At 31.8% G+C, this 72089-nt stretch overlaps 3 protein-coding genes across 4 annotated transcripts; 2 read left to right on the forward strand and 1 right to left on the reverse strand.

Annotated features, from left to right (window-relative positions):
* The first annotated feature begins 8926 nt into the window (after positions 1-8926).
* Positions 8927-12336, forward strand: LOC107644082 (protein indeterminate-domain 14). The gene is made up of 3 exons (XM_016347874.3): positions 8927-9545; positions 9631-10030; positions 10877-12336. The coding sequence occupies exons 1-3, from the start codon at positions 9434-9436 to the stop codon at positions 11973-11975; spliced, it is 1611 nt and encodes a 536-aa protein (XP_016203360.1). The 5' UTR covers positions 8927-9433; the 3' UTR covers positions 11976-12336.
* Positions 12337-23130: 10794 nt separating this feature from the next.
* Positions 23131-24586, reverse strand: LOC107644083 (uncharacterized). Its single transcript, XM_088486258.1, has 4 exons — positions 24506-24586; positions 24317-24409; positions 24118-24225; positions 23131-23520 (listed from the first exon to the last, which is right to left on the reverse strand). Exons 1-4 carry the CDS (start codon positions 24584-24586, stop codon positions 23131-23133), a joined length of 672 nt encoding a protein of 223 aa, XP_088342384.1.
* Positions 24587-48549: 23963 nt separating this feature from the next.
* Positions 48550-50318, forward strand: LOC107644084 (protein BASIC PENTACYSTEINE1). Of its 2 annotated transcripts, XM_016347877.3 has the most exons (3): positions 48571-48663; positions 48880-49011; positions 49112-50318. In XM_016347877.3, exon 3 carries the CDS (start codon positions 49211-49213, stop codon positions 50060-50062), a length of 852 nt encoding a protein of 283 aa, XP_016203363.1. In that variant the 5' UTR covers positions 48571-48663; positions 48880-49011; positions 49112-49210; the 3' UTR covers positions 50063-50318. The 2 variants fall into 2 exon arrangements, with proteins under 2 accessions (XP_016203362.1, XP_016203363.1); XM_016347876.3 differs by lacking the exon at positions 48880-49011 and having other exon boundaries at positions 48550-48663.
* The last annotated feature ends 21771 nt before the right edge of the window (positions 50319-72089 follow it).

Consider the following 72089-nt stretch of genomic DNA (forward strand, 5'->3'; position numbering starts at 1 on the left):
AAATGTTAAACAGGCACTTCAATGTCCTGAATGGAAGACAACCATGGATCTGGAGTATGAAGCCCTACTCAGAAATAACACTTGGAAGCTGGTTAAGCTCCCACCTGATAGAGAGGCAATTGGAAGCAAATGGGTGTTCAGAATCAAATATAATGCAGATGGTTCACTTCAGAAGCACAAAGCCAGGTTGGTTGCTCAAAGCTTTGCTTAGAAACCAGACTTTGACTTTACAGAAACCTACAGTCCAGTTGTTAAGCCCACCTCCATCAGACTGCTGCTTTCAGTAGCACTATCAAGGTCTTGGACAATTAAGCAATTAGATGTAAACAATGCCTTCCTGCATGGTGATTTAGGTGAGGAAGTGTACATGAGGCAGCCCCAAGAATATGAGCAAGGAGATCCTTCATTTGTGTGCAAGCTTAACAAGGCCTTGTACAGTTTGAAACAGGCGCCCAGGGAATGGTACCACAAGCTTGCAAATGGGTTAAAAGAACTAGGATTTGCAGCCACAAAGTTTGACATAGTAGTGTTCACTCGTGTTGCTCATCACTTAAAAACCTATGTCTTGGTATATGTAGATGATATCATCGTTACAGGTGAATGTGACAACTCTATCAAGGAAGTAATCAATCAGCTGAACAGCAAATTTACTTTAAAAGATCTAGGTGATTTGCACTATTTCTTGGCATACAAGCCTCAAAGACTAAGAGTGGAGGATTAGTATTTACTCAACAGAAATACATTGAAGAGGTAATGAAGAAGGCTGGCATGGTGGGATGCACAGCTTGCCACACTCCTCTCCCTTCTACAACAAAAATTTCTGCCCTTGGAGGTTCAAATTTCCATGATCCAAGTTTGTATCGTTCTGTCATTGGAAGCTTGCAATATCTAACCATTACCAGGCCTGAAATCAGCTTCTGTGTCAACAAACTTGCTCAGTTTTTTCAATCTCCCCTGGATTCACATTGGAAAATGGTCAAACGTGTGCTGAGGTATCTGAATGGCACAGCATCTTATGGCTTGCATCTTAAGAAGGACTCTGAAATGAACATTGCTATGAAGATCACTGCTTATAGTGATTCTGACTGGGCTGGTGACCCTGATGACAGAGAGTCAACCACTGGATACTGTGTGTTCCTTGGCTCCAATCTGGTATCCTGGGCTTCGAAGAAACAAACGGCTGTAGCCAGGTCTAGTACTGAGGCAGAGTACAGGAGCATGGCAGAGACAGTAGCGGAGCTAGTGTGGATAAGGAATCTTATGGCTGAGTTAAAATTAGCTATCTCTGAGGCACCTGTAGTGTATTGTGACAATCTGAGTGCTGTATTGTTGGCAGCAAACCCAATCTTACATTCCAAATCCAAGCATTTCAAAATTGATCTTCACTTCGTCAGAGATCATGTCACCAATAAAGAAATTCAAGTGAGTCACATTCCAGGGGCAACACAGGTGGCAGATATTTTCACCAAAGCAATACCTTCTGAGACTTTTCTACACTTTCGAACCAGGCTAAACATCTGTGATCAACAAGCAGTTGCAAGCACTCCAGAAAGGAAAAACTAGAGATGATGATAGGAGTTATACATATGTGCAGCAGTACCTTGGCTCAGTCTCTCAGCTCAATACCCTTCCTTCTAAAATAGTTAGTTCTGTTAATACTATTTTCTGTTATAAGTTGGTTAGTGTAGGGCCCAAGTGACTCAGCAGCAGCTTCTAGACTCTTCTAGTGTTTGTTATAGTCTGTTAGCTTAGTTCATGACTCAAGGCATGTGTTAGTTAGCCAGCTATACATATAAATTATAAAATCCTCTTGTTGCAAGTTCAGTGGCTTGCTTGAATGCAATAACACAATCTCTCTTCTTCTCTCTCCCTCTACTCTTCTCTCTGAACTTCTCCTCTGAAGCCCTGGTACCTTTCATATAGAAATCGCTACTGGCAGTAACGGTACACATAATCCGCTATAAGCTGTGGCAATTTATGTGTGTGGAGAAGTGTGCATAAACCGCTAGAGGTAGTAGCAGTTTACGTTGAACAAGACATTTGCTGTTTTTGTATCATTTCAGTGTTAACTTATATGTTATGATTTTTTCATATCTTGTCTTCATATACATGGGCATGCGGAGTAGTCTTAACAAGATTGAATTTTGATAATAATCTTATATGGTATTTTATTTGTATTTTTTACTTGTGAACCAGAGTTTTGGCTTTATTTTATTTGGTCAAGGAGAATGCATGACTTTCATTTAGTTTAATGTGTACCGAGATGTGATTTTAGAAAATCTCTTATATGTTTAGATGTTATTTTGTTAGCTCAACTTTTTTTGTTTTATTGAGTTTTTCTAATTTTATTCTGTGTTTGTGATTGAATAACTTAACTAAAGATTTAAAAAAAAATTATAAACATTTTTGCCAAAAATACTACCCACAGTTTCTTTTTACAAAATGTCCAATGAATTTGCTTCTAACAAAATAGCTTACGTTAGTGAAAATCAAGAAATTTTTACTTTACTTACAATTTTATATATATATATATCCCAAAAAAATATGTATTCCTTGTACTCTTGTATTGTGAAATTTGAGAATTTTTTATTTTTATTTTTTATATTTTGAATTCTAAGTTCTATATTTTTTTTAATGAAAGAAATTATTTTTTGTATCTTTAAAAAAAATATCACAATAAATATGGAACACAAAATTTAAGAATTTTCTTTAAAGATAACAAAAATATTTTTTTATTATAAAAAATATAGAACTTAGAATTTAAAATATAAAAAATAAAAATAAAAAATTCTCAAATTTCACAATACAAGAGTACAGGGAGTACGTACTTTTTTGGGATGCAAATATATATATATATATATATATGTATATAAGAATAAAATAGAAACTGACGTTAGGAAGTAAAAATTGTAAGGAAAGTAAAAATTTCTTAATTTTCACTAACGTGAGCTATTTTTAATTTAAGAGACCAATTTAGGTATTTATTTTAAAAAATCACATAACTACATGTATACTTCTATTTATTAAGCTCTAAAAACTTTTATTAACAAAAAAATAAAAAAGTATATTCCAAAATAATAATGGATTAAAATATACCATTTCATATCTCTTCTCGCTTTTGTATTTTGAAAATATTAAATAATATTTACATTATCAACATAGCCACATATGTGCTTCTTTATATATATATATATATATATATATTTTTTACAGGTTCATCCTCGCTTGTATATATATTTACAGGTTCATCCTCGCTTATATGTATCTTATAATCACAACCCCCTTTTAAATGAGCAATGTTAGGGCAAGTAACTTTTGTGATTGGTAGCTATCAAATAGTTATCAATGATGATTTAATAGTATAAAATTGGTATGAGATTTCATCTAATGACTCACCTTTCTCTACTGGTTACATACTGGCCAAAATTCAACAAAACTGCTGCCTCCTAGACTTTTCCTTTTTTAAATATTTATTTTCTAACAAATGTACTTTTTTAGCTCCTCCAACAACCATTATAGTTTACACCCATTTTGCTGAATTAGATTAAAACACGCCTTACTTTTTAACTCAAGAAAAATAAGATTACCTTAGATGAACCTAATCCAAAGCATTAGTAAAAGTATCCTGTGTTTCAATCTAACCTTATCCTATATATTTCAATCTCATTATGGACATTAAAAAAAGTAATTCCATAAAATCAGAAAATTATTATCACTGTCTTCATAAATGACAAGATAGTGATTGGATGAATAAAATAATAGAACTAATATATATTCATTCAAGAACTAGTGAAAACATCACATGATTCTAACATTCAATAAAATTTCACAAATTTTCTAACTCCCTAACATTTTTATTATTGAGGGGAAAAAAAACTTTAGCTTTATTTTGAAATGTACCAGAATCTCATGTACTTTATTTAATGATTTAGCTCTTGACTTGTTTTTTCTTTCTTCATTTTGAAGATGATTGGGAAGTGGGGCTATTTGGATAAAGGAGCTAGAGACTAGAGATAGAGAACCTATCGGCCAAAGCACATGCAGGTAGGTATATACATATGAATAATGTTTGTCGATCAATAAAATCCCTAGGCTACTTAAACCTCATGTTTCGGCTTTGATTTTTAAAGACAGCGTGTATATGTAGATTTATTGGCGAAAATTCACGTAAGGGTGTTTTCATGCGAAGTTGATAGTCGAAAACTGTTAAATAATTTGACTGATTTAACTAAATTATTATTAACTTTATATAAAAATAACTACACGTAAATTTTTACTAAATTTAAATAGAATTAGAAATTAGTCGTTGACTCGTGATTACCGGATATTCAAAACATGTATATGTAAATTTAACCGGAATTAGAGATTAATCATTAACTCTTAACTGACGGATATTCAAGAATTTAGGTCTAGTGGCATAAAAAGTAACGCGAACTTCATTTTGATGTTACTTCAATTCTCAGCTAAATTTAATATTGGCAGTTATAAATCTGTTATTATTATTGATTAAGAAACTTTAGTTTACCTTGGGCTTGTTATTAAATATTTTCTCCAAACAACAATTGAAGAACTTTCTCCAATAATGGTACAAAGAATGTAACAATAGTATTAATTAGTTGGTCTATTAGTTAAATTAATAATCCTCTCCAATGAGACAAAGAAGGCAACTCCTTCATTTTTTAACCTTTTTCTCAAAACATAAATATGATCATTTGTAATATATGTTGTGGTACAAACAAGACCAGAATAACTTTCTACTTACAACATTGGAATTAAATTAACAAAAATACCATTTGTACATTAAAATCAGTCATTAAATTCAGTCATTATATATTTGACATAAATATATATTATTTAATTTATTTTTTAATGTATATTTTGTATTCTAATATATATTTTATATTAGTGACTAATTTTAATATATACCTAACATAATTACTAAATTAATTAGAATTAACACAATTAGCACTTCATATATATACGGTTTCTATAAAACTAACTAACAAGCTCAAATAATTTTATATACATAAAGTCAAATGTGCAATATCAAATAGAACCAAAAGGAGTTTGTTACAACATACAACAATATAATTGGCGTGAAATTGAAGCTTAATATATATCTTCAGTATACCTTGGATTTTCTGAACATGGATGTGTCGGTCTCATTTGCATCAAATTCAACATATGCTAGAGAAAATTTAGATGTATATATGTGATAAAGGCCTAGTTGAAAGACAAGTGTATTTATAATAACTTATAAAAATGAAGAATGTGATCGTACAATTCGTGTGTTAGCATCATCAATGTAAGAAACACCAACATTTTCGGCCAATCTTTATACACGGCACAAAATTGTTTGAAGAAAATTGGACTGAAAAGGGTTTGGTAATTTTAACATTTTCAAGATTATATTATTTTGATTGTAAAAAGAATGACATCAACTTAGTTCTAATATTTCTTTTTTTTTTCTTTTTTAGAAATAAGGTACCCACTACAATTCCCTTGCTCAATTCACATGTCCGGGAGTTCCTTGAATAAGTAAAAAGCCAATCATAAAATAATTATATTAAATGTATATTAAAATTAGTCACAAATATATAAAAATATTTAATATTTTATAATTTTTCTATTGTATTATATATTATAAATAAGTTTAATTATTATTTTATTATAGATTTGATTATTTTATTATGATATTTTGATTATTTTACTAGCTAAGTATTTAGTTAAAAAATATATATAAATATATAAAAATATATAATAATTAATTTGATAACTAAATTATATATATATATATATATATATATATAATTCTCATTATTATTAGGGATTGAATTATCAACTAAGATTTTTTTATTCACTTTATACTAAAAATTTTTATTTTGAGATGAACAAGGATCAAATTTTATATGTTTATATTATGTCATGAAGTCACTTTTTTTTAAAATTTAAATTGATATGAGAAAATACATAAATGATAATATATCTAAATTAGAAAAATAGAAGAAAGATGAAAAAAAAAAAAGTTATCGCCTTCATTAATTAAGAAGATAAATAAGTAACATATATCATACATTAATGTACTAATTAGGATATGAATTGTAACACAAGTTACTGAGTTTTTTTTATGAACGGATTAAATTGATATCAATACATAAAATATAAATATTAGGAATAAATTGATACTCAAAAAACTTTTTGGGGATCAAACTAACGTCAATATGAAAGTAACACGAGTAAAAAGGTCATATGAAAAAAAATAATCAAAATTTATTATTTTTGGTCTTCATTTTTAGTTATCACTCCAATTCATTTAGTCTAATAATTCAACGACATATTTTTGTCTATAAATTTTTATGACCTTCTAACATTCTTCTATTAAGAAAATAAAATAATAATTATGACTAAAGAGCGAAACTATTTGCAGCTAAAAGAATGCCATAATATGTTGAATTAAAGAGGTTGTTAAAGAAAGTTGTTTAACATTCTTACCCATCGAAAATTAAGGGTTTGTTTGGGTGAGCTTTTAAGAAAAGATCTTTTTTTGAGTTATATTTTTTTAAAAGATCTTATAGAAGTAAAAATAATTTTATGTTTGGATATCTCATGTAAAAAGGTCTTTTTATCAATCAATTATGTTTGGGTATAACAATATAAAAGTACTTTTTTGTTTATCTATTACATAAAAAATATCTTTTTTTAAAAAAAAAAAGATCTTTTAAAAAAAGATGTAAATTACAGCTTCTTAAAAAAGATCTTTTTTTTTTTATTTTACTAGTGCTTTTACTTTTACTACTAGAAATTTGTCAAACACGTTAAAAAATAAAAAAAGATATTTTTTCATTAAAAAAAAATCTTTTTTTAACAAAATAATGGCGTCCAAACATGCACTAAGTACATGATGATACTATATGTATTTATTTCAGTTAGTAAATTTAGAAAAAAAAAATATTTCCTCATTCTTTAAAACTGAAACGTACTCTTAACTGATCGAATTATGCTAATTTGTACACTTGGTTATTTAAAAATTAATTTTCGATCACACGAAGTTAGTTACATTTGAGCCCTTTTTATATTTTGGCTTAAATATATCTCTAATCTTTAATTTGTGAATGCTTTGGACATTGTTTTGCTTTCTTTACTTTTTTTTTTTTGTGACTCCTTTTTTTTTTTTAAATCCAAATCTTTTAAGCATAATTGATTTTCGTTCTTATATAATAACGCTATATATTTTTATATATATAAATCCAAATATTTTTAAAAGTATTTTATTTTAGTCCTTAAAATTTATGATACTTTTAATTTTTAGAAGCTTAGATTATTATTTAGGAAACTTCAATTTTTTATAACTGATCAATGCTTGAATTTTAGAAAATAGAAAAAGTTACAAGCACTCTTCAAACTACATACTTAGAATTTTATCATAACTATTTAGATTTAAGGCACCCATTATTTTTGTATAAGAACAAAAAATAAAACAAAATACTATCAGAGACAAAAATCAATTATTAGAAATCAATTTTTTTTAAAAGAAAATTATAATATTCAAAAGGAATTAAAAAATTAATTTAATTGCCGTACCAGTACATATGGCATTTATATTTGCCAATCTTAATTAAGAACCTCACCTATAAAGGAATTGTATTTCCAATTTTAACCCACAACTGTTAAGTTGATGCCCTCATTTTACCATAAAGCAAAGCAACTCCGGGAGAGAAAAATTGTGAACTTAAATTACAACATTGCCCTTGAAGGTGACTTCACATCCTCATAATCACCTTTACAAAAAGCTGCTTCAAGTGAAATTAATAAGACTTCCTGCAGAGTCACAAGTATGGGTACTATGGTCAATAAAGATACATCTGCCCCCAACTTAATTATAACTTGCACAAGAGAGAGAAATATAAATTGGAATTAATGATGAAAAATATGAAGCAGTCTAAATTTTTAGTTTTTCACAACAATGAGTTGGCACTATTGTATGAATTAGTAATCTTAAAGATTATAAAATTTCTTTTCTTTTTTGCATGTCAAAATTTCAGACTAAATATATAATTAATTAGTATATAATAATGTATCTTATGTGATCAATATACGTAGGTGAACATGTATTTCAATTTTTACCTATACTGGTATTAATACTCAATTCCTTACATGGGATAATACCTATGCACATATCAAGTAAAAAGCACATTTCCTTATTGTTTGAATGGATAAATCCACAACCACCATTTAATCTAAACAAACCCCCAAAAATGAAATAATTTAGCCTAATTTTCTTACCAACATGTCACATAGGAGGGATGGTATTTGATCGTATGTAGCGTGTGATGTTGGAGAGAGAAATAAAAATAATGGCATACATAAATTAAATAGATGAAAATTATTATTATTATTATTATTATTATTATTATTATATGGAATATCACACATCATCGGTATTTAATTTTTATAGAGTTGAGAAACTGTCATATATTTTATTAATTTAAAAATAAATTTTAAATTTTTTAAGAAATAAATGTTAAATCATTGATTAGATTGAAAGTACGGGTATCTTTATATATAAAAAAAAATACCATAAAAATCTCTAAAATTATTCATTTTATATAAAATATCTTGTATATCTTTTATAGAGAAACAAATATGATCGGCTTATTATATAAAATAAAACAGAGTATAAATAACGGTTGCGTGTATATATACATACATACAGAGATATATAGAATGTGACAAAAATAGTTAACTTACGTGTGTATTGTAGGGGAAATTGGGGTTGTATTTATGCATGCAAAGCAAAAAAGAAAAAAAAAAAGAAAAAGGAAATTACAGTGTAACGAAATAATGAAAGGGTTTTGTTTCTTTGTGAGGGGATTTTTTCTCTAATTAAATGGAAAATTATTTATATATGTGAATGAATGGAGCCCATAGAGGTGCTTGTGGGATCAAGTTTCGAGCATTGTGATTGGGTCTCACTCTCTCTGTCCCTCTTTTTGAAAGTGCTTATTAAGGGAGAGAGAGAGGAGAGAAGTGAAGGGGGGCTATTACAGACAATCCCTGCTGAAGATGAGGGTTGGAAGCAACAACAAGAGAGAGAGACTTTGATAGATAGAGAATTAGAGAGAGAGAGAGAGAGAGAACCAAAGAAAAACAAAGCTGCTATTGCTTATGTGTGTGTGTGTGTGATAGAGAGAGAGAGAGGAAGTAAAAAAAAAAAGGAAATAAATAAAGCTGAAAGCTCAAAAGCAAGCTAAAAAGAAAGAAAGCTGAGGAAACCGAAAGGGTAGAAAGAAAAGGAGAATTAGCTTTTGTTTTTTCATTATTTTCTTTCTTTCTCCCTCTTCTTCTCTTCTTTTTCTTCTTCTTCTTCTCTCTATCATCATCATCGTCATCATCAATTGCCATACAGTGAAGAACAAGAACAAGTAGAGTCACCATGTTAGCGAATAACTCTTCAGTAGCTCCAAGTTCAGAACCATTTTCTTGTGCTGATAATAATAATGGCACTCCGAGCAATAAAAGGAAGAGAAGACCCGCAGGAACACCAGGTAGGTCAAGAAAATATTCCAGCAAGTTATTGATTTGATGGTTAATTAATAATAATTAATAAGTGATTGGAATTGAAATATGTAGATCCAGATGCAGAGGTGGTGTCGCTGTCGCCAAAGACGTTATTGGAATCGGATCGATATGTGTGTGAGATCTGCAACCAGGGCTTCCAAAGGGACCAGAACCTGCAGATGCATCGGAGGAGGCACAAGGTGCCGTGGAAGCTTCTAAAGAGGGAGACGCCGGTGGTCAGGAAGAGGGTCTTCGTGTGTCCGGAGCCTACTTGCCTGCACCACGACCCTTGTCACGCGCTCGGAGACCTTGTTGGGATCAAGAAGCACTTCCGCCGCAAGCACAGCAACCACAAACAGTGGGTCTGCGAGCGCTGCTCCAAGGGCTACGCGGTGCAGTCCGATTACAAGGCTCACCTCAAGACCTGCGGCACTCGCGGCCACTCTTGTGACTGCGGCCGCGTCTTCTCCAGGTATTCATAATCTCGTAAAACCTGTTGTCACTCTAGCACTCCTCTTATAATAATTTCAATTATTCTTTTCATTTACCAAAAACAGTATCTTTATAAAACTGGATAGATCTATTATATGATTTCAGAATTTGAGTTTCATCACCTTTCTCTTTTTCTCTCTATTTCATGTGCTACTCTTCTTCTTCTTCTACTTGTTAACATTTTTAAATGAAATGATGATGAGCAATTTAGCTGATGACCTTGCCCAGCTCTATTGTTTCTACATAGGTTTTGACTTGGGAAGAAAAAGTTAAATTAAATGTATTTTTTTCTTTTCCTTTCTGGATAACTAAAAAATAAGATAATTAATAAGAAAAATAATTTGACTGATGGAACCTTAATATAAAAGTGTTTTTTTTTTCTTCCAAATATTACTTTTTATTTTTGTCTAGAGCAATACTTAGAACTGTTCATTGACAGTTGGAGAACACGGTTCCCAAAACACAGTTTTTCCGTTGGTTTCGCTTAACTGTTTTTAATTTTTAATGTGATGAAAATAATAATAATGTTTCTTCATGATTCTCTCTCCTTTGTAATAATCTGTTCCATTGACATTGTTGGTTGTTCTTATAGAATGTGCACTAGAGCACACACAGAATGCAAATCTCTCTAATTTGGCTTCCCTTGACTCCTTTTGTCCTTTATCATATTTAGTGGAAAACGGAACCTCCCTTCTTCCCCTTTGAAAAACCCACTCGATACCTTTTCCCAACCACCTTTTATATCCCACTTTTTCATCCCTTTTTCCTTTTTCTCTTTTTCATATATATAACACTAAGATTATTCTTTGTTTGTATTTGTGATTAGGGTGGAGAGCTTTATTGAGCATCAAGATGCTTGCAACATGGGGAGGCTTAGGACAGAATCTCATCATAATCATAATCATAATCATCAACAACCACCAACTCCAACTGCATGTTTATCAAGAACAGCTTCAAGTCCAAGCCCTTCAAGAAGTGAAACCAATTTCAGCACTGCTCCATGGCAACCAACATCATCAACAACAACAACAACACCAACAAGCCTTGTTGTGATCGCAAAACCAATAACAACAACAACAGAACCACCTTTCTTCAACAACACTAACCCTACCCCAATTCTAGCCACTGCTGAAACATTCCTATTCAAGAAGAGTAACACCAGCAACAAACTCCTTCACCCAAACTTGGATCTTCAACTCTCCACCACCACCACCACCACCATGATGATGAACAACAACAATTCGATCCCCAATGTTGATTTAACACTATCACCAAAGAGTGATAATAATCATCATCAGCAGCTTCAAAACCAGCAGCATTCAACACAGCTGCAACTCTCCATTGGTGGAACAACCTCGTCAGACATTAGCGAGAACAATAACAAGAACGACTCATCAAACAGGAACTCGTCACCGAAAGAGAGCATCAACAGCAGCAACGAGAACAAGCATGCGACAGCAACAAGCATGGCTTTACGGGTTCAAGAACAAGCGAGGGAGCAACTAAGGTTAGCCATGGCGGAGAAAGCGTACGCAGAAGAAGCAAGGAAACAAGCAAAGAGGCAGATAGAAATGGCGGAACAAGAGTTCAACAATGCAAAGAGGATAAGGCAACAAGCGCAAGCTGAACTCGACAAAGCTTGCGCTCTCAAGGAACATGCAATGAAGAAGATAAACTCAACCATCATGCAAATCACGTGCCATTCTTGCAAGCAACACTTTCATCTTCAACCACCACCAGTATCTGCTACAGCACCACCAGATGAAAATTCCTTGGTTCTCAGTTACATGTCTTCTGGAATCACCACCGAAGGTGCTGGAGAAGTTATAGAGAACAATAATAACGATCATGATACTACTACTACTACTATTACTGATAATAATAATAATAATGGGAAGAAAGCATCTACAGCTACTAACTCTTAGAACAAGAAAGAAGAAGAAGAAGAAGAAGATCGTCATCATATCCATCTTCATCTTCATCCACATCATTATCATCTTTCCATGTACTACCACCCTTTTTTATTTTCTATTTTTTGAGCTAATTAATTATATCTTTGTGAATTGGTATACCAAGTGAAGAAGAAGAAGTGAAGTGAGTGGGATTAATATAATGTAAGTGGGGTTAATTAATTATGAATAGGCTGGGGAGGGAGAGAGAAAATTAAAAGTAATAGAGATGAGTGTTAATGGTGTTGGTTCTTCATGTATAACTCGTTGCAAGTTTGTGATGATGCCATGTTATATTTGTTAATTAAATTTGGTATAAGTGAAGATAATTATGTTACGTAGTGTATGTAATGATAACAAGTACATGTTAAAATTGTTACTCGGGGAATAGCACTAATTAGGAAAAAATGATACAAGGTTATTGTACATAATAAGTTTTGTGTGTGTATATAAATGGAGTGATGGAATTGAATGTATGGGGGTTTATTTGGGTGGCAGAGAGTGCAATGAATAAGGGGCGTCAGGGAGGGAGGAAGTAGAGACTGCTAAAGTTTTTGTTGTTTTGGATTATCTGTTTGGACTATGTTGTGTGGTAGGGCAGATTTCGGAGAACACTATTTCATCAGCATTAAACAACTCTACTGACAAAAATATTTAAAAGAGGTAGAGACTATTATTCACATCATCAGAAAAAATCAATACAAAGCCTAGCTACTACTCCTGCCACTCTTCTTCATTAGTCATCACTGCTCTCACACTCACTCACACATGTATCCACGGATTAGTGAAACCACCAAGCTTATATATATTCAAAAAACAACAATTTTCTGTTATTTTATTTATTTTTAATACGTACTTTACATGTTAATATTAATATTTTATTATTAATCACTATATAAATATATGTGCTAATTAATTTTGTATGGATATATAATATTTTTCTAAAGATAATATAGGAATTATAATTTTAAAAAAAATGAAAACAGAAAAAAAGAGAAATTGAATAGAGAAATAGATATTGTCCTTGGTTTTAGGGTGCTATATTGTTCTGGCAACATATAAATGTGAATGGAAAAGGTGGAGAGAGAGAGAGGAGCATGTTTTTCAGTGCCACTGTTGAAAGGGGTTAATGACAGTCACAGAACTCAGTAGTCCCTCTCAAGGGGTCTCTAAGGCACACAGACTCAGACACAAACAAACTCTATTCATCTCATCATCATCATCATTCATTCACTCTCTTTCTTTCTCTCTCTTGTTGCATCAGAATCAGGGCCATTGTTGCTGGCAGCAGAAGTGGGCGCACAGAGAGCAGAACCAAGAACCAGCATCTTTCCAAATATGCAGAGACCATTCAAAGCTTTTCGACTTTATTTGAATCCTATTTCTATTGCATGTCTTGTGATAAATAACACCCACTATTCCAAACACCCATTACATACTTACTTGTGCACCAATCACACTGCCTCATGCAACCACTTACAACTGAATTTCCATTCCAATATCAACACAAACCTCTGATCCTCACAAATTATTATACTCAATCCACATTAACTAATAACATTAATTAACATTACATATAACACGTATAACATTGACCACCCTTTGGAAATATTAGGTTACCGGTATTTATGTATTTTTTGACATTTATAAAATATACATTAGTTTTTTAAAATTTAGATTTTTTAAAATAAGAATTAATCACAATTCTATAAAATGTGTGTCTTACTATTTTAATTTAAAAATAATTAATTTCTTATGTTATTATTTTATTAATTTTTTTATTTTAAATGATCTTGATTCAATTTTTTGTATAAATATAATATATCTCTTTTTATTATTTTAATATATATATATATATGACAAATTAAATTAAGTCTATGCATCTTGTGTAATATATATTACTTAATTTAGTCTTAGAAGAGGCTAATATTTATATTTTAAATGGCTTAATAAAAGAAAGTTTTAAAATAATAATTGAATTATCTGTTTAATTCAAGATCAAAAGCTTAAATCCTAGAATTAGTCAATGATGTAATTATCTTATTAAACCACTTACATTACAATGTTCTTTTTCAAATTCTGCGTTAACATGAAAAAAAACCTTAACACCCACCAATAATAAACATATCTTGCACGAATTAACCAAATTTCATTAGAACTTGCTAGAGAAAAACCTAGTTTTTATCCTTTTTAACATAATGGAGTTAACTTATTACTTTTTCAACTACGTTTACCATCAATCTTCGTTTATGTTAATGCTGAAGCGCAAGTACAAATTCCTTAAAAAAAGAAAACACATACACACAACAACATAAAAAAACAAAGTACTGTGTGTTGTTGGATTCTCCATCATATGCTGCAAATATATGTGAATATATATATCATTGATAGAACCAATACAAAAAAGAGGGTCTTAGAAAAGCCAAAGTCATGAGCAGCAGCTTAAAGGTTTCTGTGTATATTTTCTTTTATCTAGTTTCCTTTCTCATCATCATGTACTATATGGCTATATAGCTTTTTCCCTTGGACCATGTGCTTCTTCTCTATATGGTCTATGTTGTAATTTGGTTGTTCCTACTTTTCTTACCTGATGCACAAAAAACTTTGATGTACTAATATATTTTTTATTATTATTTTTATTATCATCAACGTGAAAGGAGTCACAACATTTAACTTCCTTAGGGGTCCTATATATTGCAACTTGGTATGCTTCTTCATATTTGGCTTAGTGGGTGGGTTTATTTAGTGTTCAGTCCCAATTCATAAATTCTTTTTGGCTTTTATTATTGTCATATCGCGAAAATAAGTCTATAGAATGAGAGGTTTGGTTATTGTCATATGTTATGAAATGGTATTTTTTGAGTTTAAAGCCTGATTTTTAATGAAAGTTTTTTAGTTCTTTTATGTTAATTTTTTTTAGGTAACAAAAATAAACTCTAAGTTTTATAAAAATGTTGATATCATATTAGAAGTGTACGAATGGATATATCTCTAACAGTATAATTTTTGTCAATTTCAATTAATATGAAAGTCATATTACTTTCTTAATTTGTTTATTTTTTTCAACAATATTTTTTATTTTTCGTTAAACTTTGAGAATTTTGTTTAATGTTTATATTACACTACTACTCTTATCATATATAAGTCCTATCTGAATAATTTTGTATTGGATCGGATAAACTAATTCAAAAAAAAAAATTGATAAATTGGTTTTTGATGTTTTAAAATAGATGAATGCTATCCTACCATCTCTAAAGTAACATGTAAGTTATCTTTTCTGATGTGTCATATTTTAATTGGAAGTTTATTTTAACCTGAGTTACCTTCTTCACTCTTTCGTGGTCGTTGTGCCTCCCAAGCATCAGGTCTCATTGGTGTTTCGTTTTCTCTTCCGAAATCATTCTTCTAGAAAGGGTACTCCAATTCTCTCTAATTGCGTTTACTCCTCCTCACTCCTTCGTCGTCGTCGTTACGCCTCCCAAGCATCACCATCTCATTGGGTGTCTTATTTTCTCTTCCCAAATCATTCTTCCAGAAAAGGTACTCCAACTCTCTCTAATTACGTTTACTCCTCCCCATTGTACTCCTTTATCGTCGTCGTTATGCCTCCCAAGCATCACCGTCTCATTGGGTGTTTTGTTTTCTCTTCCCAAATCATTCTTTTAGAAAAAGTACTCCAACTCTCTCTAATTGCGTTTACTCATCCCCACTCCTTTGTCGTCGTCGTTGTGCCTCTAAGTATCACCGTATTATTGGGTGTTCCATTTTTTTCTTCTGTCACATCGTCTTCCAAGATATTATTAATTTTCATGAGATTAAAGTAACCCAGGTTAAAATAAACACCCAATTAAAATATGACATATCAGAGAGGATAACTTACATGTTACTTTAGAGAGAGTAGAATAGCATTCACCTTTAAAATATTATATAAATTAATATTTAATAATATTAGTTCTTAATCTTTTAAAAATTAGATAATTTAATCACTCAAAAATACTAGAGACTAAATTATCCTTTTATTTTATCGGGGATTGATTTTTCTATTCAAAAAAATAAAAATCAATTTTTTTAATCAGAAACTAATTTATCTGACATAAAAAATTGTTTGCGATTAATTTGGGATATCACTCACCTTTAAAACATAGAAAGACTCACACAATGAGAAAATAAGCAAGAATAATTTAGAGTGATGGTGCAACTTTTTGTAGTATAACTTGAAAGAAAAACTCAATTAAAAAATATCTCATAAGAACAACTATGTGAAAATAGTGGAACTGGACGAGAGGAGGTGGTTCTCATATCTTTGATATTTTAGTGCATGAATCATGAAACTATAGAAATAATAATTGTCATAATATCATATAAAGTGAGCAAGGGTAGATTACTGGATGTTAGAAATTGTGACAAAAAATTTGAGCAAGAGTATATCCCATTTGTTTTTTAGTTACTTGCAAACCTAAGCTTCTTATATATACCACTAATAAAACAAAAGCACTATCTTATACAAAGGTTTGGTATCACTAGCGTAGCCTAACAATTAGGTCAATCTAACCTATATATGAGTGGGTTCTGATGATATATCAGAATGCAATCATGCATGTGTGACCTTCCCAAAACAATTGAATTAATAAACATAAATATATATAAAAAATTTTAGATCGGACAACTTTCAATCTTAAATATTACATTACAAATTCAGACACATACAATTATATAATTTTTTATATTCTATTACATGAATTACACCAATATTTTGAGTTCGGGTGCAACGGTATCAAAATCAACAAATTTACTATTTGTGTCAAAGCTCTAAATACAATAGAAAGCATAAAATTAGTGAAGGAAAAAAAACCCACTGAAGCAACAACGATGAGTGCTATGTGTACAAACCCAGTAGAAAAGATCAGCTTTTGATTTATCGTTTTTTCTTTTCCAACACCAATGAATAATGTCTAACAACAACAACAACAACAACAACAATAATAATAATAATAATAATAATAATTCAATGAGTGTCTTTTATTCGTGAAAAAAATTGCAAACCTTATTGAAAAATTAGCAAAATTTATTTTGGCAAAAGTAGGATAATAATATTTGATGAGACTATCAAGTTTTTGTTTTGTTTTGACAAGTCTTAGATATGATTGAGATTTGAGGATAAAGATGTAGGCAAGAAGAAGAACAATGAGCATTTTATAGGGACCTCACCAAAGATATAATAATAGAAGGGAAAAGAAGCAAGGGTAGATAAATAAGAAAAGAAGGGAAAAAGACCCCTCCATATATAAAGCTTAGGTGCACCAAATCTTGTCATGGCTTCACATTGACATTAGTCCGTAAAACAAGGCTATCCTATTGAATTTTGGAGTTCAGCCCTTAGCTTTCACATTATATAAATATAAAGTCCTATAGTAACTAATGTTAATGAACCATTTACAATTATATATGCCTTTTAGGAGGATGCAAATCATATATTGTGACTACCCTTGGGTTATGCCAAGGCAAAGGACTTGTAATGTTTATAAGAATTCAGGGAAAGTCAATTAAGAGGACCAGAAGAATCACAAAATACTAATTATATATGTAATATATATAAGTTTGGTTATTTGAATAATCAAAACTAGGGTTATCGTGTAAATATCATTTCCATTTTTAAATAAGCATACTGCCAAATTAAAGATCCTATATAATATTATTAATGCTGTTTTAATTTCCGTTTGAAGATCTAATTAATAAGCAATAATATTAGAGAGACAATAATTAAAATTATTTTATTTAATTTAATATTTATAATTTTATGTATATAATTTTTATAATTATATATATTTATTACATCTAAAATTGTATAATAATTATTCTAATAATAATTAATTAATAAATATTAAATAAAATAACTTTAAATTATTTAGATTGATTTTTTATTCTCTATCTCGAATATTATTGTTAATCAGTATCCCTTAATTAGTTAAGAAAATAATATAAATACTGATCTGTATGGGTTCTTTATTTTTTCCTTATCGATCCATCTACTTTAAGTATAATTTCCTTTTTCCGAAAACAATACTTAGAAGTGAAAAGATGCAATAATAGTTCTCATGAAACAATTTTAAATCCACTCATTTGAATAAAAGGGAAAGATATAATTTCATAGTACATCTTTTGCTTTCTGTTCACTCAACACAATTGTAATGTCACAACAAAATTTGAGGGGAAAATTTGTCTATCAATCAATCCTCCTCTCCCCATTCATATCATTATTAATCTCCCAAAGAAGGTTTAGTACCCTATATATCCCCCACTGCCCTAAAAGCCTTACATGAATGCAAGCTTGTATGTGGTGGCCTTCAATGAGGAAAAAGAATAAATTATGATTTATTAATTAATTATCTAAACAAGTTTAATTAGCCATAGTAAGTATGAAACCATATGGACATTAAGTTGTTCATTTTAAATGTGAGACAAAATTAGAGAGACAAATTCAGAACAATCATGTTACGTATATATAAAAAATTAGTCATCTTTATAAAATACTTATTAAAATATAAAATAAACATTAAAAATATATCAAACAATACATATATTTATGTATAAGTACATACTAGTTGATTTTTTATATACATAATATTTTTATTAACGAAACACATGGAGTGAATGAACACCGATAATCAACATGAACAAAATTGGAATCAATTTTAGTGGTTGGTAGTGAGGTAAGTCTTGAAAATGATTCACTTATTTAGGCAAAAAAGTCTTTTAAAATATCCAGGATGCTCAAAAACATGGTTAGGCCCAAAAAAACTTTGTAATGATCCAAGTGAAATAATAAAGCAAATATTTAATGGGCCCATATGGCTTTGAAGGAAAGAGGGAATTTGCATGTTCAAAAGCATGATTGTAACTGGACCTACTTCATTCAAGTGGCTTCGTACTAATTTGCGTTTGAATGAGGCCTACATTTATTACCAAACTCTTAGGGTTGATGACCCATAACACAAAGTGGTCCAAGGTTTTGGTTATTAAAGTGCACATTAAATGGGGCAACTAGGTGAATTTCTTTTCAGAATATTAACCTATTTACGTACACTCACTGACAGACTCACACTCATGCATGTGGCATATATCATATGTTGAATTGTTCATTACAAGATTCTCTTTTTCCATTTTTTTTCCCTATATATAGAATATATGAGTTTAATTTCTATGTCGAGAAAATACGAAACTATTATTTTACACTGATATATAATTGAGAATTATCACGTAAATAAAAGTTCTAGGTAGTGCCTAAATTCTAATTGAATGTCAATGTAAAACACTAAAACTTAGAGTTTATGCGAGTTATATATTTCTTTTGTTGGTAGTTATTTATGCCATTTTTGTATACATTTTATGAAAAATAAAAAGTTAAATTGGTTAGCGAGGCCCATATTGAGAATTTTCTTTTTGGGTTTTTAAAAGATTAGCTATCTCTTGTGCAAAAAAAAAACTCTCCTATCATATGCTCAAAAATATGACGCAAATACCTGAAAAAAAAAAAACCCTTGAGCAAATGCATGTCAAAAAAATAATTCACGATTTTATACCAAAAAGAGAAGTAAATACCTAAACTAGTTCCAAAAGAATTTATGATCGGATATTTTAGTCTTTAAAACTATTTTATTTTCTAGAAGTTATAAAAAATTACTCGTTACGGTGTTAGACAAATTGGTCTCTTGTTGATTTCAATTAAATTTTTAATATGTATCTAGAATAAATAATCTTTAACAAATTTTGATATAAGACAATTAGATTCTAAAAATATTACTCTAAGATAAATTATTTTTCGTTCAAAATGACAGAAGGATTAATATATCCCACAAGATTAATTTTTAAAAATTTTTAAAAAATAAAAACTAAAATAGTTAATCTAAAATTTTTTAGTGCCAATTTAAGTGTTTATTAAATAAAAATGCACAATTTGCCAAACTAGCCATTAATTAAAATTTCTACAGTCAACACTTTTTTTTATATATATTTATATTATATTGTCAACTTTTGAAAATAATTAAAAAAAAAGATAAAATATACATTTTATTCTTAATGCTTTTAAAAAATTTTAAAAACATTTTTAATATTTAATTTATTTTAATTTTATCTTTAATAGTTTTAATAATTTTTAACTTTACTTCTACCATCAAATTTTTAGATATGATCAATGATTTTTTTTTTTCAATTTTATCCTCAAAATTACTGTTTATATTCTTCTACCTCATCATCTTCAAATCTTTTTTCGAATCCAATTTTAAAATTAGACTCTTGAGACCTAACTCTCTTTTTTGGTGTAAGGGAATTCTGATTCCTCTTTAATTGGATTGGCAACTATAAATATTCATTGTAGCAAAGTTCTCCGGAAATGGTGGACAACAACTATTTTCTTGGGAAGAAACAAAGAGAGAACTTAGGTTGAAACTTGGAATCTTTGAAAAAAAATTAACATACTAATGCTTTCACTTGAAAAATTTGACCTTGTCCGAGACTTAATTGGCTTGATTGATTTTAGCGTCCTCAACAATTTTTCTTTCAACCCTTTCATTATTTGCCTCAGAATCAAAAAATAATAAAAAAGAACAATTAAACTTGATTTTGTTGTCTAAGCAAATTAGGGTGAAAATTGTGAAATTAAAGCTTAAAATTTTTCTTTTTTCTTTATTTGGATTCTTGTTTTGATGCAGTGATGTATTGGACTCTCTATTCTGGCCAGTAATAGTTGCTTCATTGGTTGAGGAGAGGGAGAGTAGTGTGATGATAAAATGGTGGTAAGTATAAAAAAAGGGTAAAATTGAAACACAAATTATTAACCACATTTTGACTGTTAAAAATTTAATAGTAAAGATAAAATTAAAATTTATTAAAAACATTAAAACAAAATTAAAATAAATTAAATATTAGAAATATTTTTAAAATTGTTCAAAAACATTAAATTTATCTTTTTTTTTTTTTTTTGGTAAATACATTAAATTTACTTTACTAAAAAAGATATTATTCCGTTTATATAAAGGCAATCACAAGCACTCACAACGTTAGCAATTTAAGGGTTATGCTGCAATTTGTCATGTTGTATGCCTGCGTTGCCAATTTGCCATAAAGTATGATACATATCGTTATCAAGTAATATTTAGTTATTTACAACATTAATGAAGTCGTACCAACTTTATCCATCATCCAACTTTTATGTATACATCAAAATAGTTATTTCCGATATAAGGCTGACCAAATAATGTGGCAACACAAGCAGCTTTGCCAAGATTCACTTATATTCAAAATTCATGCATTCTTTCTTCGTTTAAATAGTGTCAACAGTCAACACTGGTAATTTTACCAATACTATGATACGATATTTATACATTTTTAACACTCGTAAAAGTATTTATATATCATTCACTAAAGTAGTTATATGTTGATGGCAAAAAGCGAATTCTTATCTTGTGAAACTCAAATGTATTTCTTATCATTTTTTGTCTCCAATATTTTTAATAAATTTTAATATTATTAGATTAATATTTTATTTTTATACTATTAAAATTTAAAAATTAAAATTTAATATTTAATATTTAAAAAAATTAATCTAGTATTGACTAAAAGTAATAAATTTTATAATCATATAATATTATTCTTATGTTATTGTTACTACTACATTTTAAATATTTAGTGACATTTATCTCTTAATATTTATTAAAATATTAGTAATTGTTATAAAATTATGTATCAAGTAACATTTATAATAAAATATTAGCAAATACATGTAATTTAAAAAAATTAAAAATATTACTTATTCCTATTGACAGAAAAATAAATAAGCATTTCCTTCTCCTAAAATCAAATTATTAAGGTAAAACCTGAGTTCACACTTTCGCTCCCTTTCTATTTTCGATTCGTTCTCCTTCGCACTCTCGCTCTCAATTTCATTCATGCTCTCGATCTCGATCGTGCTTCCAATCTTGCTCGTGTTTCGCTCTTTGAATCTCTCCCTCATTTTAACAAACTCTTCTGTTTTCTCTTCTCTCGATCACTTTTAGGGTTTGTTACTCTCTGTTTTGAAGTGAGTCTGACGAAGAAGGAGAAGAAAAACCTTTTTACGTGTTCTTTACTACAACAAATTCGGACTGAGGCAACCCTTTAAAAATGTTGCCTATAATAAGGAAAAGTGTTGCCTTTGATAAAAGGTAACACTTTTTGACAAAAAGCAACGCTTTTAGGGGGGTTGGCTATACGGCCGTTACCTTTGGTCTAAAGCAACGTTTTTGTGTATTAAAGGGAACTCTTTTTAAGGCAACCTTCAATAAACGTTGCCTTTTCTGCAAATAAAGCAACTCCGCAAAAGGGTTGCCTTAGAGCACCCAAACACAACGCTTGAGATGAGACGTTATGGCAACACTTTTTACGAGTTGTATTTTCTAATACATAAAGCAACACTTGTCCTGAGTTTTTTAAGTTGCCTTTTCATATACCTAAAGCAACACTTGTGCAAGTTTTTTCTAGTTGTTTTTTCATATACCTAAAGCAACCCTTGGCCAAATTTTTTTAGGTTGCCTTTTTCATATACCTAAAGCAACACTTGTCCAGGTTTTTTTAAATTGCCTTTTTTATAAACCTAATGCAACACTTATGTAAGTGTATTTGCAGTTGTCTTTTTTTAATACCTAAAGCAACACCTTATTGAGTTTCTCTTATGTTCTCTTTTTTAATATCTAAAACAATATATTTTTTACCTTTATTTATATGACATTTGAAGGATATATAACACCCACATTTGAATAAGCTAATAATATATATTGCATATATATAGAAAGGTCTACCAAGTGCCAATTACATACTTGCCAAATTACTAAGTCAAATAAATAATAAATATAAGTAAGCAAAATACATGTTTTTCTGATGATGAACTTAAACCAAAAAGAAACTAAGTTTTCGACTTGAAACCAAAAAGACTTGGTGCTTCACCATTGCGCCAAGAATTGCCTTTATATCTTCAGAAAACTTCATCCAACAATAAGAAAGCTGCAGTCAAATTTAAATGAAAAAAAATTATAGTAAAAACATTAGCTATACAATAACATGTATACTCAAGTGTTACAACAATTTAGCACACATATACCTAATCATGATTTGGAATATGAGTCGATGGAGGAGAATGCCGAGGAACTAAATTTGGATCTTGTGCACTATTTGCAGACGATTGCTTAGATCGCAAGAGAGAAAGCGCTTCATCAACATTCATACCAGGAGAAGTTTGTTGCAGCATAAGTTTCACAATATCTTCTAATCCTTGCAGTCGTTGCTTATGGTCATCTAATTCAGTTTTTAAAGCTGTTACCTTCTCTTCACTTTGTTTTTTTATTTCATCTATTTCTTTATTTTTCTTAAGAGAAGCTTTTGTAACAGTTCTTCCAAAACATCGAACTCTTCCTGGATTTTCTTTACCAAAAACTTTTTGAAATGCATTAGTAGGAGTTTCTCCAGCTTCTTGGAGATCATCAAGTTTATCCTATAAACGCAAACAGCCATAAAACAGCCATAAAATAGCAGTCCATGATAGCCATAAAACAGGCATAAAATAGGCATATAACAGCAACTAAATCAGTCATAAAGCAGCCATGAAACAGCCATAAAACAGTAACTATGATAGCCATAAAACAGCCATAAATTAGCAGTCCATGATAGCCATAACACAGGCATAAAATAGGCATAGAACAGTAATTAAATCAGTCAGTAAGCAACCATAAAATAGCCATAAAACAGCAACCATGACACCTATAAAACAGCCATAAAGTAGATACTAAAACAACAACCACGATAGCCATAAAACAACCATAAAATAGCAATTAAAATAACAATCCATGACAGCCATAAAATAGCTGCCATGACAGCCATAAAATAGGCATAACATATCCATAAAACAGCAACTAAATCAGCCATAAAACAGCAACTAAATCAGCCACAAAGGAACCATGAAACAGCCATAAAATAGCCACAAAGTAGATACTATAACAACAATCATGATAGCCATAAAACAGCAAAGAAAATAGCATCTATGACAGCCATAAAATAGCATCTAAAACAAGAAAATTATAGAGTAACTTACAATAACAGCCTGTGTTTCTATATCAAGTGTTTTCCCTTTTAGTCCATTCCGAGTTGCAACAAATATTTCAGCTTGATTTGGTTCCTCTTTGTTCTCTTTTTTCTCACACTACAGACCAAGATAACAATTACAAAGTTATAACATACTAAAATTAGGGGGAAGTAACGAGTAGAGAATTTTAACTCAAACTTGACCTTACCAAATCAACACGCACTCTTGCAAAATTGATTGGTCCCATTTTATGCCTCCATTGTTGCTTCTTGCGATTTTCAGAATTTATAGCACACATGGCCTATGTTTAAAATAAACAATGATGAAAAAAATATAAAAATTGAAAAAAGTATACTTGAACATATCAAATAATAATAATTGAAATTCCCTAGCTCACTTTGACAGTTGGAATACTCCAATATGCAATTAGTTTCCGAAATTGTATTTCTGGAATTTCCAAAGGACGATTCACCAACATATTCTCAATATTTCCAGAATATGGTTCAAAATGCTTCTTCTTGATTCTTGTTTTGTAACGCTTCCATGCTCCTTAAACACCAGTCATCACCCATAGCTTTGAAGATTTTGGAAGAATGAATTTTGACTACAAACACACCAATTTCATCATATCATATGAATAAAAAGATTATTAACATATGGCATAAAATAAAGATAAATGGAGCTTACATTAATATACTTCCAAATGCGCTTTTTGATATGCTTAGGCACAGCTTTCCAATTAGTGTACATCAAGGTAATAAAATCACTATTCCTTCCCATTGTTCCAATAAAATTAGTTAAATCCTTCACTCTTTGAGGAGTTGGCCCCACGGCTGCTCCCTGATCAAAAGTCACTTCCTCCCTTTCTTCCCAAGTTCTTGCATAAATCTTTAAGCATCTTGTTTTTCCACGAGTCCTTTTAACCTTTGAAGTATCTAAATCAAAAATTCAGAAATAGTACAAATTAAAACCAAAGACAGTCGTGAATCATATATGGAGAGGGAAATAAAAATTGAATAAGTATAAAAATTGAACAAGTATAGAAATTGAACAAGTATAAAAATTGAACAAGTATAGAGATCGGAAAGGGCATTAGCACTTTTCAGTTTTTGTCATAGAAAAAGCAATTACATGAATCAGAATTAGTGGAGCAATTGGTAAAGAGCGATAGAAAAAGCAATTACATGAATAAATGCATAAAGTCATGAAGATATATGTAAATCAAATTAGTGGATTTGGAATTGGATAACATTATAAAAAGTATATTATCTATACAAAACACATACACACACAACACCAAGACATTAGATTAGACTTGTAATGCACTTATGGGTTCTGTTTAGTTTTTGCATAGGAAGGCATGTTTGTCCTATTTGCTGGTGCATGTACTCTGTCACTATCATCAAGTGGTCACAAATCTTTGGAAAGATTCATGTGTGTTCATATTTATTGCTATAATAATAATAGTAAACCTACACAACTATAGTACAACCATTTGCATTAAAGGACAAACAATTCAACTTAAATCATTATTCTATAAAGTTAATGTCTGTTACTCACCATTCATCAACAGTTACTGATCCATTTCTCACATACTGGGCAAAACAAAACCAATTCAAATCTAAAACTAACTAAATACATGTCTGATGTTATCAGTTACCATTATGCGCTGTCATTCATCTGAGTTTTCATATCAAGAATATTTAGAACTTAACTAGCATGCATCTTAATTGCTTCCAATTAATATAGTCTCTATATAAACATCAAAATAAACAAACCCTGCATAGCTACAAATTAAAAAAGAATAACTTCTAAGAATAATTATCATCAATAGTCCACAACAAAGAATTAAATTAAAACTCGAATTTCACTCTAATAATTAATAACTGATATTTTTTTGTGACATGTAATTAAAAAGAAACAAGAATTAACAACATATAAAGATAGCAATAATCAAATGAAATTAGTAGTGATCATCAGATAACACCAATAATAATATTTTGCCTACAAAACCCTTTGAATCCATGGGAACCAAACTTCTGCAATTTTCTATCTATTAATTAAAATAACCATTCTTCTACATCATATCTATCATCAAATACAGCTTCTCCTAATTTGCAAGTACAAAGATCTAATTCATATCAGTTTTTTTTTCCAATGGGCACCACTACAGAGACACTAGTTGGAATAGATTGAAGGATTGAATTAAACGGAAGAGAAAATTAAATAGGTAAAACAGAGAGCACAAGAAGAAAACTAATTACTTGGTGAGCTACGACGGCAGAAGCATTGATCGGAGAGAGTGAAGTTGCGAAGAGGAGGAGGTGAGACAGGGGAAGAAGAGGAAGAACGAGAAGGGTTTCTCAAAGGTGACCGCGTACTTGGGGCCGAGACAGGGGAGGAGAAGCCGTGGAGCAGCGTCCGTGGAGATGATGACCACGAAGGAGAGCACCGCGCCAACGCCTTTGAAAGGGAACACCGCCCCGTCGCCGACAGCACCGCGAACGAGACCAGAAGTTGAACGCCGGGACCTCCTGATGCCGTTTGTGTCCCCTTTTATGTTGATTAGGAAAGTTAGGGCTTATGGTGGGTGCTGGGCATAGTGATGAACTTACTGAAGCACTCACTAGAAATGATTTAAGGAAAACCAAAGGTCTTTTTTTTTTTTTTTTCTAAGTTATTTGATTGGAAAGTAAATATTGGGGAGAATAGGATGAAAAGTTTCCCTCTAAAATTTTTAGCTATGAATAATTTTAGGCAACTTTTTATAAATATTATTTATTCAATTTTTTTTATAATTTTTATAAAATGTTGTATTTTTATTTAAAAATGTTGTCTTAAATATTTTATATTGTAACATTTTTTGAGTGTTGTTTTAGATATCAAAGACAACAATTTTTGTGGGTGGCCAAAAATTTTGTTATCTTAGCCTTATTCAAAAGTAACACGTCAAAAATGTTGTCTTTGCCTATCTAAAGCAACTATTGTTAAATGTTGCTTCGAATAAGGGTTACCTTAGGCCAAAAATGTTGTAGTGTTTCTTATCTAATTTTCTGCTTTATCACTAAAATTTACAATTTACTTGAGTTTTTCTCTCTTTTTCGTTGTTGTTTTTGAATTTCAGTGGTAATTTGTAGTTTCGTTGACTCTTTTTGTTCATGTGATGAATTTATTTGGTTCACTTTCATTGTGCATCATAAACCTATTAGTTCTAAATTTTTTGGCTACATGGATGGATGAAATGGAAGGATAAAATTTGATAGCAGAATGAAAGAAAATGATACCTATTGTGTGATGAGGTATTATACAATAGACACTGATGATAAAAATTAGGGTTAAGTATGATTTTGATCCCTAAGGTATAGGTCAAAAATTTTTTTCGTCCCCAACCTTTTTTTGTATACAAAATTGTCCCTAAGGTCCAACATAGTTTTAAAATCGTCCTTCGAGACCAAAATACTTTTCTTCTTTTTCTTCTTCATCATCACAACATCTCTTCTTCTTCATCACAGCATCAGTAACAACAACAATGGTGCCAATTACTCAAACATCTCATATATATGAAACCAAAGAGGAAAAGAATCGCAACCCGTGCTTGGTGCCAATTGCTCTATCAATTCTAACTAGAGGTCCAGAAGCCATGAATACCATAACTAGTTTTCCAATTATTCAAGAACACAACCTGCTTCACAGCTAAGAAACAACCCAACAAGGCAAACATCATAACCAACTTCTGAACCGTCACATTCTTCATCTTCACAAGACCTTGAGAGATAAACGCCAGCAAGAGCCCCACCACGGAGATCTTGGTTTTGGACTCAACGAAATCAGCCATTGACTCAGCGAGTGGCGAGAAATCGCCCTAGTCCATGGGTTGTGAATCCTTGAAGGAATGGTTGGGGGCAATGAGGCAAATGTGTGGGAGGGCGTTGACGCCAAATTGCGTGAATGAGAACTGAGATTCCTTGAACTTTGATGTCACAGAAGAAGAGCTTAGAGCGCCAAGGGTGGGAGATGTTGTGGTTGGCGATGAAGGAGGAGGAGACGATGGAGAATTCTTGGTGGAGTTTGTGGAGGCGTAACTCTATCTTGTCGTGGAGCTGGACGGCGTCGAAGAAGATGACGATGGAGTAAGGGCGAGGGGTGGCGACAGAGGTGAGGAAGCGGGACAGGGACTGGTCGTTGAGGCAGATGATACCCGATTTGGATTTGGATTGAAGGGTGGCTACGACAAGGAGGAAGACTAGGAAGAATAGGAGGGTGGGAGGAGGAGCCTTGGCAGAATGGGTTGTGAGAAATGGACGAAGGAAGGGTTTTATGGGAGGCTCCATTAATGGCTTCTTAGGTTCTTTTTTCCTCCATTAATGGCTTTTCTGTTCTTTTTTTTTTATTTTATAATTTTTTGTTAGGGGTAATTTGGTCTAGAAATTTAAGTTTTAGGTTTGAAAGATGATTTTAAAACTACGTTGAATCTTAGGGACGATTTTGTATGCAAACAAAGGTTGGGGATGAAAAAATTTTCGACTTATACCTTAGAGACCAAAATCGTACTTAACCTTAAAAATTATTATAAAAATTGTATGCGCAAGTCTGAGGCTCCTATGGCCTTTATACAGTACTTCAAATGGGTCTGTGTTTCATGCCAAAATTTATAGGCTTCATTCACCATCTTGTGACATTTTACAATGTTTTATTAGCTAAGTACTCCAGATTTTTCTAGAATATCATAATTCATAGCAATAGATTCTAAAAATTTTTAGTGGCAATCCATGACATGAAGCTTTGAGACTTCTCCTTGCAAACTTTAATTTATAACATTGCTTGAAATTCTCCTTTTCTAACTTTGAGCACCAATGTCTATTAGTTGTATTAGTAGTGTGATAAATTTGTTTAGCTCTTTGTCTATATAGACATAGATATTAAATTCATATGCATTGTGAATTATGGCATTGCAATGAATTCATAACATGGATATCTGTTTTATATCAATTTCTAGTTGAGGCCCCAAACTGATATTCCAACTTAGAATTATAATTTTGGCATTGCAGTAAATTCATAACATGGATATGCATGAGTTTTGGTACGTTCAATTATGTATATTTCTTAAATGCTATCTCATTCTAATATACTAAATGCATTTGAAACATTAGATCAGCAATCTACATGTCTGGATTTAAGTGTAAGAGATGCAATAAATTTTACTCTAGCAAGGATACATATTTAGATCTAACTGTGACTTTTGGCTTGAGAGATTACTCTGAAGTTAAATCAGCTTGAACGGAGCTTTTCAAGTATAAATAGATTGTGATTCAACTCTGTTTACATAGGATAACTTTGTTACGTATAATAACTTATAACTCCATGATTCTGTATAATATTTTCATATGAGGCATAAATATATTTGATGAGCAAGTATGTTGTGTTTAAGTTTAGAGTAAATTGCATAATTTGCAAGCTGAAGAAAGAACAAGATGTTTCTTTTGTTCTTTTCGGGCGATCGGAAAGTAAAGAAATGGTTAATATATTCAAGATAATTATGTATTTACAAAATACTGTCTTAATTCATCCTATCGAATTTTTTTTTTGTCGATAAGCTCCAATTGTATCATAGGAATTACAAAAAAATTCGTAGGTTCGAATCCTACTTGGGGAGGTTTGGTTCATTCTGAATTCTTGAATTCGAAATGAAAGGATTGGGTTCGCTTTGACCGTTAAAAGTAGGTCGTTACTTATTGTTCTATAAAAAGTCTTAAATCATCTTGTTCTTGACTAAGATAACATTCTCTAAAATATAAATAGTCTAATTAATAAGTTGCATGTGATTGTTATTAATCCATTCATTCAATTTTGATCTTATGTTAATGGCTAGATGAGCACTTAGAATATTAAATATTTTTTAAGGCATTTTAGACATTTAGTAACATTTCTCTAAAATATAAAATTATAATGCCTTATTTTGCAACAATAGTATAGTAAAATGCTCCTTATTTTAGTTTTTTTCCTTTTTATTTTACAGATATTTTGAATTTTATAATGTCAGTTAGTCATGAAAAAGAGTTGGATGCTCAAACCGCAAACTTCTGAAAAGTGCTTAGATGGGTTAGAAGAGTTTCTTGATTTTTCATTTCATAATACAGCTAGGGGTGTGCATGGTTTAGTTTTTCCATAAACTAAACTGAAACTGCATTAAACCATTTTAAATGGTTTAGAAACTGAACCAAACTGCTTTGTCACATAAAAAACTGATTTTAAACTAGTTTACAATACAGTGCACCAGTTTAAACTAATTCATAAAAATAAAACCAGTTTTAATTAAAAAAACCAGTTTAAACTGGTTCATAAGCTAAAACTAGTTTTAATATATCAAAGAATAGTTTTTACATTATGTCTCCCTCCCTCTCTCTCTCTCCCCTCTCTCTCTCTCTCTCCTTCTCTCCCTCTCTCCTATCTCCTCCTCCTTCTCTCTCTATCTCTTCTCTCTCTCTCTATCTCTCTCTCTCCCTCCTTTTTTCCTCTTCGCTTCTCTCTCTCCTTCCCCTATTCCTCTCTCTCTTCTCTCCTTCTCTCTCCCTCCTCTCTCTCTCCCCTCATCTCTCTCTCTCTCCCCTTCCCTTCTTTCTCCCCCTCCACTTTATTTCTCTCTCCCTTCTCTCTCTCTCTCTCTCCCTTTTCTCTCTATCCTTTCCCATGCTCTCTCTCTTCTTCTCTCCCTTTCCCTCTCCGCTTCTCTCTCTCCTTCCCCTATTCCTCTCTCTCTTCTCTCCCTCTCTCTCTCTCTCTCCTTTCCCTTTTCTCTCCCTCCCCTTTCTGTCTTCCTCTCTCTCTCTCTCTCCCCCCTCTCTCCCTTTTTTCTCTCTCTCTCTCCTTCCCTTCTTTCTCCCCTTCCCCTTTATTTCTCTCTATCATTCTCTCCCTCTCTCTCCCCATGCTTTCTCTCTCTCTCTTTCTCCTTCCCTTCTTCCTCTCTCTCTCCTTTTCTCTCCCCATTCTCTCTCTCCTCTCTCTCTCTCTCTCTCTCTCCTTCTCTCCCCTTCCTCTCTCTCTCTCTCTCTGTCTCTGTCTCTCTCTCTCATTCTCTCTATTTGTCTTTCTCTCCTTCTCCCCCTCCTCTCTCTTCCTCTCTCTTCTTTCCTTCTTTCTCCTTTTCCCTCCTCTTTCTTCCTCTCTCTCGTCATCTCATTCTTTTTTTCTCTTCTTCTCTCTCTTTTTTCTCTCCTCATCTCTCCCCTTCCCCTCTCTCTCCTCTTCTCTCGAAGTCTTTGCTTCTACTATAAACCCCTTTATTCTCAGAACTTTTGTCACATACACCACCGCCACGCTCTGTCACAAACACAACTACACTCTCCCTCCTCTCTCTCCTCCTCCCCTTCTCTCTCCTCTCTCTCTCTCTTCATCTCTCCCCTTTTCCTCTCTCCCCTTTTCTATCTCCTCATCTCTCTCTTTTCTCTCTCTCCTTTTCCTTTCTCTCGCTTTAGAGTGAAGAGGGAGAAAGATAGAGAGAAGAAGAGGAGATAGAGGAGGGGAGAGAGAAAGAGGAGAGATAAAGAGAGAGAGGAGAGAGAAAGGGAGGAGGAGAGATAAAGAGAGAGGGGGAAAGAGAAGAGGGAGAGAGAAAGAACTAAAGGAGAGAGAGGAGAGGAGAAGGAGAAAGAGAAAAAGAGAAAAGGAAAAAAAGGAGAGAGAGAGAGAGAGGAGGGAGAGGGGAGAGAGAGAAAGAAAGAGATATGGGAGAGAGAGAGAGAGAGAGAAGGGAGAGAGAGAGATATATATGGGAGAGAGAAAAAGGAGGGAGGGAGAGAGAGAGAGGAGGGAGAGAAAGAAGAGAAGGAGAGAGGGAAAGAGAGAGGATGGAAGGGAGGGAGAGAGAGTGGGAGAGGGGAGAGAGAGAAGAGGGGAGAGAGCAGGAGAGAAAGAGAGAGAAAAGGAAATGAGAGAGAGAAGGGGGAGAGGAGATAGAGAGGAAAAAGAGTGAGAGAGAGAGAGAGAGAAAGAGAAGGGAGACAGAGAGAGAAAGAGAAAGGGGAAGGAAAGAAGAGAGAGAGGGAGATGGGAGAGAAAAAGAGGGGAAAAGGAGAGAGAGAGAGGATGGGGAGAAAGAGGGGAAGGAGAGAGAAGAGAGGGAGAGAGGAAAGAGAGAGAGAGAGAGAGAGAGAGAGAGAGAGAGAAAGGAGGGGGAGAAAGAGGGAAAGGAGAGAGAGAGAGGAGGGGGAGAAAGAGGAAAAGGAGAGAGAGAGGGTGGAGAGAAGGAGAGAGAGAGAGAGAGAGAGAGAGGGAGGGAGGGAGGGAGGGAGAGAAGGGAGATAAGGGAAAGAGAGAGAGAGGAGGAGAGAGAGAAAGGAGAGAAGGGAAAGAGAGAGAGAGGAGGAGAGAGAAGAGGGAGAGAAAGAGGAGAGAGAGAAAGAGAGAGAAGGGAGGGAGAGAGAGAAAAAGAGTATGAAAAAACTAATTTTGGAGTTTGAATAAAACCAGTTTTAATTTGGTTTAAAACTAAACTGAACCATAAAAACTGGTTTTTTAATAAACTGGTTTTCATAAAAATTATGGTTTCAGTTCAATGTTTTATTTAAAAAAACTGATTTATTTAAAATAGTTTCAGTCAGTTTTAATTCAGTTCAGTGAAACCAGTTTTTTTTTTTTTTGCACACCCCTAAATACAGCTGAAGGAGCTAGGATTCTATGTCCTTATAAGAATTATTTTTGAAAAAACCGAGAGGATATTTACGAGCATTTAGTTTATGATGCGTTTGATAAGGCTTACAATAAGTGGATATTTCACAGAGAATATGGATCTTCAAAATCAGCGGAGAATGATAGATTTGAAATACATGATAACTTAGATAAATAGTTGGAAGAGACCTTTATGATGTCGAGGTAATTTAAAATGAGTCAGATGAAAATGAAAATGAAGAAGTGCCTGATGAAGAAACTAAGTTTTACAAGTTGATACATAATACTCATCAAGAATTATACCCGGGCTGTAAAGATTTTACAAAGTTATCAACCATTGTTCGTTTGCTCCACATAAAGAACCTTCATGGTTGGAGCAACGTATCATTTAATATATTGCTACAATTACTCAATGAATTGCTTTCCAAAGGCTCGTGCCTTCCATCAACATATGAAGAATATAAGTACATCATCAAGGACTTAGATTTCAGTTATGAAAAAATTGATGCATGTCCAAATGACTGTATATTGTATTGGAAGAAGGTTAATGAATATATTACTTGTCCAAAGTATGGTGCTTCTAGGTATAAAATGAAAAAGGTCCAGATTGCTAAAAGAAAAGTTTCTTGTAAGGTAACTTCTCGACCAATTTCAACAAAGATTTTGAGATATTTTTCCTTGAAACCGAGAATAAAAAAACTATTAATATCTTCAAAAATTGTTGATATAATTACGTGGCACAACGAAGGTTGTAAAAATGATGAAAAACTAAGGCATCCAGCAACTCACCAGCTTGAAAAACTTTCAATTTGTTATATTCAGATTTTGCATTGGAGCCTCGAAATGTGAGGATGAGTTTAGCAAAAGATGATTTTAACCAATGTAAAACAATGAGTAATAGATACAGTATCTAGCCGGTGGTTCTGACGATATATAACTTGCCTCTATAGGATTGCATGAAACAACATTCTATGATGTTGTCTTTGCTTATTCCTAGTCCTTCTTTTCCTAATTTGTTTCTTTTAAGATTATTCTATGACAACTTTAGACAATATTAAAGGAAAAAATCTAATTTGTTTATTAATTTTTTCTCATTATACCTTGTATTTATTATGAATTTATTTTTTCAACGTATATAAAAATAAATAAATGGTTACATATTAAAATATAAAAATGGTAAATAGTTACTATAGCTATAAATGTTATTAAAGATCTATTATAATATTTTCTTGTTGTTAACAAAGATCTTTTGTAACATTTTTGTACGTGTTGTATAAAATATCTATTATAATATTTTTTTAAGTGTTATAAAAAATTTCTATTGTAATATTTTTTTAAGTGTTACAAAAAATATCTATTGTAATATTTTTTTAAGTGTTATATAAAATATTTATGGTAATATTTTCTAAATGTTACAAAAAATATCTATTATAACATTTCTTTAAATGTTACCATATGCATTGGTACTGTTGTATATAATTCATCAAAAATAAAAAGAAAAAAAAAAGCAAAAGAAAAAAATAGAAAAAGAAAAAGAAAGTAATAAAAAGGGGACAAAAATGTCCCAAAGTAAAGTAATAATAACAATGCATATGGGTTGTGATAAAAAAAAAAAAGGAGAATGCATGAGTGTGTGAAAAAGTGAAGAATGAGTAATTAGGTTTGCTCTAAATAGTATAAGTTGTCATAGGTTAAGTGGAAAGTTTAAGTTAATCAAAGATTCAACTTTCAAGCTCACTTGACCATATGCATCCTTACCTTGACCCTAGCCCTATTACAACCCATGGATAAGTCCTCATGATATTTATATGCATGCATTGAATAATTGTTGATTGTTAGATAAAAAACAAATCTTAGAAAGCACGATTAGGGGAGAATTGAGTGGATCAACCCTATACACTTGAGCGACTAGAGCGGATACACATCCGGTGAGGGTTCGATTGCTCAACTATATATTTTTACCCATGATCATCTTTTTCTTGCAAGTTTGTAAAACCATTTCAATAACTCAAATCAATTGTGGATTTGATCTCATTGAGATACCTTTAGCCCTTATGTTCATACAAGATTTCTTAGGAATTGATTTATTTTGACCAAGTTGTTGCATTCATTTAGATAGATTGCATTTAGATAGATTGCAAATAGATGGTTTGCATTGAATAAATGTTGATACCCTTTGTCTCTTTCTTGAGTTTAGTATGAGGACATGCTTAGTTTAAGTGTGGGGAGGTTTGATAAACCCCAATTTTGTGGTTTATCTTGTGTTGATTTTAGGGAATTTTATCAACTTATCTCACATTTATCCAATGAAATAGCATGGTTTTGTAATTCTCCCTAAATTTGTGCATAAGAATGAAAACATGCTTTTTAGGCCTTAAAATAGCTAAATTTAATTCACTTCAATTCTATTCGATGCCTTGATGTGTTTGTTGACTGATTTCAGATTCATAAGACAAGTATTGGATGGAAGAAGTGAAGAGAAAAGCATACAAAGTGGAGAATTCATGAAGAAATGAGCATTTGGAGTATTCAAAGCGACGCGCACGCGTGACAGATGCGCACGCGTGAAGAGGTGCATCGTCGAAGGCGACGCATACGCGTGACATGACGTGTACGCGTGACAAGAAAAAGCCAGACGACGCGAACTCGTGACCCATGCGTATGCGTCACAAGCAGCACGTGACCTCATTAAAGTAAATACGCTAGGGCCGATTTCTGAGCTGCCCAAGCCCAAATCCAACTCATTTCTGAGGCTATTTGATGCAGAATTCAAGCGGGGTCAAGGGGGGAGCAATTAGATTAGCTTAGCATCATGTTGTAGGTAGTTTTCTAGAGAGAGAAGCTCCCTCTTCTCTCTAGAATTAGGTTAGAATTAGGATAATTTCTCTTAGATCTGTATTTAATTTCTTGTTTTCTTCTTGTTTTCCTCTCAATTTCTTGTTATTACATCTTTGCTCTCTTAGTTTTCTTGTCAATTTTCCTTTTATATCACTTTTATGTTCATACACTCTTGTTAATTTTCATTCTCTTTAATGCAATTTATGTTTTATATTTCTTTGATGTTTAATTGAGGTTTTATTGTTATTCCTTTGTTTTGGGTAGTTGTAGATTTTATTATTCTTGCAATTTTATCATGTTTTCCTTTTATGCCATCCAAGTGTTTGACAAAATGCTTGGTTGGATGTTAGAGTAGCTTTTTGAGCATTCTTGGTTTGGAAAGAGAAATTAGACAATCTTGAGTCATTGATACCCAATTTAGATTGGTGATCTAGAGTTGTTAGTTAATATTATTTCCATTAACGTCAATCTCTTGCTAATTTAATTAGTAAGTTGATTAGGACTTTTGGATTGAGATTGACTAGTCTTATTTGACTTTCTTCGAGTGTTGGATATGACATTGTACCTTCTCTCGTTGGAGATGATGAAATAGGATTAGCTCTTGTTAATTATTGTATTATGACTAGGATAGAAAGTCTAGATTCTCAATCCTTACCATGAATGCCTCTTTTTAGTAGTTGTTATCTTTAATTGCTTGGTTCATTTTCTTGCCCCTTTTTACCAACCCAACCCCTTGGATACTATAACCAATAATATGCATACCTCACTGCAATTCCTTGAGAAGACGACCCGTGACTAATACTCTTGGTTATTTTTATTGGGTTGGACTTGTGACAACCAAAAATAAACTTTGATTGAGCATTACTTGTCGGTTTGGAACTATACTTGCAACGATGTTATTTCCTCTAACCGAGAAGAAATTCTTAACCGACGGTCTTGCTCTTTCAATTATATGTCACATATCCTAATTAGTTCATGTAGTTAGCAATTTAGGATGAATTTGTTTTCATCAAACTGTTGTTCAAGCGAGATAACTTTCTCGAGAATCACAAGAACACAAGTAGAATAATGGTCATACTCCCGTTCCACTGAAATTCATAAGATTAAGAACGAAAATAATCCTTAGAATTAAACCAATACATTAATTAAAATAGAAGAATAATAGTTCTAATCCATAAAAACAAACAGAGCTCCTAACCTTAACCGAGAGGTTTAATTGCTCATGATTTTTAGAGAAAACAGGGTTCTAAAAAATGCGAAAAAGAAAAGATAATGTTCGAACCCTTTTGAGAGGAGTATCTTTTCCCTTTTATACTAACCTAATTTGATACGGAAATAAAATAAAATAAAATAATAAATTCTAAGACTAAAAGATATTGTTTGTGAATAAAAATTACAAAGAGAAAATAAAGTATAACTAATAAATGCTAAATCCACTTGAGAAGCCCAAGAGTGGGTGATTCGGACTGCTTGGGCGTTTAACGCCCTAAGGGAAGCAAAGTTGCACACGCCTGAGGTCCCTTGCTGGTTGGCGTTTAGCGCATAGGGAGGGTGCTGCCAGCTTTTTCCTTTTCAGCTCCAAAGTCCGCCAAATTGCTTCAAATTTCATGCTGAAATCATAAAAACACTAAAACAACTCAAAGTAACATCTAAAAAGGATTTTTGCACTAAAATCAAGTAAAACTAAATAAAATCTAACTAAAAACAACTAGAAAATACTAAGAAAAAGGGTACAAGATGCTCACGCATCAGTGGCGACAAACAAGAGGTGGTGATAATGAAAGGAAGGAATGATGAGGCGACAACGATGAGCGGCGAATATGCTACTAGAGCTGGCGATGACGTTGCTGGTGGTATTGACGATTTTGTGGACACAGTGACGACGAGGAAAGATTGATTGGAGGAGGCCGCGACGTTGATAAGAACAAGCGTAGAGCAGGAGGGGCCGATGTTGTTGAACGAACGCGGTGCAAGATGCGACAACGTTGAGGCGGCAACAGTGACTAAGTGACAATGACCAGCAATGAGAGTGAGTGAGGGTGGCGGTGGCGAATGGTGGCATTGGGGGCTGACAGCGAGAGAGAAAGAGAAAGGAGAGAGAAGTGAGGTTGCTGATGTTGCACAAACGGAGGGGAAGGGTTTGCAAATTCGAATTTAGGGTTAATTTTACCGGCGAATTTATCGTTGAAAAAATCCACCGATAATGCATAGCCTGTGACAAAAAATTTCGCGTTTCATTTAATTACCTTACCATTGGATTTTTCCGCCCCTAAATCCAACGGTAATGATCATGCTAATTTTTTTTCTCTCTAATTATTTCCAGCAGATTTACCGTCGAAAAATCGAATCTAAAAGTAACTTTTTTGGCTGACAAATTTATTAGCGAATCTGCCGCTAACCTCCGATACTAAATCCGACGGTATTTAGCGTTTTTTCTTGTACATCATATTAAAGATGTAAAAATTCACCGTTGAAGGAGTTTGAGAAAATTAAACATGAGAGAATAATTACAATAGAAGCTCAAGAAAACCAAATGAGATTATCACAAGTAGGGGCGGAGTTTAGCTTGGCAATGGGGCCATCCCCCCTCTCCCCCCCCCCCCCCTCCCCCAAAAATTTTTTTTAAAAGAACTAATATTATTACAAAGGAATAAATATAACTCAATTGATTTATGTCTCACACTTTTATATTAGACTTGTGGGATCAATTTTCGCTTTCTATGTATATTCAATCATTTTTAATTTTAAACATTAACATTTTGGACTTGACTTCAATGGGCTTTCACAAATTAAAGACTTTATTGGCTTATTTCATACAAATTAAAATCTCATTCTCATTATCATTTATTATTCTCATTATCAATAAGATTTTACAATTTTAATGTTAAAATTAGTTGTAGTAAAATTAATTTCTTTTATTTGTATAGTTATTTTTTTATAATAACATCTTGGACTTGGACTTGAACTTCAATGAACTTTTACAAATTAAAAATCTTATTGACTTATTTATACAAATTAAAATCTCATTCTCATTATTATTTATTATTCTCATTATCAACTAAATTTTACAATTTTAATATTGGAATTAATTATAGTAAAATTAATTTTTTTTATCTATATAATTATTTATTTTACAATTTTAATTCTAAAATTTCTAAAGTATTTTATAATATCTGTCTACATAATTATTTATTTATTGTCATATTAATAATAAATTTAAAAATAACTATATTTATAAATTTTATTTTAATATAAATATTATTATATAATTTTTATGTTACAATTTTTGCTCCTAATTTTTTTTAAGTTCCGCCACAGATCACAAGTGAAATAGAAAACTATAAACTAATCCCTCTAACTAGCTAATTATACACACATGATACATATATACAGAGGGCTAATTAGGGGAAGGAGTCTAAGTAATTACTCGTGCTTGTCTCATAATCTAAACTAACTCAAACAAATATAGCACACAGGTAAAAAAGACCTTGAAATAGTCTATTTTAGTTCTATGTTTTGAAAAGAAGAACAAATTAATATTTTATTCCTAAGTAATAGATAGATGAATAGATGTAAACAAGACAAACAGTTTAAAAATAAGGGTAAAAAAAAAATAAATATAAATAAAATAAAGTATGAATTTTATTCGTAACAATATGGTTTGAAATTTTATTTATGGGAATTAATAATGAGTGGTTGGTTGTTTTAATTGAGCTTTAGCTTCCAAATCTTTTTTGACAAGGAGAAAATCTATCTTATGATCATCCATTAGTGGTAACATTAATTAGTGGCGAGTAAATGTGGCAACATGTGAATGTGAATTGTGATGTTAGTGCGTTGCTTACTTGCTTTTGTCCTTTGGGAACTCCACCATCCCAGGCTGTTGCCAGTACTCAGTTTTTAAAATTTTTCATTTTCTGCCTTTTTAATATTTTCTTGAGAAAAAATAATTTAAATAATTAGATATGAATTTTCTTTTACCCAAAAGGATTAGATATATAATTAGAACATAAATGTGATGAATAAATAATTGACTAAACTGAAAGAGGAATATTGTACATTTATGTACACTATTTTTTTTTACATAAAATTTATTTATTATGTGTCCTAAAAATATATGTTAAAATTATAAAAGAAAAAAGTCTTTTATTAAAAATATAAAAGATTCAAATTTTTAATACATTTATTTGTATTCATTACTTTTAAGATACATATTAGTTAAACTCTTTTATATATCTATTAAATTTCTAATGTTAACACTTATTTCTAAAATATATTAAATTAATTATTATAATTAAAAAATTATGAATATTGAATATATAATAATAAGTTTACTTACTTATTTATATATTCTGTGTGTTTTTTTTTCTTATATATATATATATATATATAGGATTTAGATCCTCTAAAGTTTGAATTTCACTTTAGAGAGTAAAGTGTGATTTCTTACCATTGATTTTATAGGTGGGACCAATAATAAATATGAAAGAGAAACTATTCAAAGGTAGAAGATCATACTTTACTCTCTAAAATAAAATTCAAACTTTAGAGGATCCAAATCCATATATATATATATATATGTGTGTGTGTGTGTGTGGTATATTGTGTCGTGCAACAAAATATATATGGTGTATTGTTATTTTTTAATTATACTATTAGTTATCCATGGCAAAAATGGTTACTCATAAGTCATAAGTGGCAAGTGGCAACAAATTCAGTTTTATTACTACTTATTAATTTACGTATAAAATATAAGTAAATAGGAAATTAGATAATATGTTAAATATTTTATATTTTAATTAAAAATTTGATTTTAAAAAACGATTCAAAATGCTAGAAGATTATCTAAATTTATTATTTTTAGTTATCAATTAGTCATTAATATTTAAAAGTATAAGATAAGGTATATTATTAAATTATTAGATTAAAAAAATTAGACTAAAGAATTAAGTTGATGGCTAAGTGATGGTCAAAAATAATAAATTCTGATAATTTTCTAATATTTTTTTTAAAATTTTTTTAAACAAAATTAGATATTGTTATTTCTTTTCAAAACATGAAACGAAACGTTTTGGTCTACGCTTGGACAACATACAGCACAATAAAATTGGGGGTCTCCTATTTTGGCAGAAAAAGCTAAATACAAGCAAAGAGATTATCTAAAAGAAGATGAGTAAATTAGAAATTTGGTGGTCATGTTCATTGCTTGAGACAATTTTTTTGGCAAAGAGCTTCTTCCCTTCAAAGACCTCTAACAAGCCGCAGTTTTCATAAGGTGGAGGCGAATTGAGATAAAAGGTAGACATTGTGTGATTTTGTTTTAATCAAATGGAAGCTTGCTTCTAGCTATTTGCATGGTGGTGGTTGTTGTAGATTAGCTGGGACGAGGTTGCGGCCGAACTTCGCCCACACTTCTTTCGTTGTTGAGCAATCAAAGAGATAGTAGAATGCCCATTAAGAGGCTGTTCACAACAAGGACATCTAGCTGGGATGTGATTTATTCTGGTGTTCAACTTCTCCATAATAGATAATCCATTATGGTTTAGTTTTCATAGGAAGACTTTTATTTTTGGATTGTATTTAATTTCCCATATTGAATTCTATAGTTGTTTTGTATTAATTTGGGATCAAGTTGGTTTTCATGAGTATGGTAGAAATAGAACGTAATATCATATTCTGAGTAGACTGAAGTCATTCCTTTTCTTAATCCAGATTAGTTTGTCTTTCTCCTATTTTGTACTTGATTGACAAATGGTAGTGGCTTCGATTTGGCTGAAATTGTTTGTTATTAGACTTTGATTCTAAATTCTATTATCATTAAGTAGCTGATTCACCCAAATTAGTTTGTGGATTTAACAACTCTCTGAAGATAGAACAAATGGTGGTGTGTCTCCAAACCATCTATCCTCTGTGATTCTGATTTTTTGTCCATTGTCAATCTGCCATCTAACTCTTTTTTTCATCACTTTTCTATCTTCTAAGAAGCTCCTCGAGGTCCAAGATAGGTTAAAACCAATGTCAGCTTGTAGGAAAGAAGAGTACTTAAAATGCCTGCTCCTATAAACCTTGTAGAAAAAGGAGTTTTCTCTTATGATAAGTCATCATCCTTGTTTTGAGGTCTTTAAATTCGAGTCTCCCTAATTCCCTCGGTTTGCACATTGTATCTCATCCAATCCAATACATTTTCTTTTCGTTATCTCGCTACCTCCACGAAAACTGCATCATGAGACTATGGAGCTCATCAAGTAAAGTATTCGGAAGCTTGAAATAGCTGAGAAAATACATAGGGATAGTCATAGCTACTGCTTTAAGTAGGACTTCACGGCCACTAGCAGATAGTAATAGCCTTTTTCAGTATTGAAGTTTCTTAGAATTTTTTTTATGTAAGTAAACGTTTGTTTCTTCGACTTGTTTATTGCTGCTGGCATCCAAGGTATATATCCTGAGCACTGACATGGGGAATGCCTAGTAATACTGACAGTTAGTCTCTGAGATCAATGGGGTATTCTTACTAAAAAAACACAGAAGATTTGGATAAATTTAGATGTTGACCGCTTATTGCACTATGGGTTTGTAGAGTTTGCAAGAGATTTTGGCATTGCTCTGAATTTACCGTGCTGAATAGTAGAGAATCATCTGCAAATAGTAGATGGCTGATTGAGGGGTATCTTACATTCAGTCTCAAACCATGAACCATATTATTTTGTTCTCCTTTATGGAGAAGATGAAATAACCCTTCTGCATAGATGAAGAATAGGTAGGAAAAGAGAGGATCCCCTTGTCGGAACCCTCTGCTGGGTCTAAAGAAATTCATTGGTTGTCCTTCCACAATAATAAAATATGAGACCGTTATAACATACTCCTTGATCTAACTGATCCATCTCCTTTCAAGTCTAACTCTTCCATAATAAACTAGAGGTACCTCCATTTCAATCTATCGTAGGCTTTGTTTATGTCTAATTTCATGAGCATTTTACAATCTTCAGCCCTTCTATTCTTTAGGAAATGCATGTCCTCATGAGCAATAAGGACAATATCACTAATTAATCTGCCTTTGATAAACGCATTCTGATTCTCACTAATTATTCTATTTATAATAAGTTGCATTCGGTGCACAAGCAATTTTGATAATATTTTATAGAATGTAGTACTAAAAGAAATAGGCCTGATTTGTGACATAGATGAGGTATTATTTACCTTGGAAATTAGACAAATTTGAGTGTGGTTAATGTAACAGCCTAGACCACTCGCTAGCACGATATTGTCCGCTTTGGCACACAAGGCCTCACGATTTTGCCTTTGACGATAAGGATGATAGCCGAAGCCCCCCACACTCACTCGTCAAAACGCGTCATGCTAGGGAGAGGTATCCATACCCTTATAAGGCATGCTTCGTTCCCTTCTCCAACCGATGTGGGCCTTACAATCCACCCCCTTAAGGGAGTCCAGCGCCCTCGCTGGCACATCGATCCGGGTTCTGGCTCTGATACCATCTGTAACAGCCCAGACCACCCGCTAGCACGATATTGTCCGCTTTGGCATACAAGGCCTCACGTTTTTGCCTTTGACGATAGGGATGATAGCCGAAGCCCCCCACACTCACTCGTCAAAACGCGTCATGCTAGGGAGAGGTATCCACACCCTTATAAGGCATGCTTCGTTCCCCTCTTCAACCGATGTGGGCCTTACAATTAAAATCTTTGAGTATCTTGTCTCCCAAGAAAAACTTCTTGCTGTATCCCTCACATCATGACCAATTAAACCCCAAAAATGTTAAAAGAATTTAGTTGAGAACCCATCATCACCAAGTGCTGCCACGACAGCTATGGAAAATACAGCCCTTTTGATTTTTGAATCTGTGACAGATCGGATCAGGTTTCTATTCAAATTTGACAAAACTTTCAATTCCAATTCTTCTAGAACAAGATTTGGATTGTCAGTGCTACTTTGTGTGAATAGATCCGCAAAGTATCCTTGAGCTTTTTCACCAATCCCATATGCCTTATATAACCAACCACCATTCTCATCCTCTAGCTTCCAAATTTGGTTATGTCTATTATGCATTTGGAATTTAAAATGGACAAAATGTGTGTTCTAATCACCCCATTGCAACCAATTAGCCCATGATTTTTTTCCTTCATTACCGTTCCTCCTGTTCAAGAGTGTGGGAGAGTTGCGCTTCAAGACGTTCTACTTCGATCTTGCTTCCTTCAGAGAGATCTTATTTCTTTTTTACTAGTCTCTTAGAAATATCCTTTGCCAGCTTTATCGAGTTAGTCACAGTTGATTGTTGCCACTCTATAATACAATGCCTACGATGTTTCAACTTTTGGAAGAGTCTATAGATAACTGTCCCCTGTATTTGATCCTTCCAGACCTCATCAATAATGGTGGTTATCTTTGGATTTGCACACCATCATTCTTAAAACCTAAACTGCCTTTTCTGCTTTATTCCCTATGTCCTCGTTGCAAACAATAGCGGCTGATGGTTTGATCCGACATCGTCCAAATGCGATTGAGTAGTATAAAGATAAGCTGATTTTAGAGAATTTAAAATTAAACTTCTATCAAGCCTCTCCAATGGCTCTATTTCCATAACTTCGGTTCCACTATGTATATTTATCACCAATATATCCCATGTCAAGTAAGGCTGTTTAATTAATAAAATAGTTGAAACTCTCAATAGAACTTGTTTGTTTGTCTCTACTCCCTCCTTCTCATGGCTTGCATGATGGCGTTAAAATCACCAATCACCATATAATTTGCACTAGAGCTTGACAAGAGTTGTAATAGTTTATGAAATTGTTGCTGCCTTATATCTTTTTGGTTCTGTAGGTGAACTGTTAAAACCTCTATTGGCATTGAATTATGACTCTCTTCCACTGAAAATCAGATATAGAATCTAGCGCTGATTTGATATCGATTTTAACCACTTCTTTCCACTATACTGTTAAACCTCCCCCTATCCCATTTGGTGAAACATAGAAACCATACTAGAAGCCACATCCCTTTTCTATTGTTCAACAAACAAGATAGTATTTTTATTTCACAGAGAAATACTATCACAGAGAAATGATATTTTCGGGTCTCTTTTATGTTGTGAATCGCCAGCAATTTTTCCAAATCTCGACAGTTCCACGCTATCATCTTCATTGGGGGTTGGGTGCCATTTTTGGGTACGTACCCTCCACCTCATGAGAAACAATTCTCAAACTTTTCACACACACATTCTTAGGCTTCCTAGCTATATGCTTCAGCTTTGGTCTTTTCACTCCCAACTTATTATCCTCTTTGCCTCCTATCCCTTTTTGTATCAGCAAATCATTATTTGTGATATCTTGTAAAGGCAATTAAAACTTATTCTCCTCCAAAGTTAGGATTGGATCATCCATTATTTTGGATTCAAGTGAATTTCTATTGATGGTGCCTACCATAATCACATTCTGAACTGATTTTTTCTGCACATAAAGACTTAGCTCCCTTACATTCTAGTCTTCCTTTTTTTTTGGCTCACCCTCCTTATTTACAATGGGTACTTGGAGAGAAATAGTCAGATTAGCCATCTTGCTAGAATTTTCTCTCTCATAATGAGTTTAGAAAACCCTTTAAGTAAGCTAATCGAAGTTGGTTTTCTCATATTGTAGGTGTCTCTTGCAGGTTTGGTTACATCTTCGTCCTTCTTCTCCCTTACTCTCCAGCCAAATTGATCAAATTTGAGTTCTTCTTAGATGCGGTATTCTCCTTGTTCTTCGTCTGCAATATCCCCTAGTAGGCACTCACATGTCCGTTCCTCGTGTCCAAGATGAGCACAATATTTACAATAGTTATCGATCCTCTCATACTTGAATTTCACTTCTAATCATTTTTCATCCGGTCCAACAAGATGAAGTTTGCTGCGTAAGGATTTGGACGCAACCAAATTAACCCTAACCTTGACAATTCTTCCTTCTTTATCCCGTACATTGGAAAAATCAACCTCCATTATTCCCTACAAACTAATAAGTTATAATTCCCTACTGTGTTATAATTTAAAAATTTAATATCTAATAAGTTATAATTAAAAAATCTATGAAGTTCACTCTATGGTTGACTCCAATTCCAGTGAATGTTCGCGCCAGAAGCAGCTGCTCTAGCCATACAATCTGCAATACTATTTGCATTCCTCTAAATTAAAAGAATAGAGACTTTCCAATTCCAATTCATAACTTCCTGTATATGCTTTGCCAAATTCCATTCTGGAATATCCTTACCAAGCATTCTTTGGTTTGCCAAGAAAAGAGCTTCTAAACAGTCTGTTTCACAAATAACCTCACGAAATCCACTATTCCAAACTAGAAGTAAACCTCTCCAAATCGCATATATATAATTCAGCAAAAAGAACACTGCACACTTCGACTTTTCCAATGCAACCTTTCAACCAACATACATCAGAATTGCGAATGATACAACCAAAACCAGCATAGCCAAAAGGAGTAAAATAACTAGCATCACAATTCAATTTAACAGAATGAATTGGAGGTGGAACCCAATGCAAACACAACAAAAGAGGAGACAAAGATTGATGCATAGCAAAAATAGTGTGGGACTCCCTTATTGAACTACGAATCAAACTCACCACTTTACTAGCACTCCAAAAGTCATCTGTATTAAATAAGTCATGATTCCTGCTCCTCTAAATCCACCAGATGGTTGAAAAGAAAAGAAAAACATCTCCACTCTTTGTGCCTCTGTAGAGCCAATCATGTAAATCCGAGTTATCTGAATACAGGCTTAAAAGGTTCCAGACCTCCTTGGCACTAAGGCACTCCCGAAGACAATGAAGAATAGATTTAGAACCATTTTGACACCGATGATAAGTGCTAGATAAAGCTAAGCCACGATCTAAACGAAACTCTGCCGTAGGAATAGCGTTATGAAGACTGAGCCAAATCAAGAACTTGTACTTCTCAGGAATATGCAGTCACCATACCCATAACCAATTATCACCCTCATTCCAGTTAAACTTTCTTTTGGCTAGCCAACTGTATCCACTCATAGTTGAGTAGAGTCTAGAAGATGCCACACCCCACGACCAAACCGAACTCTCTCTAGCATTCAAATTCGGATTATAAGCATTCAAACGCTGTTTGACATCTTCTGGAATGTTAGAGAAAACATCATGGAAATTCCATTGACCATCTTTCCAAACGTCTCTAATAGTTAAATCAGAGTCAGATATATGTACAAAAGGGACATCTTGAGCAATTGGGCCCTCAATACTCCTATTGTCAAACCAAAAAGATTGATCAAGTGACCCAATGCACCAAGAGAAGGCATCCTTAAGAGCACCAAAAGCCTTTGAGATACTCTTCCAAATATGAGAAGCATTGCAAGGGACAGGGCCATCTAAAACTCCCTCATTCCTCAGATACTTCGATCTCAATAGAGCAACCCAAGACTTGTCCTGGCAATGAAAAATTTGCCAAATCAATTTACCAAGTATATATTAACACACGCAGGATCTCTAACACCCAAGCCACCAAATTTCTTTAGAGTGACCACGATCCTCCAATTAACAAGAAAAAGACCTCTGCCATCAACTTGACCCTTTCAAAGGAACTGTCTCATCATAGAAGAGAATTTATCGTAAATCCAATTTGAAAAAAAAAAAAAATACCTGCATATGATAGACAGGAATGGATGCTGCAACAGAATTGATTAGGCAAAGTCTCCCTCCTTTATTTAAAAGCCTTCCTTTCCATTAGCTAATCTTTCCCTCACCTTTTCAAAACAACAACATAATAAAATATTTTACGTAACTAAATTAAATCAAACCATAATATATATGTATTTTTTTATATTTGTTTTTTTTTCTCTTTTTTTTTTCTTTCTTTTCCTTTTTTTTATTATCGTCATTATCAGCAGAATTTTCTTCTTCTTATACTACATTTTTTTATTTATCTTATTTATTTATTTATTTATGTATTTTTTAAAATTTTATGAAAGAGAAGAATAAAAATTATAACACAAAAAATAATGATAATGATAATAAAAAAGTAAAATGATACTAAATTTTTTTATATAAAACACAAGAAAGAAATAGAAATGACATCGAAATTTGTTATATAAAACACAAAAATTTTATTACGATAAACACATAATTTGAATTGATTTCCACACCACATTAGAAGATAATTAGTTGATTAGCACTTAGGAGTATACAATTCAACTTTAAAATAATTTTGTTTAGATAAAATTCTCTATTTTTGAAGCAAAATATAAGAAGATATAAATATATCAATAACAAAACATGAAAAAGAAGAAGAAGAAACATGTTGAGAAAAAGAAAAAGAAAATAAAATATGAAGAAAAAGAAGTAGATATATTGAGAGAAATTTTAGTGCCATAATTAAAAAATTTTAATGTTATTTTTAAGAAATTTTGGTATTATTTTTATTTTTGATAATTTATAATTAGTTAAATTTTTTTTTGTGTCACTATTAAAAAATTTTGGTATCAAAATTTAAAAATTTCTTATATCAAACTAAAAAGTTGTGGTATTATTTTTTTTTTGATAAATTTTACACAATTTAAAACTTTTATCTTTCTCTTTTTTATTGTCGCCATCATCTTTTTTTTTTCTTTTTTTTATTATTTTTTTATATTTTTTTGAGAAAAAAAATTAAGTAAAAAAATGCAAGAATAGAACGAAAATAAATAAAATAAAAATTCAACATGATCAGCAGCAATGAAAAACGATAAGAGAAAAAAATACTAAAAAAAAAAAAAGGAAAAAATGCAAAAAAAATGTGTGATTTATGCATATTATTGAGTAATTTTTATTGAGTTAAAAACTTAAAATTAATTTGATTAAATTTGATTAAAAAAATATTTAAAAAAGAAGTCTAAAAACATTATTGTAATTATTAAAATATCATTACTATAATAATAGAAACTCGAAAATGTTTTTTTTTTTTAAAAGATTAGATTAGATTTTTAAGATGGCGTGTAGACATTTTTGTTCCTTTGCTCTCTTCGTTCTCCATTCGTAGACGCCAAGAACCCTAACAGGTACTGCTTCCTCTCCCTTTCAGCTCCGAAAAATTCCCCTCGACCCATTTCTCCCTTCTTCAAATAATGAAATGGGTTCAGGTCAAAATTAAGATTTTAGCCCTTAATTTCCATTTTCTCATGTTCCATTTTGATCTTAGATTCTGTTGATCTGTTGATACTTTTAGCTTAAAGATCTGATTTCCTCCCTTTTTTTCATGGTGAAATGGATCCTAGAACAAAACCCAGAAGCTGAAACTTTGTTGGCATGAGGTTTTGCATGCATACATTTATGGGGTTTGTGTAAATTTTTTCCCTTGTTGAAACCCCCTTTTTTGTGGTTTGACTCTGTTTGAGCTGAAACAAAAGGTGGGTTTTGCTTTTGGGGTTAACACAATTACATTATGCTATTGTTTTTGTTTGTTGTTTTTCATGGAATTTGATTTTTTGAATTGTGTTGGCTTGTTAGGAGAATGCAATGGCCTGGATAATTTGCGAAGATATTTAACAAAGTGTACATTGTTATTCTGCAATAGTGCAATTTTGCCTTCACCATTTGCTGCCTATTATGGATGGGGATAATGGTCTTAACATACGTAATTGGGGTTACTATGAACCTGCTACCTCTTTCAAGAGCCATCTGGGGCTCCAGCTAATGTCATCAATGCCGGAAAAGCCTCTTCTCGGAGGACGCAATGCTGCAGTTTTGTCCGGCACTAATGGTGCCTATCACCATAGGGACATTGGGATGCCCCCGGCTACTTACCCTATGGATTACATGAGGGATGCTTGGATTAGTAGTCAGAGAGAGAAGTATATGAATATGATACCTACAAACCCAAGTTATGGTAGTATTCCGGAGACGTCTTCCACGCATCACATGCAAATGATTCCACCGCCTGAGTTGTCTGCAAAGGAAGAAAGGCCCGTGGAAGAAGCGCCTGTTGTTGAGAAAGCGAACACCACTGGAAAGAAGAGACAGGGTCCCAAGGTTCCGAAATCTCCCAAGGCAAAGAAGCCCAAAAGGGGGCCTCGCGTTCCTAAGGATGAGAATGCTCCTACAGTTCAACGAGCTAGGGCTCCAAAGAAAACTACTGAAATTGTGATAAATGGGATCGACTTGGATATTTCGAGTATTCCAATCCCTGTTTGTTCGTGCACTGGGACACCCCAACAGTGTTACCGATGGGGCTCGGGTGGGTGGCAGTCTGCATGTTGCACAACGGGAATGTCTACATATCCTTTGCCTATGAGTACAAAGCGGCGTGGTGCTAGGATAGCTGGAAGGAAAATGAGTATAGGAGCATTTAAGAAAGTTTTAGAGAAACTTGCAGCTGAGGGTTATAACTTTTCTAATCCAATTGATTTGAGGACTTACTGGGCAAAACATGGTACCAATAAGTTTGTCACTATCAGGTAGATCTATTATATGCTATGGTACAATATGGCCTCTTATTCCTTTTCAGCCTGTTTGTCATGTATATATATGTGAAGTATTTGGTCTGAGACAGAGGCTTTGTTAGCTGGTTTGTAGTTCAAGAATTTTCGACTTGTGACATTTCCTTTTCTCTTCTAACTCTTATCTGTTGTTCTATTCACTTATTTGGATTCAGTAAATGGGAATTCAATCTTTTGGCTGGTTGGTCCTGATAGAGGACTAGAAATGAGATATTGTCGTATGATATTTGGTAGGAATATTTTATTTGTTCATAGAGCTATTGGTGATTAAATGTGATGCAAGCGCTTTATTCTGCTCACTGAATCATTCTAATATTAGCCGAAGATACAATTGTAGTTTGTTTTAAGAAACATCTGTGAAGGTAACTTGTTGTCATACTGGTGGAATGTGTTTCTCTGATTTGATGATTGGAGTGGGAAACATATCCAATCACGGCTTGCTCTGCTGAATTTAAGTTTGGTACCAAGTGGGTGGTCTTGGAACAGAATGCAAAATGTTAGAGGCTTATTATGTACTTCTTAGTTAAGTACTCTGTTAAACTTAGAGTAAACCGATCATGAGTTTCTCATGGTAGACACAAACTCAGTTTAGGAGAGACTTTCTATTTTTGTGCATGCTAATAGGAATCAAAGGTGTTGGACACACCACATTACTAGTTTTTAAGTTTTATCCGATTTTCCCCTGAAACCAAACCATTAGGAAAATTTGTATAGTCCATGATATATAGATAGCAGATTTTCTGATTAATAGTAATCCTTCGCTTTTAAGTATTTTGATAGCTGAATGTTGAAAGGCGGTAAGAAAAGGTGCATTGAATCATGGAGATGGGGGAGACTGTTTTTCCTTTTAGAGCCTTAGATGTTTGAGCATAAATGTGCATATAAGGTGTATACATGAGATTAGAATCATCTTCAAATTTGCAACGTGCTTCCCTCTCAAAGAAAGGTTAATTAAAATAGTCTTATTACATTAATTTATATATATTTATAGGCCAAATCTAGAACACAAGTTTGGTAGCTTGCTGAAAGTATAAGTCATTAGAAGGACAATCTAATTCTTGTAATGATTTGAATGCTTGAATTCCGTTTTCTTTGTACTATGTTATTATTACTTTACCGGGTGAATTGGTGGTGCCAAGACACAAGCAATGATCATGGTTGAGATTCATGTTTGTTGAGTGTTACAAATAAATTTGGTGCTCATAAAGTTTGTTGAGTACAGATGGAAGTTTCTTTTGCTTAGTTAAATTAAATTTTTCAAAGGCAAAATTGTTGTCTAATTCTTTAATTTTAAGCTAAAAGTAGTAACCTTTCATTTATAAAAGGGCATCTTAAAAATAAATTTGCCTCCTAATTTTAGAATTACATGTACAATTTATTGTCTAAACTGATGTTTGTGTAGTTGGTATTTGAAGCGAAGCAAAATGCTTCCAGTTTGATGTTTTCCATAATGCCATATTCGTAATTTTTTTTTTTAATTTTAGGTAAAATTTGCTAATTGCTATTGCGCCTGCCCGATCAAAAATCTTGGTTACACGTTAAACAAAAAGACATTCGGTTAAGATTTTAAAATATTGAAAAGTTAAATGTATTTTAATTTTTATTTTTCTCATGATTTTTAAAATATTTAATTATGTCACAATTAATTTATTTTATCGGAAAAGCTGTTTTTAGGTGGTATAATTGATAGCAAATGACTGTTCTTATTATTAATATTTGATACTTGAGGTCAAATTGGCAGAGTTGTTACCCCCAGAAATAATAAGCTTTTGTTTATAATAATAATCTTCAAAATATCATTTTTGCTTATATAACTTTAGTCTAAAATTATTAGTTTCGATTATATATTGTTTTCAATTTTTACTTAAACATAATTATTCTTTGGTAAAACTTAAAAATAGAGGTGCACTTGGATGGAATCGAGATATTTTTTTTGGTGACTGAAATAAATTAAACAAAGAAAAACAAAAGAAACAAAACAAGGAACTGCTTAAATAGAGGGACAGTCCCGTTTAAGACTACTCTTAAACTCCTCCCAAGGTGAAAGAAGCTCCACATGCGAAAGTTGTAACTTCATCGCCATCTTTGCCATAGTATCTGCCACCGTGTTTGCATCTCTCATAATCAAACGAAAGTCAACACGCCAATTCCAATGCATGATATCTCTTATTTTGAGCACCAGTGGATCAATAAACCCAAAACCATCTTGAGTAACAAGATTAAATGCTTCCACACAATCCGTCTCACAAATAACATCTCGTTGACCCACATCCCAAGCTAAGAGATATCCTCTCCAAATAGCAAACAATTCTCCTTGAAGAATACTATTACTCTCAATCATTCCCAAACACCCCCTTTGCCAGCTCCCATTACAATCTCTAATAACACAAGCAAAACCAACACTATCACCCGAACCAAAATAACTAGCATCACAATTAATCTTAAAAGTACCAATGGATGGGGGATTCCAAAAACCATTTAGAGTAGAGGGAAGGGACATACGTTGTAATTCAAAAATATTTCTAGCTCCTTTTCTGAAGTTAATGCCAGACAAATGACTTTTTCCGGAGGCCAAGTTTCATGGGGATTAAAGATGTCGTTATTCCTTGCTCGCCATATCCACCAAAGTCCCGAAAAGAACTTGAACGGGTGCTCTCTGCTATGATACAAGAACCAGTTCTTCAAATCCAAAGGATGACAAGGAATATCTAACCTTTGCCAGACAAGCTGAGCTTTTGGACAATCCCGAATACAATGTATAACCGATTCCTGGCTAGAAAGACATCTTGGACACCTATCCGATGACGACATCCCTCTTCTAAAGCGAAAACTTGCAGTAGGAAGAGCCTCCTTAAGACACAACCAAGCCAAAAACTTATGCTTTTCCGGAACAAGCTGACGCCAAAGCCAAAGCCAATTCTCCCTCTCCTCCCAACCAAACAGCTGCTTACACAACCACAAGTAACCATTGCGTGAGTCATAGACTTTGGCAGCAGACCCACTCCAATACCAACCCACTTCCGGACCTGCTTGTTCATCTGGATTGTAAGAGAGAATATTATCTTTCAGATTTTGAGATAAAGGAGAATAAAGAGTATCCAAATGCCACCTACCAACCGACCAAATATCCTGTATCCGGAGATTCGAATCAGAAATGTGGACATAATCCATCTCATTAGATAACCGTCCTTCTCTCCTCCAGCTAGAAAACCAAAAATTCTGGTTCAAATCTCCAATACACCAAGCAAACCCATCCTTCAACACTTTCCAAGCCTTGCAAAGACACCTCCAAATTATAGAGTCCTTGTTCTTAGGATGGAATCGAGATATGATCTTATTAGAGTTGAACGGAAATGAATCTTCTCCAGTTTTTTTAACACTTGACAGAATTTAATGTGATCTCTTACTTTTAATTCTATAAATGGGATAAAAAAAATAAAAGAGAAAAAGTAATGAGTAGTTAGATTAAATACTGTACACCATCCAATTTTTTTTTACTGAAAAAGATCCACTCCCGAGTTGAACCTGATTCGAATATTTGACCGAATCCATGTTAAAAGTCATAACATAACCTTAAATTAACCCTATATATATATATATATATATATATATATATATATATATATATATATATATAAGAAAGCCTTTCATGTATAGTTGCTGGGGTAAAAACACTTCTTTTCCCACCAAATTTTAGTCTATATCATCTTTTGATAGGTCACAACTAGCACATTATCAAATCATGGTAATTGTTTTTTTTAACAATTTGAGGATTAGGGCCTGGGCCCATTTCAATATAAAAAAAAAAGAAATTAAGCATTAATCTTCAATGAGAGTACAATTTACTTACATTACCAAGAAGAAAAAAGAGTACAATTTTATTTATCATAGTACGAATATTTTTTTATTTTATTTTATTTTTTTTATTAATACAAGTTGAATAAATAAATTTAGACCTGAAGTGTATTTGAGCGAAAGAAACTTATCCTCCGTTAATCAAATGTCAATTATTTGATTTTCACTTTAAGCATGAAAAGCTTTAAAATTCTATAGTTATAATATCCATTAAAGTGTCTATAAAACAATGAATAATTAGTTATTATATTTGATAGCGGATATATATATTAGTCATACAAAAAAAAAATAACAGTTGTTTAATATAATTTATTAGAAGATCAACACAATTTATTCTGATTTTCTCATTTTCAATTCCATCAAAGTTTCTTATTTTTTAATAGTTAAATACTTATAAGTATTTAACTGTAATTAAGAACTTATGCATTAAAAAAAATATCAAAAACCTATTTTTTTATTACTCAAAATTTTAACTAACTTTTATAATCGACAAGAATCAGCAAGTGACACACGTAATTGAAAGATCCAATCATGAAGAAAAAGATGAAATAACCTATTCCAACAGATTATAAATAGAAGGTTTGGAAAAATAAAAGGTTTAGTTATTAATATTCCAATCCCTGTTTATTCGTGCACTGGGACACCCAACAGTGTTACCGATGGAACTCGGGTGGGTGGCAGTTTGCATGTTGGACAACGGGAATGTCTACATATCCTTTGCCTATGAGTACAAAGCGGCGTGGTGCTAGGATAGCTGGAAGGAAAATGAGTATAGGAGCATTTAAGAAAGTTTTAGAGAAACTTGCAGTGCTAGGATAGCTGGAAGGAAAATGAGTATAGGAGCATTTAAGAAAGTTTTAGAGAAACTTGCAGCTGAGGTTATAACTTTTCTAATTCAATTGATTTGAGGACTTACTGGGCAAAACATGGTACCAATAAGGTTGTCACTATCAGGTAGATGTATTATATGCTATGGTACAATATGGCCTCTTATTCCTTTTCATTATGTTTGTCATGTATATATATGTGAAGTATTTGGCCTGGCTTTGTTAGCTGGTTTGTAGTTCAAGAATTTTCGACTCGTGACATTTCCTTTTCTCTTCGAACTCTTATCTGTTGTTCTATTCACTTATTTGAATTCAGTAAATGGGAATTCAATCTTTTGGCTGGTTGGTCCTGATAGAGGACTAGAAATGAGATATTGTCGTATGATATTTGGTAGGAATATTTTATTTGTTCATAGAGCTATTGGTGATTAAATGTGATGCAAGCGCTTTATTCTGCTCACTGAATCATTCTAATATTGGCCCGAAGATACAATTGTAGTTTGTTTTAAGAAACATGCTTGATGATCATCTGTGAAGGTAACTTGGTTGTCATATTAGTGGAATGTGTTTCTCTGCTTTGATGATTGGAGTGGGAAACATATCCAATCACGGCTTACTCTGCTGAATTTAAGTTTGGTACCAAGTGGGTGGTCTTGGAACAGAATGCAAAATGTTAGAGGCTTATTATGTACTTCTTAGTTAAGTACTCTGTTAAACTTAGAGTAAACCGATCATGAGTTTCTCATGGTAGACACAAACTCAGTTTAGGAGAGACTTTCTATTTTTGTGCATGCTAATAGGAATCAAAGGTGTTGGGCACACCACATTACTAGTTGATAAGTTTTATCCGATTTTCCCCTGAAACCAAACCATTAGGAAAATTTGTATAGTCCATGATATATAGATAGCAGATTTTCTGATTAATAGTAATCCTTCGCTTTTAAGTATTTTGATAGCTGAATGTTGAAAGGCGGTAAGAAAAGGTGCATTGAATCATGGAGATGGGGGAGACTGTTTTTCCTTTTAGAGCTTTAGATGTTTGAGTATAAATGTGATCTCTTATTTTTTATTCTATAAATAGAATAAAAAAATAAGAGAGAGAAAATAATAAGTAGTTAGATTAAATATTTTACACCATCCAATTTTTTTCATTGAAAAAGATCCACTCTCGAGTTGAACCTAACTCGAATATTTGATCGAGTTCATGTTAAAAGTCCTAATTAACCTTAAATTAACCCGATATATATATATATATATTATATATGTCTTCGGATTAGAAAAGGCCTTCATTTCTCTATCAAAAGAAAGCCTTTCATGTATCGTTGCTTGTTTGAGTTGTTTCTCATATTTTAAGATAGAAGAATTGGGCTAAAACACTTCTTTCCCCACCAAATTTTAGTCTATATCCTCTTTTTGATAGGTCACAACTAGCACATTATCAAATCATGGTAATTGTTTTTTTAATAATTTGAAGATTAGGGCCTAGGCCCATTTCAATATAAAAAAAAAAAGAAAAGAAATTGAGCATTAATCCTCAATGAGAGTATAATTTACTTACATTATCCAAAAAGAAGAAAGAGTACAATTTTATACTTTTTCATTTTTTTATTTTATTTTATTTTCCTTATTAATACAAGTTGAATAAATAAATTTAGACCCTGAAGAGGTATTTGAGCGAAAGAAACTTATCCTCCATTAATCAAATGTCAATTATTTGATTTTCACTTTAAGCATGAAAAGCTTTAAAATTCTATAGTTATAATATCCATTAAAGTGTCTATAAAACAATGAATAATTAGTTATTATATTTGATAGCAGATATATATATATTAGTCATACCAAAAAAAAAAAAGTAACAGTTGTTTAATATAATTTATTAAAAGATCAACCCAATTTATTCTAAATTTCAATTCCATCAAAATTTCTTGTTTTTTAATAGTTAAATACTTATAAGTATTTAATTGTAATTAAGAATTTATGGATTAAATTAAAATTAAAAACCTATTTTTCTTATTACTCAAAATTTTAACTAACTTTTATAACCGACAAGAATCAGCAATTGACACACGTAATTGAAATATCCTATCACGAAAATAAAGATGAAATAACATATCCCAACAGATTATAAATAGAAGGTTTGGAAAAATAAAAGGTTTAGTTATTACTATTGCATGCATGCAGACATCTTTTTTTTTTTTTTTTTTTTTAAATAAAAACCACACATACAGAGTTCTATTTTTAAGATTTTCTAACGGAAAATTCATCCCCATGTACCTAAAAATCTAAAACATTGATTCCTTCAGTAGTTGTCTACAGATATGATCTACATTAATATACATTTGATTAGATATGCTACATTTAATTTGTTTGTGTTCCAGGTACTTCACTCTTGTTTGAGTTATGAAAAAAAGAAAAAATTTAAACATGCGTTATGAAGGGATGCATCAACACCTCATATATATGTGTGCTTAATTAAATTAATTAAGTCAAATGCATGTGGGAGTAAGAAGATGCATGAAGCCAGTCATTATAAGGTACTTAGCTTTTATATATAGCACATGCACACATGCAATTAAACCATGACACGCATGATTTGTTTAGTGATACAAAACATGATCAGAGATAATAAAAGTACACCACGAACTCATAAAGTACATTACCTTCTGAATTCTGTATTTTGTTCGTTGATGATGACAGAATATGTGTCCAAGTGAAAGGTTTCTAGAATAATTAATTATATAAGCTCTAATAAGTTTGTTTATTGCACTTAAGTATAGTTTATTTTGAGAATCAAACGAGAAGCTAACTAACTTAGTGTCTGACTAAACATTATTGTAATAAACCACTAAGCTACTCATGCACATTAAATAATCATAAGCAAGAGTGACATTAAACCGTTACACTTTATATTGTATACCATCAAGAAATTAAAGTACAAATTTTTATATAAACCAATATGGGATGGGGTTTAGACACTTAATGGAACTTAGATTCCCGGTATATTAATTCTTAGGCTGTCGGATTGGGGGTTATCGTAAAAAAAGAAATACTAATTATATTGAGAAATAATTTAATTTTAATGATTATGTATAAAGTAGTTTTATAGGTGCATCTAATTAGATAGCACAACATCAAACAAAAATAATTTCTTTTTATATTGATTACATCAATGGTCATTCAAAAAATGAAGATATTTGCACCATTGTATAAAACATTTTACATTATTCTGTATATCAAAATTAAACTCTTATATTGAGTAGTAATAAGTAGTTTGACCTTTTCTACAAGAAAAAATATAGATGAACAACGCATATAATAAATTAAATAATGTGAATAATGGAGTAAAAAAAATTAATTTTAAAATTCAGATTCTTAATTAATTAATTAATTAAATTAAATAATCATTTTAAAATATTTTTATTCACATTGTTGCTTGTTCTTAATTTACCGGACAACCGCGATTTAGAAGGTGACTTGGACAATGGCGAAAGCAACACAACTCTGCGGCACAGACCAAAAGGTCATCCCTCACAGTGACAAAACTCTGGAACGCCGTTGTTCTACCCTTCCCGTAGTCTGTGCAGATGCAACACAGCCACACCTGTCCGTTTTCGTCACCTATCCGTGCTGCCTCTATTTCTTCCATTCACGTGTATAGGAGCGCTGCTATTGCAGTTGTTGTCTTGCTGGTTTCACGCCCCTCTTCCCTAGTGGCGTTGCTACGGTGTCGCACCACCCTCTTGTGGAGTTGTTGTGGTGTCGCTGTCGGCTGCTACCGCGCGAGTGATGCCATCACGCGCGTTCCCCATGTGCCACTGTGGCTGTCTCGCGCTGTCTCGTCGCCGTCTTCCATCCGTCGCCGTGGTTCTCCTCTTTCTCCTCCTCCACTTTTTCTTCTCCTTTTTTGGATATGGATGTTTATTTTACTAGGTATGTGGATAATTATTTTTATTTTAAAGTGGATGTTCATTTAATTTGGATTGGATTTAAGTAGATATTTTAAAATTTACTGGATATTCATTTTACTAGGTACGTGGATGGTTATTATCAATTAAACCCCTAACCATCAACTAACCTTTCAAAGCAGCAACTAGCGACGACACTAAAAAGCTCGACGGCGAGCTTGGTGTCTGGTGAAGGAGAGAGCGACGCCGGTGGGGGATGGTTGGCGAAGCAGCGACGGCACCCACAAGCTCAGTGGATGTCCAGCTGGGGAGAGAGCGACGCTTGTGCGCGGTTGGTTATGAAAGCATTGATGACGTTGAGAAGCCAGGGGCAACGATGATATTCGGTGAGGAGAGAGCAACGCTAATGGGAGGCTGGTTGGAGAGCAAAGACGCTGATAGAGTTTTCAGGGGAGGCAGCAGCGACAGATGATTAAAATTTAAAAAGATAAGATAAAAGGGTTTTTTGTTACTTGATTTGGGCAATTTTGTTTTAATCTTCGGCAACCCAAAAAATCAGCTCGTTATTCACGTTGTTCAGATTCTCCGTTGTCTACCTAAATATTAGGTATCAAGGATGATTTGTAAAATTATTAGACATTATATCCATAGAAACAATATCACTAAACTTCTTTTTTGTGAAGAGTTTGAAAATGCACCCGCTTTTAAGTAGTGACATTTTTGGAATATAATTAAGTAGCTAAATGCTTTCGGTATTCTCTTAATGATGGATCTAAAATATGGATAGTTTCCATTAAAATGGATCCAGGGAGTAACAACTAATATCAAAGTAGCTTTGATGTGTTAGCAATTAGGTAGGCGTATCATGTATGAATTTAAGAATAATGCTCCCTATTATATTTCCCTCACACAAAATTTTCAATACGGTTATCCAGAAAATTAACTAAAGATTGGACCTTTTTTTTTTATCAAAGATAGGAGACTCGAACCCGCAACCTCTTAATTGAGTATGTGGAGACTATGCCATTTGAACTATAACTCATTGGCACTAAAGATTGGACCTTAATGGTACGGTTGTGACTAATTTAATAATTGTATACATCTGATTTTTTTTACGTGAACCATGAGGAAAACCCAACAATATATTTCTCTTGCATCACTTACAAGAAGCTTATTAATTACAGCAAAGCAGGTCTTGTTCTCATGAACAAATAAGCTATATTATTATTCAGTTTTAATTAAACTATATTTATATATATACACGAAGAGAATAACCTATTTTAATTAATATACAATGTAACATGTTTAAGGAATAGGGGACATTACTAAGTTAAGTTAATCAGAGTGAGGAACATAAACCTTGGCTGGTTCATGAACTTGGAGTTATTAGAGCTGTCTACATTGTTTGACTGCATTAGAGTAGAAACATGATGAGTGGAGCTTAATTAATGGTGAACAAGAAAATATATATGCGAATCTGAAAAAAAAAATAAAAAATAAAAAACATATAGGTTGCTACTATACATAATCATCACTAAAGGTCATATTCTTGTTTTTGGAAAGATTTGGATGGATTTCCTCACTATTAGAAATACGTTCTTTTTGTCTATATATATGTGTGGTGATTCCAGCTAGCTTGTGACTTTATGAAAAGTTAAAACAGGAATTCGAAGATAATTAATCATTTAATCATGAATTACATGAAAGTTTTACATTATCCTTTAACCAATGTTTCTGATGTATACCATGTGGAGGAAATTTTTTTTTTTTTTTTTTGAAAAATTGGAGAAAATCTTGTCGCTACCTCGTAAAACTATTCTAAATATTTAAGACAAAAAAAGTTTAGTTCTTAATTAGTTTCTTTGTTTTTCTAATGTGTTTAGATTGATGCTAATTACGCTAACCTCTACTTAAAAGGATATTCATGCATGGTTAACAGAGTATATAAATTGTAAGTTCACAAGAAGGAAACAATTCAAACATAAAAATGAAAATGAGAGAAAACATGATATTACACGTCAAGAAATTTAAGTATTTCTTTTTTAATTATTAAACATAAGTAAAGGATAATGTAAAACATAAAATTTAAGTGAGTTGGTGAAAATGGAAGAATGATATTTGCACTTTATATGCCACACAAAATTAAATTTAAATTTAAGCATAAATCTTATTACACTACTATTAAATAGCACAATTGATCAACATGAACAGAAATTAGCTTGGGCTATAACAGGATGCATAACAGGATTAAATAAAACATATTCCGGGGAATTGTCATACTATAATGGCAATTTAATTTGTTATTTTTTTTTTATGTGATGCATATTGTAAAAAATATATTTAATAATATCATGCACACAGTTATGAATGATGATTTAACAAAGAAAACGATAATGTAAGGTTGGATTTGGTGGAAGTTTGTAAGCTACCAAATTTGATTTTAAAAAATCCTGACAATGATCGTTTATCAAAACCAAAGTCTGTGTTCGTTTTAACTTCTTTCTAGAGACAGAATATATGTAGGTATATTCAGTATTTGAAATTTTTTGATAGTTGTACTTTTAATTTAGATAGATGTACAAATATCGCATAGGATAAGCTTATGGGAATGAACTCAATGAAGAGTCATGATTGGCATATTTGTATGGAGTCATTGCTTCCAATTACCTTTAGGGTGCGTGTAATTCAACTATTACTTTGTTACAAAGATTTCATTTTTATGGGAATCAAATATACTCAAGTATTACTTTGTTACAAAGATTCTATTTTTACGGGAATCAAATATACCCAAGGAGAAGGTAGAAATTGAAATGATGGTATTTTGATTCCCTGGAATCAAACTTGTTTAGAAATAGCTTTTCAAACTTTGAACCAAACATGAATATATAATATTTCCATCTTAAAATTCCTAAAAATTATTTATAATTCCTTCAACCACACATAAAGAACTTCCCACTAACATTTAGAAACCCTTTCTAGAATTAAGTAAGTTCTTAAAAAAGTTGTGTACTACCTAATTGCGAGTTAAGGATTTTTTGGTGATAAAGAACATTACCTTCATTTATATTTCTATTTTGTGCCTGATGTCTAAGTTGTATCCCATGCAAGTTGGGTAAGTACTTTGCTGTTGAAACTTGAAAACTAAGGTGAGTTCCTAATTAAATCTGGTTTGGGTAGAAGCTGGATTTGTCCCAGATATGATTGGATAGAATCCTAGGAAAATTGGTATATGTAATATTTGATATGATAATAAAAATTTTACCGTTGTTGTGGTGAAGACTGGATGTAGGTTGCATTACACGAGGCAACTGAACCAAGATACATGGCTGTGTCATCTTCTTCTTTTCTGCACTGAATCTATTTTTCACCATTTATGAAACAATATGATGCATAATCCATCTCGCAGACAGAACAGAAGCTAAGTTACACTTTTTAATTTGAGGCAAAATTAATCAAATTTAAAAGAAGGTCATAAATTCAACCCCCTTTTTTAGACCAACAAGAATCTTCAATTGGTATCAGGAACTAGGTCTTAAGAATCAAGTTTCAAAATTTGAAGGAAAGGTTCAATGGCTAACAACTTGGGTGCAAATGCTTTGGCTTACACTCTAACAGAGGGTCAGTCAAATAACAGGCCTCACTTCTTTAACGAATATCATGTTACATATTTTGATAGTCAAATTTGTAATTAGTCATTGATAATGATATATAATAAATTAAAAATAGAGTGAGTGAAGAATAAGAGAGATAGAGAAAGAGAGAGGGAGGAGAGAAAAATTCTTTAATTTTAGAGAAAAAGATTTAATTTCAATTATAATAAGATAGTGACATGTGACACATTTTGATTGTAAAATTAGTAATATATAATAGATTTCTTATCATTCAATACGCTATGTACCTATAATTTGACACTCTACTTATTATTTGGTAAATTTTTATTTATAGTAGAGTAAAGTATATTTTTTGTCTTTGAAATTTGACAAAAATTTTAAAAATATTCCTAAGTTTTATTTTGTTTCAAGTTTGTCCCAAAAGTTTTCGATTTGCATCAATTATACCCTGACGACTAATTTTTCAAAAAATTTAAAACCGATTCAACAACAATTTCATAAGAACAACCCTCAACACAAGCAAATCAAGTATAATTTTTATGCATTATTGTTAGATTGATCTTAAATTTTTTTTAAAATTAGCCGTCGAAGGCATCTTTGATGTAAATCGAAAACTTTTAGGACAAAATTGAAACAAAATAAAATTTAGGGGTGTTTTTGAAACTTTTGCCAAACTTCAGGAACAAAAAATATACTTTATCCTTTATATTATTAATATTTAAATTTATTATTTTAATAAAAAATACTATTTATTTTCAATTTTATATAATAGTAATTTAAATATGAATTTTGATAACAGTATACCAAAAATTAATATATTTAATTAGATAAAATATTTTAAAAATGATTATATCTTATTATCAGATTTATAGTGGAAAAAATTCGCCTAAATTAATTTGAAAAAAATTCATTTTAACCATATGTTATCGACGGATGTACAATAGGAAAAAATTGATGGTAACAATAACCTAATTCGTCAATTTCAAAAGTTTTAGCGACGAAAAAATTTGAAAATAATAATTACTTTATTAGTGTTGGATCCAAGAAATCCAACTGTAATGTATTTCCAATAAAATTTTTTTCGTGGGATGCTTTCCGATGGTAAAATAATTTTTTTGTCGAATTTATATAGAAAATCTAATAGTAATAAATTATTGTATTAAAAAAATAAATTAAAAGTTTTATTTGTGGAGACAAAATTTAGAAGTATATGATTAAGACAAAATATATAAAATGTAAATCATAGAAAGAGAAAATACAAACAAAAAAATTCAAGTGGATTGGTAAAAAGTATAGAAGTGATATTCAAATTTTATTATTTTTATATGCAACAAAAAAGTGAGCCCATAATTAATAAAATAGTTTCCAACATTACGGTAAGGACAGTCATTATTGTACTAGAATAATCAAAACTAATTTCCTCAACCTTTTTTCCTTTCTTTCTTTGAAAGCCACAAATTTTTTTTTTTTTTCTTTTTGAAAGCCAAAATATAAAGAGTAATGTTATATGTTTTATTTTTGTGGTGTTGTTTTTTGTACGCTTCTTTTTTTTTTTTTTTTTTTTTGTATTAAAGTGGTTGATAAGAAGCAAGTGAAGATGATAAATTTGTCTTTTATAACATTAAAAAAAGTATACAATAAAAATATATGAAAAAAATGATGCAAATATATCATTTCTCTAATTTAAAACCATGCCTTAGCCTTTTATTTTTCCAAAATTTTAAGTCTTTTTTAGCTTATTAATTATTTCGTTTCTAAACTTCTTTTCCCTGTTTAGTAATATACGGAATGCTATAATGATAAAGTAGTAATAATAGTCTATAGAAAAAAAAAAAAAGTAGCGATAATAATAATTAGAAAAATAGACCATCCACATTTTGTTTGCAGCCTTAACCAAAAAGAGCCAAACAGAAAAGGCATTTTTAAGCACCTAAAGTCCTATTTCTATCAAGCTTTGTGGCACCGCAAGGAAAGGTCACATTTTGTATAGTGACTACACACTGAGTGGAGAAAAGGAAACAAAGCAATTTGCTTCCTAAAAGACACTGAATGTTATTATTTTCCGACATATCAAGTGAATTTTTATCCTACATACGCCCTATCAATTTCCAACCCACGTATTATTATTTTGTTGGCCATGATTATTTCACATATTGTTTATGCTAACACAAATTATTATTATTATTATTATTATTACGGGGTCAGATCACGTGTAAACAGTTTATTTAGGGACGTATACTCCAAAGCAGAAATGAATACCATAAATCATCAGGAGAGAATTAGACAATGATTCTTCTCAAATCTCTAGCCACAAAAGACTATAAATTAAATATTAGGAGGTAAAATCTTTTAAGGTATTTTTTTAATATTAATTTTTGTATTTCTTAGACGTCAAGTTAACTTGATTGTTGGAGTTTTTGTAGTTATAGGTATTCACCTCATTTGACTTCAAAACGATGATTAATTAGTGGCTCTTCGCCTCATTTCCCTTTTAACATTGTAAGTAATTTTATATCGGAACAATTATATTCCTATATTTGATATGGTGCCGTCTAATTTGAAGGAGATATAACACAAATAAATTTGTTATCATTAAATTTAGGTGGCTAGTTAGGATTTGATTTGATTTTGAATAATATAGGTTTATGGTTTATACATTATTATATGTTACACCTATTATATAATTTTCTACACATACATAGATGCTTATTATCAAAACACATGTTTTTTTTTTTTTTATCTTTTCTTTTTAAACACATGGAATCTACATAGATGAAATTGTCTTTAGGTTATTGGAATGTAGAACATGAAGTAGACATCACTCAAGGAAAAACATACACCAGGATCATTAATAGCACACAAGGGATCTGACAGGTCTATGTTTGAAATTGCTTGAATCAAAATTGTTTGATGGCAATGTTGTAAATGGTATTAGAGTTTCTTTGTGTGTAGCTGGTAAGAAGAGTGATTGAAATGGATAAAGACATGCTTGAAGATGCTTTGCGAGTTCTCTAGTGCGACAATGTTATTGGAAGATCACCTTAGCTTCTTAATGGACATGTGCTCGATTGGTCACCTTCTCAAGTATTCCCTCTTTTGGATGCACTACTTCTACTCTACAACAAATCAACCATTTCAATGGAGTGTTTTTAGAGCGTTATTTTTTATTTTATAAAAAATAAATTAATTTAAGATAAAAATTTATATTAAAATTAATAGATAAAATAAAATCAGTTTTATTTTAAAAAAAGTATCAGTTTGATAGAGAACTAATAAAATCTTGTTATTTGTCTAACTATTTTTATAGAATAAAATAAAATTTAAATTAACTTAAAACCAAATATTAAAGTTTATATTTAATTTTAAATTATTAATATAATATATGATCTTATAAATACTGATGTAATATCTTGTAGAATTTAAAATAAAATAAAATTAAAATAAAAGCTAGTATTGAAGTTGTTTTTATCGTTTTTTGCTTGGATAAATTACTAAAATTATTCCCGATTAGTAAATATGCTGACAAAAATACTTTTATTTTTGAAAACAATAAAAGTATTTTTAAAATGTTATAAAACAAAAGTGAAGGTGCCTAATAACAAGGAATGAAAAGACGAAAAAGTGGTTCCATGTGATACTCTAAAATTTAGAAATGTAGAGCTAACTAGTAATTAAAATTTTACCAGTGTATAGGAAATTAACGAAATATAAAGTACCATCCAAAAAAATGTGTGGCTTGGATAAGTTATCTCAACTACTGGAATTTTTCGAATTATAGATAGATTTGTTGGCAGGTCTTATCTTGTGATAAAAGTTGCATCGGTAACTCTTTATATATGAATCTTTACAGTTCATTGATATTTTTTCATAGAATTTACCGACAGTTAAATTATAATATCTGTCAGGAAAAATGCCTAGAAATATCTTTGTTCAGTCCATTATATTTTTCTGCTTTTGGAGCTTTTACTTTTTCCATAGTGATGTTGAACAGAAAAGAAATTTTTGCTGTAAATACGAATTTAATTTTACAGTTGGTAATTGTTATACATATCTAATTTATGTTTTATTAATGGCAACTAATTTTATCTAATTTTAGAACATGATAAAGTAATTTGATTAGTTTAAAATATTATTTATTCTATACATGACAGTATGATTTAAATTTATGGAATAAAATTGTTTTTATTTTGGAATCATTGTTAACCTTTCATTTTCAATTTTATTTATTCATTTCAAAATTATTAACCCAGCACACGAATATGTTTTGCAATTAATTTTAGATTATTGACATCGAATTTTTATTTTTTTAGTTATACAAAAAAATATTTTAAAGATAATTCTTCTTAAAAACACTTAAAAAACAGCTTAAACTCACAAATAATACTACTTGTTAAACTGTATGTAAAGTCTATGTAAAAAAAAAAAAAAGAACTGATTTGATTCATATTTAACTAGCTATTTTGTCGAGTTATAATCAACTTATGTAAATCTTAATATTCTTCTTTTTATCTTGTTCTCTTAATCAAGAAAAACATTAGAAAGATACAACTATTGCCCCTTATGATTTATTTATTAATTTCTGATTGATGATTGAATAACTGAGAGTTATATTATTAATAATTAGCCAGTATAATTGATTAAAGGGTAATTCACACAAACAAATTAAATAGAAAATAATATTATACTAATGTCTTAAAACGAAAAGACTTACATGCATATCCTAAATTAAATCTATATAAATCGAAACAATTAAACTCGATTTACACATTTTCAATGTAAATCGAATCAATTGAATTCGATTTACTACTTATGCAGCATATACAAGTAAATCAAATCTAGTTGATTCAAAAGTTGTGTTGCAACTTAGTTTGGAGATGAAGTTAATTATTATAACCCAAGAGGCATCTCTTTTTTTTTATTTTTATAATTTTCTAATTCAATAATACAACTGACCTGGATTCAAAGTAAGGATTAATTTGGTGCATGGCATTCAATTTCAGGGATTAAAATGAGTCATTTGATGCAAAGTAAAGGACTAATTTGGTGCACATGTAACGATGACATAGTGGATGACACGTGGACAAATAGCATTGCGACACGTGGCATAATATGACACGTGGCAAAATAGCATTGTGACACGTGGCATACTCATCCACGTCAGCATGCCATGTGTCGTTGACTGACACGTCATCATACCGTTACACGTGGCCAAACCATGAGGTGGCACATGTCTACCAAATGTTTACGTCATCAAGCCACGTCAACGCATCGTTAACGAAAAACGGGTCAAGGACTACTATGGTGCAATTTTTTCAATCCCAGAAACGTAATTGATGCAATTGAAATCTCGGAACGATTTTGGTGCACGACATCAATTTCGGAGACCACTATAAAAATTTACTCACAAAAATGCTAAACTAATTAATTTTTGAGTTAATATAATACAGATCACATTTATATCATAGTGACCCACATTATTCTCCTCAATATTTTTATTACAGTGTCACACATAATTACACAATTTATACAAAATTTTATAATATTATCCGTACTATATCCGAAAATATCTAATCCAAACAACTAAAATCATACCATAAATAATCTAATAACTACATGAACAATACTATAAAACTGTATCGAGATTGTTATTGAAGCCTCAATTCAAATAAATCAATACAAATAGAGCATTGTTTTTAAGTGTAGATAAAGTGAATAACTATCTGATGTAATATATATAGGAGGCTAAATCTCTTGTTTCATATGATTTTAATCCACGACATTTTGAACGGAAAAAATTTTAATTTTCCACGGAGAAAGTAATTAAAAAAAGGGAAATTGCAGGGTAATTTCTGATTTTTTTAAAAGATAACAAAAAACAAAAATTGTAGGGTGCATTTTCTAATCTTAAAAAAATAAAAATCATAGGATGTAATTTTTTTTTAATTTTAAAAATTATAAATAAAAATTCGCTGGTGCGATTTCTATGTACAACTAAGCTGCAGCAATTTTCAATGACTTGCAATTTTCTCACTATTTATGTATAATACACTTTTCTCTCCTTTCTTAATATGTAAGTAATTCACCATTTCTTCTACATATTAAAATTAATTTGAGCAAAAATAAAAGGATGGCGTAACTAACATTTTTTTAGAGGAACTAAAAATATGTCATTTCGAAAATAAAATAAGTTTTATTTTTTACTATGTTATTTTATTAATCATAATGATATAATTATTTATATATTTTTTATTTATTTAATTTTTTAAAATAAATAATTTCATAGCATTGAAATCCCGATCTTCTCAAGAATCAATATATTTTGAAACCAAAATGAAAACGAAAAGATAAATAAACTTATTTATTATGTCTACCTTATCTACCAAAAGGATTATATTATCTCTAAAGTTCAGAGCGTAGATAGATAAGATCAAGGTCAATATATATATCATCATCATTGAAATGCAATGATATCTAACATGCTTATTTAGCTAGTTACAAGCTTGTCCCTTTAATTTAACGAGTTTGAGAGTCGTGTGAGTGTTTAAATTATGTGTAATTAGTAAATAATTAAATAATAAATTAATTTATTTAAAAAAATTAAAAAATTAAATTTTATAATTTAATAAAGTAAAAATAATTAAAATATAAATTTTGATATTAATTTTAAAAATTTTAGTTAAAGATTAGATCAAACATACTAAATTAAATAAATTGGACTCATAGCGGATCTAAAATCCAACCCAGTCTAACCCATACTTAATGAACTTAGCCTCCCTTCTCTCCTTCATATGCATGTCTCCTGAAAACAAGAAATAAAGGGGAAGAATAAAAGCAAACACCAAATCCTTATTTTTTATTCTAAATTTATATAACTTTTGATCTGGAGCTCCGATCGTCGCAATATCTGTGACCATGCGATCATCGCGTCGAGTGTAGCGACCCTCAATTTTAAAAAAATATAAATATAAATAAATTATAATTTATTTTAGAAAATTAGAGTTCCTTATTTTTAGAAAATTATTTTATTATCAGTAATTGAACTAATTTTATAACAATTTAAATTCAATCAAATTCATATATATATATTGATGAGTTTGGAAAACTCTAAATTAATATCAGTGATGACTAAACATTATTAATATAATTAATTACAAATTATTAAATTAATTTTGAATTAAATGATGATCAAAATAATTTTGCAATGCAGGTTTTCTTATTGGGTTGAACAGAAAAGCAGAATTATTGCAAGCCCAATATGCTTAAAACCAATCAGCCTTTATTAATGTTTCCTATATTATTTGGCTAAAGCAATTTGTGATTATTTGGGCCAGATTGAACTATTATCACTATAAGCCCAATCACAAACTTTGCTAATTAGACCAATGCATGGTCCGAATCCACTAAGCAAAGAAAGCTAAGTTCCATTGCTTACAACGGATCTCTTCTTTAAACATGTGATGGAACTCAAAATTTTATTGAGAAGAATTAATACATGCATGGAACTATGAGAGAGAAATTGTCATTGATTTGATTGATGGCATAATGAGGCACGCTACCTAAAGCAAAGGGAAGTAATTAACTTTAATTCATCAAATCCATTTGATTGCTTCTCTTTCTACACTTTCTACTCTTTCATCTTCTTTTTTCTCTTCGGTCATATCACAGGAAACTATGGAAGCTAAGTTGAGCTACCAAAAGAAAGAAGGAGCTACATGCATCAAGACCATCGAGATGATGGCAAGAAAACATAAAAAATGTAGTGGCTAAGATCTTCAACCATGAAAGGAAAGATATGGTGATGAGATCTCAGCTTCTCAATACCAAAAATAGATGATGAAGATTTCGGCCAGCAAGGAGAAGATCTTTGGGATGGCTTGTCTCTGCTTTTGGATTCACTCATCACAGAAGGTAGCTAGGGTGGCTACGTGAGGGAGGAAGCAAAAGTGGAGCAGATGAAGCTATCATCATCATGAAGCATCAAGGGCCAGGGATTCATCTTGGAGAGCAAGGCAAGGATGAAGGGCTCGGATTGATGAAGATTGGTGACCAAAGAAGGACTAGAGGTAATTGCATGTTGGGTTTTACATGCGTTATCTCTTCTCTCTCTCTGGCCGAACCGTTTCTGTTTCTTGGAGAAGAAGAAGTTGGCTTGGTTTTTAGTTTCAACTGTGGAGGATTCCCCCTTCTATAAAAAGGGAGAACAGCCACGGCTTGAGACAAGGAGAAAGTGTGAGAGTGCAAGGCACAGAGTTCTCAGAGCTACCTGAGCTAACAGATTTCTCTTCTCCTTCAATGTATTTTGTTTTATATTTTTCTATTTAATTTTGTCATGTCTTGAGTCTCATAAAAAAGGCAAACAGTGAGGTTTGTATGAAAAAACCATAGAGCGGAAAAAGGCAGAGAGTGCAAAATTAAAAGAAAAAGCCATAGATGTCCTTAGAGTTCCTTTGTTCATCTATGTTGTGTTTCATGATTCTGTGGGAATCCCCTTGTAAGTTGGGTTAGCACTTTACAGTCTATAATCAAGAAGATTATAGTGAAATTCCATCATTGTTGTGATGGAGACTGGATGTAGGCTGCATTGCACTTAGCAGCTGAACCAGGATATATCTGGGTGTAATTTTCTCTCTTCTCTACTCCATTTCTGTTTCTACTGCACAGGAGCTAGAACTGAAAAATATCTCGTGCCAAGTGACGAGACAAAAATAAAAGTCTCGTGGCTAGGGATGAGGCAAAAATAAAAAAGTTTCCTGAAGTTACTTAAAAGATCAGCAAGTGTTACTGAGCAGAAAAGGGGGCTAAGATTCCACCCCCCCTTCTCTTAGCCACTGAAAACCATCAATTGGTATCAGAGCTTAGTCTCAAAGAGATCAAGCTTTGCAGCTTGGAGAAAAGATCCAGATGGCAGAAAGTAGTGGCTCTAATCTGGTGTCCTACAACCTTACAAAAGGACAATCAAGCAACAGACCGCCTCTTTTCAATGGAAAAAATTATACCTATTGGAAAGAGAGAATAAAGATCTTTGTGCAAGCAGTAGACTACAGACTCTGGAAGATCATCCTGGAAGGTCCTCAATTTCCAACTAACACAAGTGCTGAAGGAGTAGTCACTCTTAAACCAGAAGCAAGCTGGACCGAGGAAGATAGGAAGAAGGTGGAGCTAAATGCCAAGGCTGTCAACTTGCTCAAATGTGCTATCAGCTTCGAGGAATACCGACGGATATCACGATGCATAACGGCAAAGGAAATATGGGACAAACTACAAATCACTCATGAAGGAACCACCATTGTAAAGAAGACTCGGACAGATATGTTGAACAGAGAATATGAAATGTTTGTAATGAAGGAAGGAGAGTCCATTGATGAACTGTTTGAACGATTCAACATCATCATTGTTGGCTTAGATGCTCTGGGAATTACGTATCCTGATTCTGTGCTTGTGAGGAGAGTGTTGAGATGTCTCACAAAAGAGTGGGAAACAAAAGCTTTAATTATTTCTGAAACCAGTAGCTTAGATTCTATAACATGTGATGATTTGAGAGGAAACCTTCTTGCTTTTGAAAACACTTATTTGAAAAAAGATTAAAAAAGAAAGGAATTGCTTTTTTTTTCTGTAACTAATCCTCTGGATGATGAATCCAGTGATAACTCTTCTGAAAATGAGTTTGTGTTGTTTGCCAAAAAATTTAGAAAAATGGTAAAGCTCAAAGGCAAAGGCAGCAGCTCAAGAAAAATGAAGAAAGACCTTAGCAAAGTAACTTGTTACAACTGCAAGGAAATGGGGCATTTCAA

The sequence above is a fragment of the Arachis ipaensis genome, chromosome B5 (genome assembly GCF_059453495.1).
Source record: "Arachis ipaensis isolate K30076 ecotype BB chromosome B5, ASM5945349v1, whole genome shotgun sequence".
Classification (NCBI taxonomy): Eukaryota; Viridiplantae; Streptophyta; class Magnoliopsida; order Fabales; family Fabaceae; genus Arachis; species Arachis ipaensis.

What these genes read in the sequence shown, in the direction of transcription:
- LOC107644082 (XM_016347874.3), top strand. Translation starts at nt 9,434, where the DNA reads ATGTTAGCGAATAACTCTTCAGTAGCTCCAAGTTCAGAACCATTTTCT. An exon ending in AAGACCCGCAGGAACACCAG is followed by an intron (nt 9,546 to 9,630) that starts GTAGGTCAAGAA and finishes TGAAATATGTAG; the next exon opens with ATCCAGATGCAGAGGTGGTG. An exon ending in TGCGGCCGCGTCTTCTCCAG is followed by an intron (nt 10,031 to 10,876) that starts GTATTCATAATC and finishes ATTTGTGATTAG; the next exon opens with GGTGGAGAGCTTTATTGAGC.
- LOC107644083 (XM_088486258.1), bottom strand. Translation starts at nt 24,586, where the DNA reads ATGTTGGTGAATCGTCCTTTGGAAATTCCAGAAATACAATTTCGGAAA. An exon ending in GGAGTATTCCAACTGTCAAA is followed by an intron (nt 24,410 to 24,505) that starts GTGAGCTAGGGA and finishes TTTTAAACATAG; the next exon opens with GCCATGTGTGCTATAAATTC. An exon ending in CAAGAGTGCGTGTTGATTTG is followed by an intron (nt 24,226 to 24,316) that starts GTAAGGTCAAGT and finishes CTTGGTCTGTAG; the next exon opens with TGTGAGAAAAAAGAGAACAA.
- LOC107644084 (XM_016347876.3), top strand. Translation starts at nt 49,211, where the DNA reads ATGGATGGGGATAATGGTCTTAACATACGTAATTGGGGTTACTATGAA.